General features: G+C 41.8%; 3 protein-coding genes and 1 pseudogene across 3 annotated transcripts; 2 read left to right on the top strand and 2 right to left on the bottom strand.

Moving 5' to 3' along the window:
* Positions 1-16,283: 16,283 nt before the first annotated feature.
* LOC116396545 (apoptosis regulator BAX-like) lies at positions 16,284-26,530 on the bottom strand. The gene is made up of 6 exons (XM_031871208.1): positions 25,939-26,530; positions 25,696-25,726; positions 23,150-23,314; positions 22,883-23,021; positions 20,674-20,778; positions 16,284-18,768 (listed from the first exon to the last, which is right to left on the bottom strand). Exons 1-6 carry the CDS (start codon positions 25,964-25,966, stop codon positions 18,625-18,627), a joined length of 612 nt encoding a protein of 203 aa, XP_031727068.1. The 5' UTR covers positions 25,967-26,530; the 3' UTR covers positions 16,284-18,624.
* An 8,803-nt stretch (positions 26,531-35,333) lies between these two features.
* On the top strand, positions 35,334-46,831 carry LOC116396537 (proteasome activator complex subunit 3-like). Its single transcript, XM_031871193.1, has 10 exons — positions 35,334-35,483; positions 36,513-36,545; positions 36,666-36,728; positions 37,420-37,524; positions 40,521-40,572; positions 40,932-41,047; positions 42,716-42,784; positions 44,386-44,508; positions 44,596-44,682; positions 45,262-46,831. The coding sequence occupies exons 1-10, from the start codon at positions 35,442-35,444 to the stop codon at positions 45,340-45,342; spliced, it is 771 nt and encodes a 256-aa protein (XP_031727053.1). The 5' UTR covers positions 35,334-35,441; the 3' UTR covers positions 45,343-46,831.
* Positions 46,832-49,876: 3,045 nt separating this feature from the next.
* On the top strand, positions 49,877-53,073 carry LOC116396514 (membrane primary amine oxidase-like; annotated as a pseudogene).
* A 4,502-nt stretch (positions 53,074-57,575) lies between these two features.
* On the bottom strand, positions 57,576-65,908 carry aoc2 (amine oxidase copper containing 2). The gene is made up of 5 exons (XM_031871192.1): positions 64,304-65,908; positions 63,498-63,616; positions 62,091-62,257; positions 61,492-61,624; positions 57,576-61,371 (listed from the first exon to the last, which is right to left on the bottom strand). The coding sequence occupies exons 1-5, from the start codon at positions 65,871-65,873 to the stop codon at positions 61,081-61,083; spliced, it is 2,280 nt and encodes a 759-aa protein (XP_031727052.1). The 5' UTR covers positions 65,874-65,908; the 3' UTR covers positions 57,576-61,080.
* Positions 65,909-72,089: the final 6,181 nt, after the last annotated feature.

The following is a 72,089-nucleotide window of genomic DNA, read 5'->3' as shown; positions in this document are numbered from 1 at the left end:
GATCTACTTGTTTATATTTACGTAAGGACTATCTTGCTGAACTTCGATGTTGGCACTTGTTTAGTGTTATTCTTTTTCTTGTAGCTGCCTGCTGGTGAGGATTATTATATTTCCAATATTACAGTATGTAACTTTCATTCACGTGTATGTAGAAAATGTATCTTATAGATGAATTTCAGTTTTGCTTCAGTTTTGTGGCACTAAAAATCGTTGAGCTCGCTTGGTATTGTATGGGTGCAATATATAAAACAAATGTAACTCATACTCTATGATGCTATTGCATAATTTATATTAGACTTATAATTCAACCCTTTTTGTGGTTTGAGGAGATTGACAATTTAGTATAAACTGACGATGTGTTTGTGTGTCTCTCATCCAGTAAATGTGCTGTGAGCTCAAGCCGATTGGGTCCACTACTGACCAAATGGAGAAGGAGGGTTACATTAGCAATATAACATTATAAGACATTTGACTGAATGATTGAACTAAATATTTTGTAGAGATTTTTTCTTCCCAATACCAATTGTGGTATCTGATGAGGGTTTGCATAAAAAGTATTTTTGCATGGAGAATAACATGCTGTACAATGGCTCAACCACACAATGGAAAGGGCAGAAAGAGAGAAAGACCCCTCTGAGCAAAAGTTGGATAAGAATAGAAGAAATAGTTGGTAAAAGAAAGGGAAGCTTAGCATCACAATGTGTGCAGATTTAAATAAGAACAAGTTCCTTTTTTCAGTGTCAAGTGTACAATACTGCCTATAACACACTGGAACAGGTGTGTTGCTTTAGCACAGCTCTTCTTAAACATCACAATAGAAATAGAGGGTTAGTGTAGGTTTAGCACCATTGGAATAGGTTCACAAAATATCAGCTGAACATACTATTGCACACTATTATTATTAAGTAGCGGGGATGTTTTACTTGCTGATTTACTGCCAAAATGACTTGTCGAAATGGAAAATGTAGGCTTATTAAAGAATAAATCAAATTTGGCAATTGGACAAAAAAAAATAAAACTTTGTTGTTGACATATATAGTGGGTACTGCATAAAAACAAATTAGAATTCCCTCTCTAATATCTATTTTATTTCTTGCTATGAAACCATCTCATTCATACAACTGGATTTATTAAAGCCTCTGAAAAAACTCATTTCTACAAGATTACATTTGAACACGTCATGATAACAGAATTAATCTCTGCTGAAAACTCAATCTTTAATGTTTGGAGTTTGAACACATCATAATGTAACTGAATGCAACCTCGAGCTGTTAGCACTGTTATTAGCAGGACTGTGTTAGGGAGAGAGCCTTTGCTGTCGGCAGATGAGCAGGTCACTTCAAATACAATGATCAGCAGGCATGGGAATTAATTACAATTAGTGCTGGGCAAGTTAACGCGTTAATTTCGCGTTAACACATTCATTCATTAACACCGACAATTATTTTATCGCGCGTTAACGCATTTTTAAAATTTATTATAATTTTTTATTTTATTTTTTTAATTGAAAGACAAGAGACAATACATATACATACTGGACATCGCTGCGGTAAAGTCAGCAGACACTCAGATCTCCGTGGTCAACTCAGCAGACACTTACATGCTAGTGCACCTATATGCTGAAATTCACGGTAAACGCATTTAAACGGCACAGATCGGGATCGAGCGAAGGACTTTGAAAGTTAGCGGAAAGATTAACGTGAGACAACATCCGGTTTCTTCAGATGAACATCCGGTTTTCAGAATAAGATGCCAACAAAGTATGAATTATATTCACATTAAGTATAAAACATGCTACCTGCATCTCGTGAACCAAATGTTATTGCCCTTTTGTTCATATAGCAGTACTTTTAAAATAAAAGTGCCCAATACACTACTTTTGAATTCATTATTGAACTTTGCCATAACAATGCGATTAATCGCAAAAAATCCATGCGATTAATCGCGATTAAATATTTTAATCGTTGCCCAGCACTAATTACAATATAATAGGCCCACATGTCAGCTGGAGTTAGTTGTTCCAAATGTTGCCATACTGTTAGCTAAAACATATTTAAAATCAAAGGGTATTTGGGGGAAAAGATGGTTACAAATATTCTCCCCTGGCATGTAACACTGTGGGGCAAAAAACTATTTTAAATGTAAAAATAGGTTGCATTTGGTCTGAATGATACACTATTGTCTCTGTTAGTGGGAAATTGTTTCCCATTTAAGTTTAGGGTGCCTTTGTTGTCACGGTCAAAATAAGAACTACTTGTTTGAGTTTAGAGAATGATTGTGGTAATGGTTAAAAGAAACCACTTCGATTTTTGGTAGGAAGCTGAAAAGAAATAGCTTTCTGTCGCGTCAATGTCAGCCGCTTTGTCAACCCATCCACTCTGCGGACTATGCGCTCTATAACAACGTCACGCTCTGCCTTTGCTCTTGACAGAGGACGGTCACCAGAGGTCCTTGTCAGGAAAACAGGGTTGATTAGGCCAGCATGTCATTGGCACCGATGACCCTTTTGACAATTTAAAATGTACCATTACGACAACCTCTCTGTACACAATTCATAAAATCAAGGGGTATGCTACTATTCTTTAATTATTCTTAATAATGTGTCCCTTCGTATAATTTTGCAAGTTATCTGTTTCTTTGTGTCAGTTTATAAATATAAAAAATATAAGTAATTCAAGTAAATACAAGTCTTGTTAACAGCAAATAAAGTCCGCTGCATGGATGAGTTCAGCGCGAACGTTCACACAGCTAATTGTTTCTGTGTATAATCTGAATTACAACTGCATTTACATTGAGAAATAGCTGTTGTGGTGTTTAATTGTTTGGTGGCCTATACTAAATGTTTTGATTTTCAGGATGTACTTTGGAGGGTTCAAGATATGAGTAATGTGTTTATGTGTTTATTGTGCTCTATACTTGAGTCCTGTGTGCGGTTGACTAACTTAAAAATATTGACTCACAAACCTGACGAAAGTATTGTTTGACGCTAACCTAACTGGCACCCCAATCAACCAGTCTCACCATTACTGTATATCATCAATTTCGCAAACTGTTTCAGCTTCAATCACTGCTCCATCTGAGCCGGCTTGAGTCGGTGGACATGGAAAGTGGGGTGGATGCGCGTAGACTGGGGAAGGTGGGCTGTTGCTGGATTGATGACCTTTGGGAACGGGAAACGGACCCACAAACCGGATAGCCAACTTTCTGGATTCCAACTTTCAGAAAGAGATGCAGTGCAGGACTGTCTCCAATTCCTGACTCATGTGTTCGGTCTGGCCATTGAACTGAGGGTGGAAGCCCAAGGACAGGCTGATTTTAGACACATTCCAGAAACGAGAGGGGAACTTGGGCCCCAGGTCAGAGATGATGTCTCTTGGGGCATCCCAAGACACATCATCTCTGACCTGCAAGCAAAATGATTCAACATGATGTCAGCTGTTTCTTTGGCTAATCTTCCCCTGCCTTGAGGGTAATTTAGGTCGGGGAATGAAGTGAGCAGATTCTGAAAAGCATCCAACAACTGTGAGGATGACTGTGTTACCGAGAAAGGTGATGCTGTACCAAATAAAGCAGAATGAGGGGGAGAAGAAGAGAGAGAGAGAGTGTGTGTGTGTGTGAGGGGGGGTAGATAGATGGGAGAAAGAGCCAGTGATAAATTGGTTGGGATGCTGACTTAGCGAAATTAAAACAGGAATTGTGTGTGTGTTCTGGGCAGAAAATGGGAAAAGTGCAGAAAGCAAGAAGCCTGAGACATTTACAGCAAAGGAGAAAGAGACAGAGAGAGAGCTGTTCATATAATTACAGAGAGAGCATAGATCGAGTTCAAGTTCAAGTTATTTATTCTCATATGCAATAACAATTACAGAGAACCAGTTGTTGGCAATGGAAATTTTAAAAGTCAGGGTCCCTTCGACAACACTCTTTAAATCTAAAAAGAAAATCATGCAAGTAAAGATTGAGAATCTAACACCAAATCAGGCGTTGAGTCTGATTGGCGCAAAGGTTGCCTAATGGCCCATCAACAAGAAGCGGCTATCTGATGATCAAAGCCTTTTGTTCCCACATGGAAGGGTTGTACAGCTCTGGATTGCCAGTTCCGTGTTTGGCCAACGCAGTGTGACGAAAGGGGTTGCGTTCCTCCAAAAGTTGATTTTGTTTCAACTCTTTGCCTCGAGCCACTGCCCTGTTTTCCCAGCACTCCTGCAGTCCCCATTGCCACAGTTTCGGCGCAATACCCACATTTAAATGAGTCGGAGGAATGCCGTTCGTGAATGGGTATAAATGTTGGTTAGTCCTGATGGGCAGGTGGCACCTTGCATGATAGCCCCTACCATCAGTGTATGAATGGGTGTGAATGGATGAATGACATGCAGTGTTAAAGACTATAAAAGCGCTATACAAGTAAGTCCATTTACCATCCCTATGAGTCCAGATCAGCTGTATACATGGTGCTGTAGTAACAGAGATATTTGGCATTTACATAATTGGGAGAGGTGACTTTTTTTTGTCTTTCTAAATCTAAAAGAGTGTAAAAGTGTAACAAATGGATTAAACAGGGTGTTTATCTGCTCTAAAATTAGCATGTCCATCCACCAAGCTTATAGTTTGTGTAAAAATGTAAGCTAAGCAGCCAAACAGGGTTGCATTTTAGTCTTTTAGCATGATATCATGCAGCCTTCAAGTGCTTATTTGTGACCCATTTGACAAAATTCTCTTTTTAAACGAGTCATTCGGACAGTGTTTTTCAATCAACACGTGAAGCTAATGTTAGTGCTGAGTGAGTGAGGAGAGAAAAGCTGTGTTTCCATTTACATACATTTATGCTCATTTTGAAGTATCACATTAGGAAAGCTGTATGAAAACTTGAATTAAACTTCCTCAGTTGCGCTTTTTGCATTCACCTGAGGTGAAGAGTTGATGTGCTAAATGGGATATGGAAACGCCTTTGCCGAATAAGTTCTGAGGTAGCATCATCTACCTCACATGACTGAACAGATGTGTCAGCTGTGGCGTCTTCCTTGATATATACTGTATTTATATTGTCTTAGTCTCCGGACAGCATTAAAACGAGGCCATTATTAGATGAAATGAATGGACAATTAAAACTTGAATTGAAACAAATTCCTGAAGACCTCTCTCCATTTTCCTCTTGGTTGGACGGCCAAGGCCAATTGGTCTGTTCCGTTCGCATCCTCTACTTCAGGGGTTCTTAACCTTTTTGACCTCGGGCCCAACTTTTCAAGTACAAAGTGTCCCGGGGCCCATTCAAATATTAACATCATTAGTTTAACTAATTGATCTCACTCTTGGTTTGATTTGTATTCAATAACTATATTGTTACCTGTTCAACTCCACCCCTATTTTGGAGCAAAACTGCCTAAAATGACATACCCAAATTAAAATGGCTGTAGCTTCTGAACCACTCTGACTATATGCATCAAAAGTGTCAGAAAACCTGTAGGTCATACAGAAACAGAGCAGTGGGCCTTTGGAGTCAGTACATATTGAAGATTTTTGTCCGCATAAAATAAAAAAAGTATCTTTCAGTATAAATACTGCCTGTGGCTGTATCTGTACAGGTAAAGGACAGTATAGGGCTGTAACTACACTATCAGTGAACAACTGCCTCAAATTTGAAGAAGATTGGACAAAGTATGACCATTCTACAGTGTTTCTTCCATGAAGAGATCCAGGCGGAGCTCTCAAAGGATATTTGGAGATCCAAATGGACACATGGTAACCAAATGATATTCTGACACACTAAAGGTGTTTCTCCCTTTATATTTTGATATTATATTATTTTCCTTTTATTTTTAGCCTTTGCAAATTGCAAAAACTATGTATATATGGCCCAAGACGTAGTGTGTGAGTAGCAGACTTGCTGTGCGTAATGGCTGTGACCGAGCGCACGATCGAGTATGCGGGCAGCTCATCTACGCAAGGTTATACGTTGGTTGACGGCTTATAGAAGAGGAAGATAAGGTTTTTACTATAAGTACTAGCGTTTTCTGAAGCCACTAGCTCCATGGTAACATCCGCTAGCACATTGTCGGGTCTGTAATGTGTCTTTTTCAGTCGAAATGCTGCAAGATCCGACTTGCAGCGGTTATGGCGACTTTGTGTGTTTGGGCTCCTTTTGTGAAAAATCCATAAGAAATGAAAGAAAATCGATGATTTCTTTGCAAGGATGAGGATTTTGGGCATACTGGGATACCAAACACGGCCATGTTTTGTGACGTAGTTTGCGCAAGCAAGCCGTAGGAACAGAAGGGGAGGGGATCGAGGACGCCGGTGTCCTCGCGGAGTTGAACAGGCAAAACCCTTGTCAAATAAATGAGATGATACAATGTGATGATCACAAAGACATGTATTTATCATGTGTATGTAAACCTGCATACACAACAAGAAGCCCAACAGGCTTTCCCACGAGCGTTGGATGTTTCGTCGCTAGGTGTCGCTTTATTTTTGAAGGCTTCAGTGCTTCGTTTGATAGCATTACCCACATTCCACACCTGAGCCCTCGGCTCTGCCTCGTTGCCTCCGTTCACAAAGCCGTACTTAAGAAAGTCAGGATTGTACTTGCACACACATTTAGACTTTTTGGGGGGTATGGCACCACTGCTGTCTTCATTTTTTCTTTTTAAAAACTTATCCATAACTTTCGCTACAGGCTAGCGGCTAGCTGAGTGTCGTCTTCTGCTTATTGGAGCTTGTTAAACAACTGACTGAAGCATTACCGCCACCAGGTGGTGGGAAGCTATATTGTAACTGAGCGTCTCATGGATAACAGTTGTAGTGACTTTAACAAATATCCATTTCAAAGCCACTGGAGGGCAAACGGGAGAACTTGTTCGGACGCGTGTTCCACAAACATTTAATGTCCACTGCGCTGTCTTTCTTTAGATCTGTTGATCCTTTTATTTAAATACATATTGACACCGTACCAGAATACAGGATACTTTACATGGACACGATACCTTGACACGACTCGTTGACACGGTCAAAAACTGTTAGCTTCCCGTCCACACACACACCTGATCCTCATTACCAGGCACTTGCATATATGCACATTTAGGTTAAGGTGCCACCCACTGTTCAATGTCAGGACTGCATGTGTACACACCCTATGTTTCCCTCAAAGACATAAGAAAACAACAAAACTACATTATGGCTCCAACAACAGTAATATCTCTGGTGTCTTCAATTGATAACCTATGCGGTCCCGCGGCCCTCGCGGCCCACAGGTGCAAAAAAAGTTTTTTGCGGCCCTATAGGTGGTCTTAACCATGGGGCCGCGGCCTCATGGTTAAGAATCACTGCGTCTACTTCTTCTTCTACTCTGTTTAACATGTTGGGAGCGCGTGGTTTGCTTGTTAGCAAATATCAAAGATTATTATTATTATCAACAAAACATATTAATATTAATATAATTTTCTAAAGATATTATTAATTACAGGGCAGCACAATTAGGTAAGTGCAGTTGCTCAAAAATAATTATTATAATGAATTAATTTACATTAAATAAACTCCACCCTTAAAGCACCACCCTTCAAAAATGGTAAATGATATATGTAGTCTCATTTAACAGTACCAAACTATCAATTTGGATATCTAAAATTCAATATGGCTGACAATGTAAAATTGCAAAGTTGGCCAAATCAAAGACGACCACCAGGACCTCAGCCACGTGTTCAGTCAGAACAAAGAGCGTATGATGTGGGAGTTGTGAGATATCGCTCACTGTGTGTATGTCTGTGTTTAAAAGCCAATTCACCGTTCAACCCTCTATGGCAGGGAATCCGGCGGGAAGCCGGCGGGAAGCCGGCCCGCCACGTCATTTTATGTGGCCTGCGAATCGGCCAGCAAAACATAAATTAAAGTTTTAAAAATAAAAGTTAAAAAAAAAAATGTAAAGTTAGACTTGATAATAAAAATATCCCCATAGTCAAAATTATGAGATAGAAAGTCAAAGTTATGAGATAGAAAGTCATAATGATGAGATACTTAAACACACAGTCATAGAAGCAGCTCTTTGGCTGGTTACTGTACACTTGACATGGAAATGTATAGTGAGTACATTGAAGACTACTTTAAACGTGGCTTTACAACACATGAAATACTTCACGTGGGATTGTGAAAACGCACCCTTGAAAGGATTTTAAGCATTGAACAAAGTTATTGTAATAACTTGTGTTTGATATTTGTCTTTGATATTGTCTTTAATAGTTTGATCTTTGATAGAGTAATGTGGGTTTCTTAACCCTAAATTAAAAGGATTTAAGTTATAATAACAGAAATGTGCTTAAATATATGTTTACATTCATATAACTGCATGTACAATATTTTTACACTTGAATAAACAATAATCAAATGCAGAGACAGTTATTTACCAATATGTTAGGAGTAGTTACATTTACACAGTCTTACATTTACAACCGGCCCTTTGAGGGCGACCGTGATGCTGATGTGGCCCAGAGTGAAGATGAGTTTGAGACCCCTGCTCTATGGCATGACTTTTTATTTTGGGGGGTAAAAAATATTTCACTCTATTTTTGGGAAGCTTTGGGGTCCCTTATAATATATCAATCATAAAATATTTACCCCCCGCACCCCACACGCATAAGGCAGCAAACAAAAATCATTTTAGTATATAAATGAAAACTAAATAATCAAATCAAGCATACTTCTTTAGTAATGACTAATGTGCATGCATACATTTTTTTGTATCAAGATATTTTCATTTAAACTTGTTTAAAAGCCATAGTAAACTTACCAGTTGGTGGCATTGTGTCCTGTGCAGCTTTGCTTCACTCCCAAACAAAAGGTCACACCCCCTTCAGCCCCTCATTTCATTGGACACAGACATGTCTGTTGATAGTATATACTTTTTTCAAGTTGAAACCAATTAAATGGGAGGTGTGAGGTCCTAAAAGGTAGTTTGTTGATTGAGGGCAACATTTACATACAGGTACATACATGACATCTGCCGTTAACCCATCCTAAGCATTCTCAGGAGCAGTGAGATGCTGTGGGGCGCCTGGGGAGCCACTTGGGATTCAGTGTCTCGCCCAAGGACACTTTGACATGCAGACAGTAAGGGCCGTGGATCGAACCGCCACACTTATAGATAAGATAAAGGACAACCTGCTCTACCCTCTAAGCCACAGCAGCCCCAAATCTGTGTCGCGGTTTAGCAAAGGGGATGGTTAGTTTTCATGTAAGAACCTGTGTCTGTGTCTGTGTAGACCATTACCAACCTCAAGTTGCTATTCAACACCCTGACTATAAACAGACATTGCAGCAATAAAGCTCTGAATAATATTAAATCAAAACAATACATGTACATTGTCTCGCTTAGCACCTCACGGTGCTAATGCTGTGCTGTGCGAGGCACAGTTACATTACCAGGTCCATGCAGGAAAAGGGATTCCTTCGTTAGCTGACTTCCTTCATTAGCTGGCGATTCTATCAAGTGGTGGAGGAGCCTGGCTGGGAAAAGTTAAAGGTTCCGGAGTCAAATGATGCAGTACATTAATGGGATATCTTCTGCAGATCAGAGGAAAACGGTCAATCCCTGGTTCTCCTTGAGTTAGCAGCTCGGTGCTAACTTGCTTGTTGCTTGAAAAGTCAGCTGGCAGACTTTGCTGTAGCTGCTGGTGCTAAACTCATCAGTGCGTACTAAGTTAACCAGGAATCTTTCAGGTCCTTGCTGTGAAAGACATGTTTTGTGTAGGCTATGCCTGCTCGGTTACCAGGCCATTCGTGAGAACCAAGGAGTAGGCTACAGCTGCGTGGTGAGGCCCTACAGCGGATTACAGCCATGCGTGGCCTATAGCACCAACTTCTGACTACTATGCAGCCTAGCTTAATCGCTCCACACCAGTTGATAGAAATGCACCTAATTATTTTTTGCGTCATTTCCATATTTTGCTAACATTAGCTTGACAACTGAATGGACTGTATTTGGAAAATGTGTCTATCAAATCTCGAGATTAGCTTTTATTTTTGCAGCGAACAGTAACGTGCGTTCTCACGTTTGGACAGACTTGTCCTGTCTGGAGGCTACAATGTGGCACTTTGCTAAGGCTAAAGTGAGGTACACGAGAATCATTGCCCAAAGCCTGCGAAAATGTACTGTGAGTCAGGTTTTATTATCCGCAGCCTGAGTAAATAAAGTGCTGGTAATAACACACCAGCTGCTGCCATGTAACACATCGCAAAGTAAATAACATTGCACACTTTAAAGCCATATGTAATGATGCTAAACAAGCTAGCATTAGCTAACTTCTTGGTGTCTCTCAATTCAGTTACTAGTGGTGGAAAATAACAGTTCACTCAAGTACTGTACTGAAGTATAAATATGTACTTGTACTTTTTTTAATCCCATGTCGCTTTATACATTTTACATATATCTATTCCACTACAGCTCAGAGGCAACAATTGTAGCCTACTTTTCACACCACCACATTTATGTGACAGTTTAAGTTACCAATTACTTTACATATTTAGATTAACAATACAAAACATAATAAATAAATATATAATGTTATTAAATCACTATGGTTTTATTGGTCCCCAGGGGAAAATCCACAAGCTACACAGCCATATGTGAAGTAATATACAAAATAGATATGAATGAATAAAAATGAGCCCCATATTTAGCAGCTGTAACATTAAAGCAATGAACACATTAATGCATCAATAATTATAATCAAATAACAGAACATAAATTGTTATGCAGCAATACATATTTGTTTATTGAAATGCAATTTTGTTTTATTTTTGTATCGCAATAACAAAATGCTTCAAAAATGCTTGATTTGCGTATTAAAATCACTAAAGTTTCTTACAGGCCTACACCAACTCCCCGAGTGTTGTACCTTTTTACTACTCTAGAGTTCGCAGGTCTTTCATATAGAGATATGAAATGACAAGAAATACTAGCAATCTGTTCTTTTATGCACAACAATAACAGAGAGGCAGTTGTTGGCAATGGAAATATCAGGCTACGTAACAACGTTCATTAAATGTATCAAGAAATGTGCGCAGGTAAAAAATAAAACGAGAAATAAAATATTGCTGAAGTTAAACATATATAAGACATATATTTACAATACAGTCCATCCAAGTTTACAACTAATTGTAATAACATTTCCAGAAAGCCCGTTGAAGGATGAACATGTGAATGTTAAGAGGTGGTTCATGAAGATTGACAGTTTGATGGTTTTGGCTGCTGCCATTTTTTTGATCTCTTCCGTGGATGTTGAGGTCACATGCTCAATGCATGTCAGGATGTATTCTTTAAGCCTGTTTCCATTGCACTTTGTCAACTTTGTTTTTATCGATATATCCTCTCACATAAACAGATGGATGGAAACTGCGTCTGTGTCTGAACCTAAAGTTTGATAGGCATAGCAACAGTAACCAAGGGTGGCCCTTTGCTAAGCTAAGCTAACCACGTCCTGACTCCAGCTCTGTACATAACACACAGACATGAGACTGAAATTCATCTTCTCATCACAGAAAGTGTATTTCCATAAATGTCGAACCGTTCCTTTTACGAGAGCGGCAGAAAGTGTCCTCTTACATCAGTGACGTGAAGATCAAGGGCATACAACTGCATTGTTGCTACAGAAAGAGAGATAGTCTGTACCTGGATGTCTCTCATGCCCTCTCTCTCTCACACACACGCACCCTCTGTGCGGTGCAGTTTCTGCATCTGTACTTGGATCTGTTTTACTGCAGGGTGGTGCACGGGGACATCTAAGGGCCAAAAGACAGAACTGCAGGAGACCAAAAACACTGCAGTGCCCCCCCCCCCCCCCCTCCTCCTCTCCTCCTCTCCCCCTCCTCACTTCGTCGTCTCCTCTCTACCTCAAGCTCTCCGTGTGCCCCCTCTGACCTCCTTGTTCCCTTCCTGCTCTTCTCGCACTCTGCCTCCTCTGCTCCTCGTCTTGTTTCCCAAAATTGCACAAGATGACGGTTTACAATGCGCCTCTAGTTTCTTTCAGTGTAAGGAAGAGAAAAGAGGAATGAAACAATAAAAGGAGAGGTCATTGTCAATTTATCAGGCCGTGGCAGGCTACATGTTAAAGCGTTGACTGGAACTATTTTTAATTGTAATAATAAGTAGTTCTTGTATTAAGTGATATGTTGAAATAATGAGAAATATAAAAAAAAAGAAATGAGTATGTTATCACACTATAAAACATTTTAAGCAGGTAAAACATAAAATTGTTAAATTCCCCTTCTGCCTTGAAAACGTAAACTATATGAGGTCAACCTGGACCTCCAGCTAGGCTGCAGCTGGAGGCCCCTTTGCACCAAAGCTGGTAGAAAGACAACACACGAGGCTGCTCCCAGTGACCTTGCAGTGATGATTTTTTTCAGTAATGAAATTACAGTAAGTTATCACAGTAACCGCCAGATGGAGGGCGGCCACTGGTGAGCATTCATTCAGGAATCGACTGGGTTTGATTTGGTGTATGAACCCTGCGGGGAGATATGCTGACATGCTTAACATTAACATCTTAACATTAAATATCAACATGAGGAAAACATTGTTGTCCCTCAACTTTGACTGTGTGAGCACCAAGCATCATGGTGTAAACACAGAGTCCACCTCCTCTCGTCCCACCGGAGTCCTGAGCTCTGTCCTGATGTCCACCTGAGTGCAGCTTGATCCGGGATGAACGATGGATCCAGGTCTCTGTGAAGATGTGGGCTCAACAGTCACTGATCTCCCGCTGCTTTCATCCATCTTATTTTTCTGCTACCGGGCATCAGACATCCAGGAAGGTAGTGGAGCACACTTCGGTCCTAGCTGGGTTAGCTTAGCTTCTGTCTCGGCTCTCCTCCCTGGGGCAGTTTTGTGGCGTTTGGTCTGATATAAGTTAATGACAGTGAATTCCTGTATGGTGTTTCACAGTGTTAATCATGAACGTATTTATCATAATGGGAAAAGGCTTACGTTAATACAAGAAAATGTTCTTGTTATTACGAAAAAACTTTATATTAGTGGCAGTAATATGTGTTCGCTGTCAGGTATTGCGATAACATTGTCAATTAAAGCTACACAATATCAGTTATTTCTTATCTTTTCCATTCCTTTCTTGTGGATTTCATGCTGAGACTGTTAAGTTGTTCACAGCCGATGTCGTCGAGAGCTGTGGATTTACAAGATGGCCGCCAGAGTGCATGTTACATCACCTGAGATGTGCACCTAGCACAGGATGCCCCTACCAGTGTTGTTCTACTGCACAGCCATAATAAATGAGCAGGGAGTGGGGCGGGACACTGTTGATTAATAATGAATGAACAGAGACAGACAGAGAGGGAAAAAGATCACTGGAATCTTTCTCACACACACACACACGCACACACACAACCATATACAAGCCCAGTTTCCATAACGATCGAAATGCAATTTAAACCTGCTACACACTGCTGCTTGAAACAAAGTACTGTCAGATACCCGGTCACACCCACATAAATGGATTCATATGTCACACCTGCGTTGAAATGATTTGCTACTCAGCATTTAGACCAAATAGCATTACGTGTCAGCTAAAGTACCTGTCAGAAGATGAAATACCATTCAGTTAGGTTTGAGTAACAGATCCACAAGTTTAAAGACTTGTCGGATCATAAACACTGCACAGCAGTTTGTAATACATAGAGAAAGGATTTTATCCTCCATCTGGCCGATCGCCATGTAGACCATTCACAGTAAAAAACAGATCAAAATTCCTTTCAAGGATTTTAATTCAAAATGTATAAAACATGATTTTGTGGACTCTTGTGAATGCTTGAATGCCCCCTGCGGAACATTTGTGCGGGGGGAAAGTATATTTCAACAGACACAATATCAGTGGATTGACCAGAGACGGTTCAGTATCTTGGGTCATAGCTAGCCTGCTGCCAAAATGGGGGAACATTTGATGAATTTGGTTTCTCAAAAACCCAATATTAAACAACAAATACCGTAACGACTGCCTCGACAACCAAATAAAGGTAAATATATGACTTGAGAGAGACCATACGTTATATGTTGGTCGCAAGAACAGGGCTAGCCACAACAGCTAGCATTAGCATCAAATTTGGGGTCCGATTATTATATGTTTTGTGTGGTTAATGTTAGCCCCTTAGACATTCTCTGTCTGGATAGGTTTGTTTAATTGTTTGTGGACACGGGGACTATTAAGGAGGAAACTAATAGGATTTAGTCATGAAACCTGCAAAGGTTTACAGCTAACAGCTAGTTAGCTTAGCCCAAAGAAACAGACAGCCTGGCTCTGTATGAAGGTGATTAACCGTTTCTACCAGTAAATGGAATAAATCAATCCAGATTATTCACACTGGACCCGGTGTGCATAGTTGTCATGCGTGAACTGTGCAGATTTGACTAAATTTCCGCACTGCATTTTGGAATTGTACTGGTGAACAATGGCTTTAACTTCCTTGTTGGGGACCTTTGATCTCAGAAGAGCTACTGCGTCAATACATTCTCATTGAAATGCCTGAGTGATATTTTTGGTGTAAATGTATGAAAGGATGGTCTCACCTGTGTTAATATTGAGGAAATACATTTTTTTTTCTTAATTCTCCATTCTCTAGGAGTCTCTAGGAGAAGATTTGATGTAAAGTAGGATATGTTTTTCTATATCTGACTATTGTCCATTCTGATGTGTTCTGTATTACAATACTAGCCCTTAACAGCATTGAACATGTAAAATCTGACTTTCTGTAAGCTCAACAACTCCATCCATCAATCAATCCCTCTTTTGCTCATCCCTTGTTACCAGCTAATTAATAAAACTACCCTTCCCTGCTAATTGTCTACCGTTTATAGGACCACAAGAGACACCGGGGAGCAAGACAGAGAGGGAGAGAGAGAGATAGAGAGGTAGCGGTGTCGGGGTATAATTATGTTAAGCCAAATCACACATGAACTTGATAGAGCTTATTCTTAGCACAGGGAATGTAGGGGAAATGACAGGAAGGAAGAGGAGGACTCCAGTTTATTTCAGTTCAAAGAGCATTTAACGACACTGATATAGTGTACTTTGTAAGAAAGACTGTAAAGTACAACCTGATCAGTCTCTGGCCTCTTATCCAGAGGCCTACAGGTTCAGTACATGTCACTGAGACTTCTGTTCTGTAGATGTGGGCAGTTGCCACTGGGTTTTATTAGCCAGCAGTATGGCTCTAGGGATGGCAGTTTGATTCAGACTGAAATAACTAAACAACTGTTGGATGGATGCCTTGAGATGTGTTACAGGGAACAGACATAATACAGTAGTTACTCTTCTCTACTTCTTACTCCTTACTGACACTGTGAGACTGGTGGCGTGGGCTGGATTATGACGTTTCCACTCCTCTCCCATTCTTACGCACTTATTTGCACACAAACAAGGTGCGTTCTTGTCTTTCATTCTTACTTTGCAAATACACAAACAAGAGGGCATTAGGAGTGGAATATAAAGTGTTTTCATTTTGGGATTGGGTTTGGACCACCTGTGCAAGACTCAGATTAAAGTCCATTCACTATTAATAACTATACAAAAGCAAAGCTTTAAAAAAAATATTCCCTGGACATTAGCCGCTAAACGCTTACCAGAGACAGTTATACTTTGCCTTTTTTTGGGATTCGACCTCAGGTTTACACACGTATTGTCAAAAAAAGATCTATTTATAGACTAAATCCTAAATAAAGGCTTCAGGTCTAATACACTTGCTGTTGTATTCATTTAATCAAACAGTGGTGATTGCAGACACCACTATACTGAGTTATGTGATTAATGTCACCTGGAAAAAAAAGGATCATATTTTAGGAAAATTACAGTTCATTTGTTTATCGTGTAAAATGAAAATATACCCTAATCTGTAATAATAATGGCAGCTTTTATCCCAAGGACCCCTCCATGACCACAACTCATTCATATTTAAATCATTATTTTTTAAAAAGCACAAATTAAAACAGAAAACAATGAAAAATGTTGGTAGGATGAGGGTTAATATCATATAATCCCATTTAGCAACCTGATGTTTATGAACCTGGAGAAAAGGTTTGTTAGTTCTGCCAATGGGTTCTTATTCAACTCTGGGTCCTCAATATCATTATCATCTCTAATAACTCCCTGACAGCACTAGATCTCATCTTACTGCTTTGTTTTTGTTATACGTGAAGCTTATTGAATTACTCTGTTGCTTCTCATACTTTTATTTATCTTCATTTTTAGTTTAATACAATTATTTACTCAAAAAAAAACATGAACGAACAATTTTGATAAAAGAATGCCTTTAATTTCAAAGAATTGAGACCAAGAAATAGACCAATGTACAAGTAAACCAGCGCTCTCTGGTGGACAAAGTATGTAATGCACACACTGCTTCTTGATGACCTCAAACATACATTTAGCATTTACTGCTATTCTCTGGAGACACATTTATCTGTGAACTGGCTCATAACATCAGCCATCACAGTTTACCGCTCAATGAGCAGCTGTACCTTAGCTGTACATTGCTATTGCTATACAACTGCCAGAAATCACCAAATAAAAGATCAAACACTTATATTGGCAATCTTTGACGACCTGGATTTTAATGTTTTTGTCTCCATCTTTGGTGAAAAGCATTGGTTGCTCCACCAAGGTAAAGGAAACAGCTGCTCAAAGGCACACTTAGAAATCATTTGGAAAGTGAAGCTCACAGGGCACATTCTACAATCAGACCTTCCACATCACTTCATGGTCATGTTAAATAGAACTTCAAAAGTGGTCACGAATAAACAACCGATTCTGTGCAAATACACTGCAATACCACCATAAGAGTAAACCAGTGGAGTACAGAGGTTGTAAGTAGGAGTTTATATTCACACCATGATTTTATCATTTTAAAAAGGCACCATTGTTCAAGGACTAAAAGTAATGGGGTTAAAAAAAGAAGAGGAAAAAAAGATGATAATATGCAGCCGTACATGTTTGTAAATGGACTTCACAGACACTGAACACACCTGAGACCATGAGGTTACGTTTCCAGTCGTCTGTCAGCAGCAGAACAGAAGAACTACCGGACAGACTTTCATGAAGCTTGGAAGAGTGTCGCATGGTCCAAGGAAGAATCCATCTACTAAATATGTTGCACTTATGGAAACGGCCTTGGTGTAGGACGGCCTACGAGCTGTAGGTTTTCTGTCAACGATGCGCTCGTTGTTCACATACAGTAACTCACGGGGAAGGCAGCGCATTGCCAAGCTGGTGACTTCGGTGAAGCAAGAGGATGTTATAGTTCTGTGGTTTCTGTGTCGAAAGGTGCAGCTGCAGGCTAAGCTGCACCGTGTTGTTGTGTTCTTTAGGAAGTGCGTATGCATGGGTGGAAAGAAAAATAAATAAATAAGGAAGATCAAAACTGAAAGCTCATTTGGACTGATAATTGATTTAGAGTTAAAATGGTGACGCCCCTAAAATGATCCACAATACAGAGACATAAAGAAACTCTTTATGTCATCGTTAATCAGCCCTACAGCTCCACTAGTCTACAACTAGATGGAAGCCTATACTGGGAAAAAGAAATGTATTTAAACATGAGATATGACACCTGAGCTGGATCTGTGCTGGTATAAAACTTCTGTCTGACTCTGGTCTTCAAAAGCAAAACCTACAAAATAGTTTCATCTTAACTTAGTTAGTTGCTTATTCTTTGATTGCTACATCACATTTAAAAAACACTCCTCCATCAGAGTGGTCACCTGCAGTGTTCTCCGCTGTGAACCAGAGGCCTCAACCTAACCGACACTTTTGGATTTTCTGTCTCATGATCACTCTGAGGGCACAGAGAGTCATCAGAGAGTCATCAGTTTAACATGATACAGAATGTTTTCTAGAAAAATACTGACTATCTTTGACACAATGTTTCTTTCAAATTTGCATAGACAACACTAGCGAAGGTAGAAGTGTAGAGTGGCTCAGGCACATTTCACTGATTGGACCGTCGCATGGCAACATGTGATCAGCACATGACAGATCTGATTAACAAACCATCTGTTCAAGCCTCTCCCACAAAGTTATCTTACCATACAACTTATTTGCATTCTCAATTACGCTGTGAGGCAAATGTATTTCTTCACGGATTACAGTCGCATTTGTGAATTGAAACACCACCAAATAAAAATGCAAAATTTAGTAAAACATCAAGATTTGGCTTAAAATACATACGTTTGTTACAAATGTTCTGTAAACACTACGAATGTAAATGTTATAATGTAATCGTTCCCTTTTGGTAAAAGTCTCTAAAAAGAAGGACTTTTGGGTAGAATTGCTAAAAGGAAGAAGGATACAGAAATTAAAGGAATGTATTTGTGATAGGTAAAAAGATTTAAAAAAAGTATTAATTACATTTTTTGATTGAAAATTTTGTTTTGTTGTATGGAAACGTATTTTTTTAGGACACCAGGCTGCTCTTCTATAATCAGGTCAAATGCCTAGAATTACTTTTTGAACATAAGGGTGACCCAGGTGTGGTGTGGTGTGGTGTGGTGTGTGTGTGTGTGTGTGTGTGTGTGTGTGTGTGTGTGTGTGTGTGTGTGTGTGTGTGTGTGTGTGTGTGTGTGTGTGCGCGCGAGCCTCAGAGCCGTCTGGTTAGTCTCCAGGTGATGACGCTCCCTAGAGCCAGGCCGGTGACAAAGATGAGGACGGGGCCGTAGCTGTGGGAGCTCAACGACGACACACTCTGCACGGACGCCACCGCCAGCTCCGAAAAACTGTTGATCTGTGGAGAGACAGCTCTGATCACCTGGTGTGGAAAACATGCATCTGGAAAACATTCATGAGACTAAATGCCGATTACTTTTTTACAAATTTGATTCACTATCTGTAGTCCATGTGGCACCGGAATGTTTTATTGTCGGTGCAGAAGTGACAACAAACAGGAGAAATATCCATCGGCCTTGCTATGCTGCTGTGCACTTACGGTGAGCAAAACTGTGAATAAAGCTTCACAAGCTGAAGCAGCAGCTGGGTCAGCCATGTTCAGCCCCTCAAACTCCTTTGAAAACTTTTAGATCCTTTTCCACCAGAACTTAACCTCTAATTTACTGCGCAGCCACTGTGTTGTTGTCTCATATGTGAACACTACCATCGTTTGTCAATCCCGTATCAGACTAATGCCGCGTCTCCACAGTACAGCTCTGTTCGACTGGACCCACGTTTTGGTGCCAGCTGCTCTTCTCTATTTGTTTTCCACTGCGCACTCACCCCCAAGATCTGGGTCCAGTGAATACAAAACAAATTGCGGTTGCTATTGATGCTTGGCTATTTAAGAACGGTAGGTTTGTGCAGGATGTGCTGTGTCGAGGTGGTGATGGTTCCCTCTCATTCGCTGGTCTGCAGTGTTGTAAATCCACCTTCCAGTACAACGTACTAGCTACACGTGTAACTAATTTACATTTTCTATTGTGCCTGGTGGTGCTAGTCAATGTCGTTTAGCCGGGTGCAGAAGTGTGTATTACAGTTTCTGTGTATCAGAATGCAGCATCAATAAGACAACAGTTAGGACTACAGTATGTGATGGAGGGACACACACACACACACGGACACACACACACACACACACACACAGGTAACTTCTGCTGGATGTCAGACTTTGTGTATATCCAAATAAATGACAAATACTAAAGTTACGTTGGCACGGCAGGTAGAGATAATATTAGCAAAGGAACGTTAGCATGATCTTTTCTGGCTAACGATAATTCATCTCATCTTAAAAATCTCTCTAACGTTACCACAGAGATTAGGAGGAAGCAAACCTGGCCCAATCTCACATCAGCAGATCAACTTAGCTTTAGCCCTACGTTAGCTAGTTAGCTAGCATTTCGCTAACATTAGCCAACTTAAGATGTGACTACATACACAGTGAGTGCGTATAATAAAACTTGAGTTCCATAGTAATGCTATCTTTGAGCAGACGTAGCATATCAAAGTATAACAGGAAATGGGGAAATTGATTGGAGCACTGAGCAAACGGGCGGGACTAAAACACAGAAATGAGTTAGCATTTTTGCACTTCCTGTTCAGTCGTCTCAAAGTCAATGGTTGTTTTTATGTGTTTTTGGTAGGATGCCTGAAATAAGGTCTGTGGTTAACACAAGCTTGTGATAGTTTAATGTTTTGTTCTACAATATAAAATACATCAGCAGATACCCTTCTCGTGAATTTTGAGGCTTTTAGGCGTCTTAAAAAAGCCAGTTGCTAACATGTGGGTAAATGAGACTAAACGTAGATGGGAAAATCATGTAGGCTGTTTTTGGTCAAGAGAACCACTGCTAAGCTAACTTGTGGGATTGCCCTGCAAAATGACATCATCCCTGCGGCACTCTATGGAGGAGGGTCCCCCCCCTACTTATTTTAAAAGAGTAACGGCCAACGGGGAAACTCCAAAACTATACTCCGTATATCAGGGACAGACGTTGGCGTTCATAGGGCTGGCCCCGCCTTGTTGCAGTCCCGCCAAAAAGGAAACGCATATAGCTTTATCTATACAGCTGTATACTCTCGTACAGAGAGGCTAACTGAACAAAGGTCGCAGTATCGCTGCGTTCCTGTAACCACAGAACCAACATGGTAGAGGAAAGTGCTCTGAGAGGAAGCACATGGAAGAAATGAAGGCCCAACATACCCATCCTCCATGATCCCCAATCCAGCCCAGCAGATTGTTTCTGAAAAAGTCCACGGTCCACTTCAGGATGTCCTTCACTGACTGAGGGAGGTGAGCCTCCACCATCTGATGGACAGCAGAAACACAAAGAGGTTCATACACAAAGAGAAGATGCTGCCGAATTCAATAACATGGCTGGATCAGTGAACATCAGACTGTTGTCTGATGAGATAGATAGATAGATAGAGTTGTGTGAAAAAGTGTTTGCCCCCTTCCTGATTTCTTATTTTTTTGCATGTTTGTCACACGTAAATGTTTCAGATCATCAAACAAATTTAAATATTAGACAAAGATAACACAAGTAAACACAAAATGCAGTTTTTAAATTAAGGTTTTTATTATTAAGGGGGGAAAAATCTAAACCTACATGGCCCTGTGTGAAAAAGTGATTGCCCCCTAAACCTAATAACTGGTTGGGCCACCCTTAGCAGCAACAACTGCAATCAAGCGTTTGCGCTAACTGGCAATGAGTCTTTTACAGCGCTGTAGAGGAATTTTGGCCCACTCATCTTTGCAGAATTGTTGTAATTCAGCCACATTGGAGGGTTTTCGAGCATGAACCGCCTTTTTAAGGTCATGCCACAGCATCTCAATCGGATTCAGGTCGGGACTTTGACTAGGCCACCCCAAAGTCTTCATATTGCTTTTCTTAAGCCATTCAGAGGTGGACTTGCTGGTGTGTTTTGGATCATTGTCCTGCTGCAGAACCCAAGTGCGCTTCAGCTTGAGGTCACGAACAGATGGCCGGACATTCTCCTTCAGGATTTTTTTGGTAGACAGCAGAATTCATGGTTCCATTTACCACAGCAAGTCTTCCAGGTCCTGAAGCAGCAAAACAGCCCCAAACCATCACACTACCACCACCACCATATTTTACTGTTGGTATGATGTTCCTTTTCTGAAATGCCGTGTTACTTTTACACGGCATTACTTGCCAGATGTAATGGGACATACACCTTCCAAAAAGTTCAAGTTTTGTCTCGTCAGTCCACAGAGTATTTTCCCAAAAGTCTTGGGGATCATCAAGATGTTTTCTGGCAAAACTGAGACGAGCCTTTATGTTCTTTTTGCTCAGCAGTGGTTTTCGTCTTGGAACTCTGCCATGCAGGCCATTTTTGCCCAGGCTCTTTCTTATGGTGGAGTCATGAACACTGACCTTAATTGAGGCAAGTGAGGCCTGCAGTTCTTTGGATGTTGTTCTGGGGTCTTTTGTGACCTCTTGGATGAGTCGTCGCTGCGCTCTTGGGGTAATTTTGGTCGGCCGGCCACTCCTGGGACGAATCACCACTGTTCCATGTTTTCGCCATTTGTGGATAATGGCTCTCACTGTGGTTCGCTGGAGTCCCAAACCTTTAGAAATGGCTTTGTAACCTTTTCCAGACTGATAGATCTCAATTACTTTGTTTCTCATTTGTTCCTGAATTTCTTTGGATCGCAGCATGATGTCTAGCTTTTGAGGATCTTTTGGTCTACCTCACTTTGTCAGGCAGGTCCTATTTAAGTGATTTCTTGATTGAGAACAGGTGTGGCAGTAATCAGGCCTGGGTGTGGCTAGAGAAATTGAACTCAGCTTTCCAAAGATGTGATAAACCACAGTTAATTTATGTTTTAACAGGGGGGGGGCAATCACTTTTTCACACAGGGCCATGTAGGTTTAGATTTTTTTTTCCCCTTAATAATAAAAACCATTTAAAAACTGCATTTTGTGTTTACTTGTGTTATCTTTGTCTAATATTTAAATTTGTTTGATGATCTGAAACATTTAAGTGTGACAAACATGCAAAAAAATAAGAAATCAGGAAGGGGGCAAACACTTTTTCATACAACTGTAGATAGATAGATAGATCAATATTTGTTTGGAAAAGTCCCCAAATTTCAAATTAAAACATTACACTTTTGAGGCGATAAGTAAAGCTTTGAATGGAAAATACAAAGTGAAACGCGCCAAAAGTTAGCTGAGCGATCCTATGGACGCCGATAAATCGCTAGGAGCTGCAGTAGGTAATGCAAAGACCGATGCATTCCCAGGAACAAGAATCATTTTGGTAGTGAACATCAGCTCTGATAGTCGCTACAGCTAGAACACAACCCTCCTCATAGAGGCAGGTCACAGCACTGCCAGACCTTCTGATGGATAGGCGAGCTCTGAGAAGAAAAGAAGCTAACCCACCTTGACGGCCAGCTTGCCGGCAACGTAGAAGAGCACAGCGATCCTCTCCCAGGTGATCCCCTGTTCAAACACTTTGTTCGCCACTTGCTTAAAGCGGTCCCACTTAGAGCTGGAGGAACAAGCCACTCCATCGATTGCACTGAAAGAGAGACAGGATGCAGTTTAAGTAGATTTTAAGAAACTACGGAGCGCGTATTACACATCTAACCCGGTTCTATTTTCAGTATTGCATCACGATCGCTGAGACACAGCGGGCGAGAGACTCACTCTTGGAACTCCTTGTCGTCTCGGACCCTGTCGCCGATGATGCGGATCATTTTGCCCAGTTGGGTCACCATCTTCTGCTCCTGCTCAGTCTTCAGCTCCACAGCCAGCGGAGTGAGCAGTGGGACGTCCTCTGAGGACATGTCCTTCAGCTCCTCCTCTATGACCCTGCAGGACAACAGGACGATGAAACACTTTCACAAACTCACCCCGAGTCACAAACCTGATACTGTGGCGAGAGGCTCCATTTGAAGCTGTGGAAGGTAACTTTTTAACTGCATTGATGAGTGTATACGAGACAAATCAAATTAAGCTCAAGACAAAGTGATGCCTCCTTTTATTTGACTTTATGTGATTTTTACAGCAGCGTAGAGCAGCCACTATGACAACAATAGTATTGTTGTGGCTTTAATTAAAGAGAGCGATATAACGACTTTAGTTCCACAAAGGACTGTCTGACGTGAGGTAAAGCAGCTGAAAAAGGTACTTCAGCCAACTGAAACCCGTATCGGTGCAAGGACACACTTGCGAGTTGGTGATTGTTGGAATCTTGGACAGAGGAATAAAGAAGGTTTTGTTTCTGTTGAGTTTGAATGAAGTGTGTTTTGATGACTATTGTCTGGCTGGAGTCTGGTGGCTTTGATGGGAGCATCTTAACTGTATGTTTCGTATGTTAATCATTTATGCAATTCAATTTATTTTGTATAGCCCAAAATGACAAATCACTAATTCTCCTCAGAGGGCTTTACATTCTGTACACATGCGACATCCTCTCTCCCAGGACCGTCACATCAAAGCAGGAAGAACTCCTCCAAAAAACCTTTAACGGGGAGAAAAAATGAAGACTTTATAAAAATTGTCAAAATCCCTGTTGATTTTCTTTGTTAATTATTCACTTCAACGCGCACCACATAGCATCACACCGGATATTGACGTGTCCACCCGAGGGTCAGTCATTTTTCACTATGAACCATAGATTGTATGTAATAAGTGGACATAGTCACCGCAGCATCTCCCATTGGTTTGTGGGTTACGGCTCTGAAGCCTCAAGTTCGTGATTCTGGCCGTTAACCCTAGGTTTTTTTGGAAGCAGAAGTGACACGAGAGGGTGGAGCTAATGACACTGAAAGGGTTAAAGTTCTAGGACGAAAAAACAGACAACTGCCTGTCCGGACAACGCTGTGGCAGTGACCTGTCAATCACTGTGTAGCCCCGCCCTAAAGCATACCCTGCTTTATGGTCTATTTGATTCTAAATGGACCATAAGTTATTAAATGAACATCACAAGTAATAAATCAAGAGAGAAGTAGAGTCATTTTCTCATAGACTTGTATACAGCCAGAGGAGTCGCCCCCTGGTGGTCAGTAGCGAGAATGAAGCTTTAACACATGAAGCTTTGGCTTCACTTTTCAGAACCGGAGGTATGAACACAGCATGGGCTGAAAACCTGCTCTGAATGAGAAATAGGACAAAGCTAACAAGATACATCAGAATCACAATCCGGTTCATCACCAAGTAGCTTCTTCACATACCAGGAATTTGCTTTGGTGTATTGGTGCGCGTCAACAAACACAGTGAGAGACAACACTAGGTCAACTTCAAATAAAAGAGGATTGGGTTGGTTTCAGAGCTTCTTGCCACGCTCATGGTGACAGGAAACGATTAACTGACAAACCCATTACTGAAAAAAGCAACTCACACCTCGTGATGTTTGTTTCCCTCCATTTACTGTCCTCCTGATACGAGTCACTTTATGAGTGGTGTGATTTACTGTAAGAGCAACAACTGTCAGAGTAATGAAACTGAAACTTGATCTATATAAAGAATTATTTTTGTAGTATTCAGCTGTGCTATAGATACTGAGCTCAGGACATTTTCATTATGGCTCATTATTTTCCCAGTTAATAGAAGAAAGAGCCCATTAAAACGGGTTGTTTTGTCCAGGCAACAGTCCAAGAAGTTCATTTGACTAAGAAAAGCAGCAAATCTTCATATTTCAGAACAATTGTTTTGGTATTTTTGCTTTCAGTACCTTTAAACCATTAATCAATAAACTGTTGCCGGTTCATCTTGTGAATTAATTTACCAACAGCTCCAATTTTGATATGATTTGACGGATACATGTGGACACATCCACATGTCGGCAATAAAATGGAGCCAAGAGATTTTTATTTTCATTATTATTCAAACATATTTAGAAAATTATACAAAATGATTTTAGCACAACAGCCACTGGAGCATGGAGGGACAAACGATTAATCAACAATGACTGGTTGCTTTTGGTTTAACTTTTTTTTTTTTTTATGCTTACTACTTCTTTTATTATAGTTTGTTTTAACTATGATTTAACTATGTTTTAACTATGTTTTTTACTATGTACTGGCTCTGCCGCACTCTGAGATTTTTTTAAATGAAAAGTGCGTTACAAATAAAATGCATTATTATTATTATTATTATTATTATTATTATTATATTAGTAGTTCTGACTGTTGAGCACATTACATCTATCTTGGGCTGTAGAGACGTGAGATGACAGAAAGGAGACTCACTCTTTGATCAGGGCCTCGCCGATCCTCGCATCTGTGGAGGAATAGAACAGCATCAGTAGAGCTTACAGTGACTTACTCGCGTTAAATGACACAAGGCAGCGTTACAAACTCTATCTACATGTTTACAATGTTGTCACCGTGCTGGATACAGCCAGGCGATGTACACAAATACAGCAATGAGAAATAGGAATATGAACTTTAACTTGACTTGAATAGACGTCTTTAAGTGTGCGTTTAGCTTACCTGACATACCGTTACCTTCACACGCCATGGCCACCAACTAGAAACACTTCTAAAGTTAAATAAACTCTTCTTCCCTCAGAAACTCCGCCTCCCTTCCTTCACTGTCGGATAAAAACTCCTTTACAAACTGTATCCGGTGATTAAAACACTACTTATATGATGTCTGTATAATTACAACAAACACACATAGAAAGTGATGTTCTGTCGGTTCTGTCGAAGTAAAACTCTGAGCGCTACGGGCGGAGCGAACCAGCTGTCCTTCGATTAAATACATCCGTGTTGAAACTTGAGTCACGCATTGGTTACGTTTATGTGACGTTACACCATAAACCGACCCCATCCCATTCTCCACACCCACGCACTCCGAGACGGGAGTAAAGTCTGTAGGCTCGTTTCAGATGAGCCACTCCTGCGCTGAATCGATCGCCAGCAGTCGCCGCACAATGCATGGCGGTTAGACTTGTGTCCGACTTGCTCTGACATAATGAACACATGAGACACGATGACCTCACGAGAGCGAGGCGGTCGCAGATTCTAGAGCCAGACGCCGCAGTTGCTCTCCACCGACTGCATGACCCAATGCATGATGGGAAACGCGTGGCTGTCGCCGGATCAAAGAGCTGATTGGCACACTCACCACGTTTTGTAGGAAATACTATTGTGTGTGTAATTGTAATACTTAATGCTAGATTGTTGGATTTTAGTCTCATGTTGTGCAATGAAGGTTTAATCTAAAAACATATCTTGTGTGGTTGATAATAATGCTTATTTATAGAAACCATATCAAAACAAGTATCAAAGTGTTTCACAGACAGACATAACGCAAGTTTCCACATAAATATACATTTACAAACACATGAATACATCTGAACGAGGTATGTAAACTACAAGTAGCCTACAGATCGGGTCTAACAGGAAGTAACTGTTTCTTTGACTTCCTGTTTATTCTTTGAAGGCGGCTGAAAACTGTCCGACTTGACCGCAGTTTTTTGTCACCGCCCCCTGCTGCTGCCGCCTGCTCTCGTGCAGCTCATCTGGAACGAGCCGAGTGAGGGTTCTGTCCCACTGTCATGTGTTTGAGGGTTCTCTCGCAGACATTTTGAGCCTGCAAATTAGATTTACACAGAAACACTAAGGGTTAAAGATGGAAAAAAATCCACATGAAATTACAGGATATTTATTTATTTATTCATCAAATATTTGATTTTGTCATTGAAGCTGTTTTGACAAAAATAAGTAAATATATTATTTGAAGCTACCTCTCATCTTGTGAGGAAAGAGCCTGGAAGACGTTCAAATCGGGGAGTAAAACATATATAACAAATACCCATAATTGTGCATGATTGTGCTCCTCCACCGGTGTCCTTGACCCCCTCCCCTCTTCCTTAGTCAAGGCCTGCCTCCCCACACTCTCCTCTCTCATCACCAACATCAACTCCTCACTGTCTTCAGGTCTCATACCCCCCACACTCAAGATCGCTGCTGTCACCCCCGTGCTGAAAAAACCTGGTCTTGACCCCGACATCCCCAACAACTACCGGCCCATCTCCAACCTCCCCTACCTGTCCAAAGTCCTCGAGAGAGCTGTTGCATCACAACTCAAGTCCCACCTCAATCTCCATAATCTCTACGAACCCTTCCAATCTGGCTTCCTTTCAAAACACAGCACAGAAACCGCCCTACTGATAATCACAAATGACATACTTCTCTCTGCTGACTCTGGATTCCTCACCATCCTCATCCTCCTTGACCTCAGCGCCGCCTTCGACACTATCAACCACTCCATCCTCCTCTCACGTCTCCAGTACTCCCTTGGCATAACTGGCACTGCCCTCTCCTGGTTCACCTCATACCTCTCAGACCGACATCAATTCATTGCAATAAACAACTGTAAATCCTCCACCTCCCCAGTCACCCACGGTGTCCCACAAGGTTCCGTGCTTGGTCCCCTCCTCTTCATCATTTACATCCTTCCCCTTGGACAAATCATCCGTCGTCATGGTCTCAACTTCCACTGCTATGCTGACGATACCCAACTCTACTTCTCCACCAAGACCATCACCTCCGTCACCCACTCCACTCTCACCACCTGTCTCACTGATATAAAATCATGGATGCAACAGAACTTTCTCAAACTCAACTGCAACAAATCTGAAATACTCATCATCGGCCCCAACTCCCTCACCTGTTCAGCCCAGCCCTTCTCCCTCAACATTGATGGCTCCATCGTCACCCCCTCCACCCAGGTCCGCAACCTCGGTATCATCCTCGACCCCACCCTCTCTTTTCTACCCCACGCCAACCACATCACCAAAACTGCCTTCTTTCACCTCAGGAACATTGCACGCCTCAGACCCTCCCTGTCCTCTGCCGCCACCGAAATTCTCATCCATGCCTTCATAACCTCCAGACTCGACGACTGCAACAGCATCCTCTACGGTTCTCCCAACAAAATCATCAACAAACTCCAATATGTTCAGAACTCTGCCGCTCGACTGCTCACTTCCACCCGCCGCTATGATCACATCACCCCGGTCCTTCGCAACCTCCACTGGCTCCCAGTCAAATTCAGAATAGACTTCAAAATACTACTCACCACCTACAAAGCTCTAAACAACCTGGCCCCTCCCTACCTTTCAGACCTCCCCCTCCACGCCCCAACCCGTTGCCTCAGGTCCGCCGGTGCAAACACTCTGAAGACCATCAGGACCAACCTGGAGTGACAGGGCCTTCTCAGCTGCTGCACCTCCCCTCTGGAACCCCCTCCCCATCCACATCCGTGAGGCTTCCCCCCTATCATCATTCAAACAAGCCCTCAAAACCCACCTCTTCAAACTCGCCTTCACCTGTTAACCCCGGCACCCTACCCTCCATTACATGATCCATTCAGCACAGCTTCTCCAGTTATTCTTTTTTTTTTGTTGTTTTTCTTTTTGTTTGTTTGTTTGTTCTGTTTGTCTCTGCCTTGTACAGCGTCTTTGAGTATCTAGAAAAGCGCTATAGAAAATTGATTTATTATTATCATTATTATTATTATTATTATTATGATATTTTCTGACGTTGTCATAGTAACGTGATATGTCGCAGCAAAGTGCTGTCCCATTCAACCATTTCAAGCACTCACATTCTCTCACACTCACCACTCACCAGGGGTTCAGGGTTTAAGGCCTCACGAGTTCACACGCTCTGTGATTAGCTCCCACAGTATCACAGCGTACAGTGCTCACACGGTTTAAACTGAAGGCTCCTGGAGGCAGACGGAGTGCGCTCACACTGAGGGGACGGAATGAGAGTTACCAGTCATGTCTAATCTGGTTGACATACACCTACAGTGTTGTATCATAAATGAATCCATGTGGATCACAGTTTCCCACAGCTGACAGTCATTTGTATACGCGGTGTTTGAGCTCAGTATGTTTCACAGGCTGTATGAATGCATGCACATCAGATTAATAACGATATATGATACAAATATAAGACGTACAACAAGAGCGTTTCTTAAATTATTTATTGACGGAAGTGTTGCGAACAGGCACCTACCACCACCTTTGTCCTCACCAAGTGTCCTCGGCATCTCATCCACAGCCTCACGAACCTCTAGTGAAGTTTCCACCGAACTGTTCCGTTTATAGTCTTTCAAAAGATACTGAAAACTGTGGAAGAGATATGCGAAGCGATCGAAATGTTTATATCCTATTTCCAATCTATTTAAAACCTCTTCTCACTCCTGCATAATTTGCCTAAGACGCCTATCAACCGCGTACCCAAAGTAAACTGACAGCTCTTATTGAACCATTGGGAGTACATGTATGGTTTTAGTCTCTATTGAACAGCAACACTCTGAAGTTTCTTCACAATCAGTCAGAATCACCGTAAGTGCTATTAGCATTGAGCTATGGCGTTTTCAGCACAGTGAAAGAGAAGCACTTTACTTCCGCCTAGATTTGTTTTGGCCAACAGATGGCAGCAGCTACCTATGGCTGGGACTTACAGTCTTGAAAAGACTCTCATTCCACAGCCAACAGTCATGATGCCTAGTATAAGTTAAAATTTCATAACAATACGACAGAAAATTTATATTTTACACATGGTTTACTAAGAGTGCGGCCGCATAAAAACGCATTTGGAGGCTCGCGTCACCACGTCAAAATGCATATACTACGTGTTAGAAACTCGAACTATAATTTATTTACGTCGATGTATGGTTAACTATATCATATTTAACCATTATGAACTTACCAAGGTTCTTTAAAATTCTTATGAACGAGACTTTAGTCTTCACACTCTGTCCCAAGAACTTGACTCATGGTTTCCAGTTCAGGTTAGAAAACTTCCCCAGCATTCAATCTGATAAATCTGCATATCCTTGGCTTCGTAATTTCATTGGCTATGTGGAGCCTGAGTTTGAACAGGATCTGTTGCGATTGGCTCGAGTTATACCCAAAGAAGAGAGGCGGGCATTGTCTTTCAAAGCGGACTCTCGTTGGCTGTTCCAGACTGTGGCCGGGCTATAGAAGCTCCTATTGGCTCAAATGAGGTGTCAATCTAACCGGCGGAATGTAGGCTCCATTTTGTGATGAAAATCTCTGCTCTGTTGACAAGGAACGTGAAGTTATGCCCGAAATATGATCGCCAGTTATCATATCTGCTGGCTAATTTGAAATGATGCAACAGCCCCCCGTGGGTCTTTATGGACGTACTAATGTGTTTTGGACTAAATCTTTTACTGGATTCGATCGAGAGGACCCTTAGCCACCTAGCAAGACCGTTTTTGCTGGACTAGCATGCACAAGGGGCACGTTATGGATCATAATCGGTGAGTCACGGCGATATTTTATCAGCTATTTTTGGAGTGCTTGTTTGACAGAGACTTAACTGTACCTGCTGTTGTTATTGTATCTTGAAATGGTTTGCAGAAATCGAATTACAAGAACCGTAGCTTTCTAATGAGATATCACATTAATACGCATCGTTACAGGGCAGTTGTGTGCATAACACAAATATGCAGTTATCACTCCGATGGCCCGCCCGCGGGCCTTCAGAGTGGCAAGATTAACTTACTTTCTTTATTTAGTTGGCCTCTTCTACTCTGCAGTGGAATAAAGTGTGTGAGCTTTATTCGTTCTCTTTATCAGTTGTCTTCTTCTTCTTCTTCTTTCAGATTTATTGGCGGTTGGCAAATAATGAATTGGTGCATTGACGCCATTAACTGATATGGAGTGTGGATCAGGATGTTTAGTATTTACATTATTTAATACAAATAAATAAAATGTGTGCCATTGTGCGGGCTTCCTGAAACGTACCCAGGGGCTGAGCGAGAGAGAAAAGCGCTTTCTTGCTATGCTTCTATGCTGTCAAAAAGAAAAATGAAGAACGAAGATTGTAAAGTTTCTACTCGGTATTTAATCCCATGCAGAATATATCCTTTTGGTTCAAAAACAAAGAAAAGTAATCCACAAAAATCAAAGAAAAAGAGTAAAAATCCCTTAATCTGTTTTACATCCCAGAGAGCAAAGTTTCAAAATCCAGAGATTTGTAATCCATCATACAGTCCTCAGGAGTTCTTCTGGTTTTTTTCCCCACGGCAATCGCAGAGGATAGAACATATAGACAGAAATAACAGCATGAAAATAGAAAAAACCTAAATAACTAATATAAAGAGAAAAAGAGAAAAGGGGTCACTAAGGCACAGACTCTGCTTGTATACAAACATATATCACAGGCTACGCCTGCATTACTGTTCTTATGGCCTTTTTGTTGGAACAGCATTTCATACTTTTTAAATACATTTCAAACTCTTTGTAAAAAACACGGGTCTTGCTCTATCTCTCTCTCTCTCTCTCACACATCAAATTTACTTTAAAATTAACACTTACACATAAAGGTTTACTAGATTATGATCCATAAATGTGGTCAACACACGTCTCTCACTCGTTTCCTCGGTTTCATTGTTGTCTGTTCTCACTCGTAGCTCTGCTGGTGGCTGAAGTCTCTGTCCTACTGGAGAGCATTTACTGCTTTTGTTCCTTCACATTTTATCTGCGGACTTCACAATAGATGTGCAGAACAAAATAAGCATTAATAAGGACAGGAAAGTCCTCTGTTTTGTGTCCATCACCCTCCCTAAAGCCGCTAACCGTGACTTCAGACGTCCGCTCCATAGGTCTGATAACACCGCTGGACACGCCGCTCACTAATCGCTTCAATAACATCTGCTTCCTCAGTAATAATGCAGACTTTTACTGAACAACAGCTGCTAGTAAAGACAACAAGGTCAGCAACACCTGTAATCAGTTGTCCATGTTGAATTAACCTGGTAGTCGATCGGTAATCAATGTTGTTGTCTGTGATCTTCTGGGAAAGGGTCACATGATAGGGGTGTGACGAATCAGGGAAGGGCACGTCATGACTGCTAAGAACCAATCAAGTAGCGAATGCGAGTGTGGGCGTCATCGTTTCTAAACATATCCGTTTTTGACCGTCCACATGAATACGCAACCCCAGCGTTTTCAAACTTATCCGTCTTCGGTGCTCTAAAACTCTGTGTAGTGTGGACGCTCAGTGTAAACGTAGCAAAACATGTGTTTTCAAATGGAAACGGAGTAGTGTAGATGTGGCCTAATACAGGTGGTGATAACATGTTGTACAGTTTCTGGTGCCTGGCAGTGCTCACAGAGACCGGTTGGATGCTCCCCTATCATGTGTAGTGTGCTGCGTAGATTGCTGTTCCCTATTCTTAATCTTGATATTGTAACCTCTCCTGTTTCCTCCCCTGTATCTTACTCTGCTGTCTCCCGCTTGTCTCCTGGTCCCAATGTGGTTGCCATACTCTGTTGATATTTTTCCTATTCCTCTGCTTTGGATAACTTGATACAGATGTCTACTTTGTTTTTGTCTAGTGCTTGTTTGGCTAGTTTGTCCACGTTTCCATTTCCCCTGATAATGATAATGATGGGCCAACTGTATACACAGCTAAAAAAATTCGAGGTGCGTTTAAATATTTCAATTTTGTGACTAGGAACTGCAACAGCAGAGCCTGTACTGTCTGTAGCTGGGTCTTTTGATCCATTGGTAAAACATGCACGTGCACGTGAGTATGGGGAGTAGAACCCACTCACTAAATCTGTATTTTTATGTCTAACCTTAATTTGCAGCAACTCCATGTTCACCTCCGGTTCTTTTAGCAACCACAGGAGTTATTGGCCAAATGACAAAGCTCTAGATCAGAGACTATAGGCTTCTTGCTGTTGCTTCTCCTATCCAGACAAAACTTGTCTTTGGTACTTTATGTCTTTCCCAACATGCCTGTATTACTTTTCTAGTTGGATGATTATCTTCATGACCCCTCAGATTTATCCAATAATTAACCAACAGTTGTTTTCTGTGAAGACACAATGGCATTCCTCCTGTCTCTACTTGGATGGCGCACACAGGTGATGTTCTTACTGCACCTACACGAACTCTGAGGGCCCTGGTCTGGATAACATCTAGCTGTTTAAGTGTGGTTTCTGCTGCTGAACCATATGCTACTACTATAACCTAATCTGGATTTAATTAGAGCTTTGTAAATGTATCAGGGATGCAATGTCTGCTCCCCAGTCCAACACTACCAGACATCTCATTACATTTATACCTTTTTTACACTTATTACTAACATTTTTAATGTGGTCTTTCTGCTGTCAAAGTGTCCTCCTAAAAACCGAAATGACTCTACTATTTCTAACTTGTTGTCATAAAGATTCAGCTGGAAGTTTCCCCTCGTTCTCCATCTCGCAAAGAACATTACTTTTGTTTTTTAGATGAGCATTGGCCTATAATTTGATGGGTTACTTGCATCTTTCCCTGGCTTCCTTATAGGAACAATAACAGCCTCCTTCCACCTTGCTGGTATGCTACCTCCCTCTCACACGTTAGTATACAATCTCAGTAACTTCTTTAGCCCATCTCCACTTAAATGCTTTACTATAATTTAACATATTTCATTATCTTCTGGGGCAGTTATTCCAGCTTTAGCAACTGCTCTTTATTAGTCACCGCAACTTCTTTGTCAGTTGTTAGCACAGGATAACTCCACTCTCTACACTTCTCCTGTTGTATTTCCAACTGAGTCACAAAACTTCCTCCATTAGTCCTTTAGGCCTTCTGTTATCATATCATTGAGAGTTTCGAGGCATATCATCATTAATCTTACTCAGATTACCATCACTCTCTTCCTTAAATCTCTTCCAGTTGGCTTTCCCAAAAAAAGATTTCCCACCCCTGTCTACTTCTGTTACTGGTGTATGAATATTTATTTTAAAGAATATTGGGTAGTGATCACTGCCTATGGTTCCTTCATGATATGCTTTCCAGTCACACACTGCAGCAATGTTATTAGAAACTAGTGTTAGGTCTGGTACAGACTCCTTTCCTGTATTGATATTAATCCTTGTTTTACTTCCATTATTTAGGCTGACTAGATTCCTTTCATCTAATACTTCTTCTGTGGCTTGACCATTGCTATCAGCTATCCCACTCCCCCATAATGTGTTGTGTGCGTTGAAGTCCCCACACCATACTATGCTTGCCCTATCTTTCCCTTCTATATTTTCCAATTTGCTTAATTCTATTCTCAAACATGGATTATAATAATTCACCACCACAAATTCCTTCCTTTCAAACCACACTTCCACTACCACATACTCCATTTTTTTCCGTATACCTAGTACTCTATGGGGAATCCCTTGTTTTATAAAAGCACCACAGCCCCCCCCCCCCCCCCCCATGTTATACCCATATAACCATTAGCATATAAATATACACATCATGTCATATTCTTTATTTTGTGTTTACATCTTATCTCACTTTTGGTGATTCAATAAATAATAATATAGATACTAACAATAACAATAACAATAATCAGAATAAAAATCGATATAATAAATGTGTTTAAACGTCTTTTGCAACATATCCATAAATGCTGATTTGAAAGGGTAACATTTAAGCTTTTATAATATATTCATTAAAAATAAGGTAAAAACATACAACATGGTAAATGTGTTAAATGATTTACAGTCATAAAAAGCATATGGAAATGTATATAAAATAATGGACTGTTTTACTTATTGTTTTTCAAATATGTCTATGAATTCTTTTTTTAAGCAAATATTTGCATTTACACGTTTGTTTTTACATTATTGCTTCTGGAATCATTTAATGTAACATGTGGAAATGTTCCATTAAAAAATAAAGAAAATGTCGTCAATAAGGGTCTGCTCGATTTGCACCCCAGCTCCGTCTGGGAGGGCGGTGCCATAAACTGCTGACCGTCAGGGAATACCTACAGGTCTCTTGCTGACGGTACCAATGAGAAAAACAAAACTCAATGTCGTGTCGCTTTTTGATTGCGTCATTAGCTTGCGGAAACGGCGCATCGGCGGATCCTTGCATGCTTGCTCGAGCCACAGTGGAAAGATTTTGCTTTGCCGGACAACTGAGCGGGTTTTTGACGTGTATTCATCGCCATGTCGTCTCTTCTGAAGGTCGACCGGGACCTGAAGACCAGGGTGAGTGTGTGAGCCGCCCGCCCGACTCCTCGGAGACACTCCGGGCCTGGACCTCGTCCATCCACGGCCTGGACACGGAGCTCAACTCCCACTCTACACGTTCCACCTGGTCTCCGTGACTACAATGACTGCGCGTGTACCGTGGAAACCTCTTATGATCACGTCTGTTGCTATACATGGATGATTATATTACCGTTCACACATGTATTGTTACTTTATTTGTCATGCAGATTGCGTCACATCGATAGGTCATGTCATATCTCGATAACAATATAATTCGCACGTTTTCTAGTAATGTACTAAACAATGCTATATGATACGTTCTGCTATATGAAATAAACACACTGTAAAGCCATTTATTGTAAAGCGGAAGAAAACTACTTCGTATTTTCTCATTTATTTAAGAACTTACGTGAAAAAAATACATTTAACAGTTTCAAGTAAAATTTTATAAGAAATATATAAATATAACTATAAATAAGTACATTCCCAGCTATACACTGACTATTGTATTCCGAATAAGGCAATAGCTTGTGGTATTCCTGTAAGCAGAATTATTGTAATTAATTTGAGTTAATATGTGGTTATTGATGTAGACGTAATGGTGTATCATGACAACTCAATATATGATTTAATCTCCACATATTTCCCTTTAAGGACAATAGATGATCATGTATTACATGAATATAACCTAATGAAACTGACAGCGTCGCTTTCTGTCGTATTCTATTGACTGCTTCAATATACAGTACAGCTGTACATTGTATATGCTTCTCAAATTACTGTAACAAATTAGTAGGCTACTATATATTAGATATAATAGTTCAAGTTAGAATTAGGCTGACATATTGTATTGGGCTGTTTGTAAATACAGTAACGTCAGTAATGCTCACAGGCTGGCCCAGAGTAGGGCTGAGTCTTCTCATCAGATGATCATATGGGCTCTAGTAAAGCAGCCGGTGTGTCGCCCTGTTGGGCAACCCTTGAGGAATATGTTTGTGTTCTAACTGCCCGTCCATTTGTTGACAGGTGGAAACGTTCAGGGAGCAGATCAGCAGTGAGGTGAGTGAATTTCCCCCGACAAGTTGATCCTCTGTGTACTCTCTGGCTCATGCCTTCTGTTAGCGTTGTAAGCAAACGTTCAGCGTATCATGAAACCTTCCCTCCTCTTTCCTGCTGTAGGCCGAGCACCTGGTTGCCAGCTTCTTCCCTAAAAAGCTCCTGGAGTTGGATCAATTTCTCAAGGTAAGTGACTGAGGGCTCGTTTCACAATTCAGAGTTCTAATCGGACAGGTTTCAGGTTAAAGAAAACACTGCAGTGTATGCTCTATGGGCCCCATAATGCAGAAGATCCACTTATTTTCATCTGAATTCTGTGCTGGGAAGTCAAACATTTCCTTTTCATCCATGCCCCCGACCCGACCAGGCTCTTTCCGGTGGGTAAAACGTCCCCCGGTCTTAATCTAGACACTGGTCCCAGCGGTTCAAACGCAACCAGCTCCTCAAAAGATTCCCAGTGCTGTGGTCTAAAGGGTCCAACAAAGACCACTACATGGAGAGACGGTCCCCACTGATGAATGAAATCATGAAGATCTTACAAAGCACTAGAACATCAGTTATAATTATTGAGTGGTCGTATTTGTCAGTGTTTCCACATCTGATTTTCCTTCTATGATTATTCACCTGTTAAAATAAAAAAACATAATTTCTATGGACATTTTGATATGATGGGGCGCCCCATAAATCACAGACCACCATGTCCCCAGTTCAAATATTCAGCATCTCTTTCCCCTCGTATCCTGTCATCTCCACCAGCTCAGAGGAAGCTAGAACAGTGACCCTGAAACACTTGAGATGTGTTTATACATTTGCAGGCCTTTTGTAATATTTTCTTTTCTAGTTCATTTTCAACCTTTTCCATGTGCTCTTCATGCAGGAGCCCATTCTCAACGTGGTCGACCTGAAAGAGATCCATTCAGAGGTTAAGTTCAAAGTGCCAGAGCCCATCCTCTTCACCAACAGCCATGATGGCGTGGACCTGGTGAGTCTGCAGTCTATCGGTCATAATGTGACTGTGACCCACCTGATAGGCAGGGCCAAATGAAAAGATGCGATTTGGTTGCATTATGGAGCAGAGGTTCCCAAAACTGGTGAAATCGTTGGTTGACTAAAACTAAAGGAAAAAGTATCATGATGACAGAATTCTCACCACAAGGTGTAAACAGAGTGTGAATCATACGCTGTAGGCACCATTAGTGGGCTGAGTAGTATTGACCAATCACGTTACAGCGGTCTTTGGTTGCATGAACGTAAACAGTTCCTTTGTGGAGAGCAAAACAGGCGGAACTCATTGGCCGAAATGCATTCTGGGAGCTCCTCACCCATTGCGTGACCACAACATCTGGTTGTAGATGTTGTCCTGCGTCTCAGACTGTAAACTGTTGACCGGTGCACTGAAGGGAAAGTCGTGGCCAGGATATCCCCTGGTTGTACCGGATCCCCAGGAATAGTGGTCGTCGGACAGATAGCCGATGGGTTCCCAGGTCGCTTCCAGACACATCTCTTGGTCTCTTTAGGGGGCAGTTGTCATGGAGATGGGTCAGTTGTTGTCAGGTGACCTACTCGTGGAATTTCAGCCATATGACAAACGCAGGTCAAGCTTAACTAAATGAAGAGTCATTTGAAAAATGATGAATTATAAAGAATGACGAGTGGAGAATGAACCATTCCAGTGTAAACAGATGAGGTCAACACCTGTAACCATGGTAACTGTAAAGATGGCGACAGCTGTTGCCCCAGAATGGTTACAGGAAGTATAATATTTAATGATTAATAAAAGACATTTAACTAAAGAAATCTAGGCTTCAGCTAATGGTTTTTATCAAAAGACTAACTCTGCATACTTGCGTGGATCACTTATTGAAGCCCATCACTGATGACTCTCCTCACGTTGTTGAATAGACAATGACGTTGCTTCTGTATTTACGCCTGGATGACGTTATACTGAGTGTCGATGGAGCAGCTTCAGTGTTAGCATAGTCCAGCTCTGATCGATCAGAACTCCATTCAGAAAGCAGCATTTTAACAGTTTGTCTTGCCGACAGACCTGCAGAAGCATGAATTCAGATCGGCATCATTTCGTTTTTTTGGCGTCCTGTTGATCCTGTTATTAGCATTAAACTACAACAAAATCCAATGCGTGAGCCAGACACGACGACGTGGTATCAGAGAGGCTCTGAGCGATCTGTTGGTAATCACAGAGGTACGCAAAGAAATACAAATAATGTGTGATTTAAGATGATGCAGTTGAACACATAAAATCTATACAACACACAATCACTCAATAAGATTTACTGTCTCTGAAGATGCACACCAGATTCACCCTCAGTGGAACTGCTCTATAAACACTGCACTGAAACAATGGACAGTGGCTCCTTACTAGCGAGTTTTATTCATTTGGGTCTCTTTTCTGATCACCCATTTGTACACACTGCATTGTGGGTAATTTAGTGGCCAGTGTTTTTTAGAGCTTGATCCATACCTGGTACCAGAAGTCAGGATGACAGCAGAGACCTGCATCATCCTTGTAATGTCCCCCAACTTTATGGAAGTTCCACAGATGTTAGCTAGAGTACCTCTAACAGTATGACTATGACTTGCAGTAGATGCATTTAATGAATGTTTTGAATGTAGCAGATCAGTATGAAGCGGAGCTGTTGAGTCCATTAGTTGGATTACAGACAGAAGGTTTACGGTTCATGTGGACCTCCTCAGCACTTCCTTACTCCATGCTGAGAAGTGTCCCGTGCATAAAGGAGATATGTGACAGAGGTATGCGGCCTAGTTCCTCAGAGGCTCAGAGTAATGAGCTCAAAACAGAACGAATCACTGACGCTCACACAGTTTAAAAAGAACAAAAGCAGTGTGGCAGGGTTTGTGAGCACCACGACTACCAGAGGGAATATGAAACAAATAGCAGTGTGGTGTCTGGACCTAAATCAGGACTCAAAAAGAACATGTAAAACCAAAACTCCTACCTCAGACTGTCATTGCAGTGATGTTCTCCTTGAATTTATTGTAGCATTTTAAATCGCAGATCATTTCCTGTTTGTTTGTGTGACGTGAACGGCTCCAGCGTCCACAATCCAGTCCGCTTCTCCCGGGCTGGTGTTCCTCTCTGTGTCACCGGCCACCAGAGCTCCAGCCTGCTGCTGCTTAACAGGATGAGGGATGATTAGCAACAGGTTACAGCTGGGCCAGTTAACCCTGGCACTGGTCCCCTGAACCACTCCCACACATCTCTGCTCTGCAGCTGAGCACAGACCACGCCCACTACCACAAAGAGCAACTCAACCCTAGAGCTTTGGCTTAAGTGCCTCTAACTTGGAAATTTATAAAGTATCAACATAGAGTTTCTGTTTTTTCTGCTTAAAAACAACAGAAAAATGCCTAAAAGCTGCGTTGTGATGGGACGTACTACCAACAGGGTAAATAATAGAAGTTTTTATGAGCTGCAATCAGACAAAATTGACGATACAGGCGATAAAACGTGAGGCATCAGCACTAAGAGTGGGAGAACTGTTTCTACAGTAGCCCACCACGTACAGACCAAACACTGGCTCTAGATAAGGCCATTGCCGTTATCTAGCGACAGTGGCACACGGGACAAGTCAGACACGGCAAATGGCATCTATCCCCGTGGGCTCATGTTCCATAACTAGATAGCATTACAGTCCCAGCACAAACCTTTCTCCTCTTGTCTGTGAACTTGAGATTAAGCCTGCCTCCAGATCAGCCAATAGCATTCTTGCATTCTATGTAATATTCAAAAGGTTAAAAAAAAAATCCTTATTGAAAATGTTCACGATCCTAAATGAGATTGTGATGATGTCAGAGGATCACCACAGTCAGTAGGACTCGTTCTATGGAGATCACAAATGTCCATAGAACGGTCCATGACAGTCTGTTGTAGTTGTTGAGATATTTCACTCTGGATTAATTGCTCCTATGAACTGCCGTCATCTGTCTGTGCTGCAGAACACCAAGAAGAGGAAACTAGAGGACGGAGTCACTGATGAGAGCTGGCAAGGTAACAACTAAAGATGAGATCTTCAAAAGATTGTTTGTGTTTGTTCACAGTTTTATAATAGAAATTCATTTTGTGTTTATTTTTACGTGAATAAGTCATATTGCCCAACTCTGAGCACTTTAACCACACCTACATGAAATGATGATCATGAAAGGACTGCCTTACCAGTGGTGAAGTGCCCGCTGAGCACAGTGCACAGTCAGCAGAATAACCACAGTCAGCTGGCTTTGCATGTCCCGGACCATCCACAGACTCCTGTATTGATCTCAAATCATGAGTGTGAGAACTCGACCCAGCAGGACCGTCAGTCTCTGATGTGAAGAGGAGTTTGTAACTGTGGACGCTGTGTTTGGTTCCAGGGGGAACCAAAACCGTGGTGGTGCCAGAGGGGATGTTGAAATGCAACACCAAGCTGGTGGACCTGATTGAACGAGTCAAACCAGAGATCAGGACATTGATTGAGAAGTGTAACACAGTAAGTGTCCGTACACACACGCACACACACACACACACACACACACACACACACACACACACACACAGAAAAGGCCCATATCTGGTTGTGTAGACCCGTCTTTATTGAAGAAAAGCTCTGCTAACAAAGCTCCACTAAGCTCCCTGCCAAAATAAAAGCCTGGTTCTCCTTCGCCAGTGGAAAGCTTTTAATGTGAAGCAGCAGCAGGTTGCGTTGCGTTTGCATTAGCAGTAACTTAACTCTTTAATGATTGCTTTCAGCTGACTCATGCGATATGTGGTACTTCTGAAGCACAACTTGGACTGACCTCAGAGTTTTATAGATGTCTTAACATCCTGAGAGCCTGAAGGTGATCTCAGATCAGCTAATCAGATACTTCTTGCTGTTCTTACAGGATATATATATATATATTAGTGCTGGGCAAGTTAACGCGTTATTATCGCGTTAACGCATTCATTAATTAACGCCGACAATTATTGTACAGCGCGTTAACGCATTGTTTTATTTATTTTTATTTTGAAAGTCCGTTGCTCACTGGCAGCGGCGGAGGAATTTGAGACTACTGGACATCGCTGCGGTAAAGTCAGCAGACACTCAGATCTCCGTGGTCAACTCAGCAGACACTTACACTTTAGTGCACCTATATGCTGAAATTCACGGTAAACGGCACAGATCGGGAGCGAGCGAAGGACCACAAAAGCTAGCGGAAAGATTAACGTGAGACAACATCCGGTTTCTCCAGACGAACATCCGGTTTTCAGAATAAGATGCCAACAAAGTATGAATTATATTCACATTAAGAATAAAACATGCTGTATCCCGTGAGTTAAAGGGAAAATACACCTAAATTGTGGGTAAAGTGTCTTTATTCTTTGATCGCTGAGTAACCATCATCACCTCGGAGTTACAGCATTATATTGATGAACAGTAGAGCTGCATTCACATGCTCTGACTGTCATGAAGACACACATTTTAGCTGAAACGTGTTGAAACATTTTATTCATGTTGCACAGCAGTGGAACGTTTCACATACAGTCACACACTGAGCACAGATAGTGAAGAGATAGAACTGCTACTGTGTAAAGAGAATACTGCAAATAGTGTGCAAACCAAATGGTATTGCCCTTTTGTTCATATAGCAGTACTTTTAAAATAAAAGTGCGCAATACACTACTTTTGAATTCATTATTGAACTTTGCCATAACAATGCGATTAATCGCAAGAAATCCATGCGATTAAATATTTTAATCGTTGCCCAGCACTAATATATATGTAAGATGTATCTGTTTGAATGCAGATCTTTTTAAGGTCTCAGTGCCAGCCGGAAAAAAAAGAAAAACAGGCAAACACACCAGAGCTCACACGCGTTTGTGTGCACAGTGGATCAGTAGCATCCTTTTTAGGTGCTGCCAAGGTGCCCGACCAAGGACCTTAAAATGCATCAGGATAAGGAAACAGCTGCTTCTGCTGTTCAGCTCTGACGCGTGAATGTGTCAATGTGACATGGAGGAGGTTCAGATTGTTTCTCACTACAACTATTGTGAAATAGTTTAATGTATCAGACGCCTGTCACCAGTTTCCTCTGTGACATCGTTCAATGACATCTTTGTGCCATGTGTCGTGTGCACTGAGAAACATCCGCTCATCATCTTGTCTCTACTGTGTCAGGTAAAGATGTGGGTCCAGCTGCTCATCCCCAGAATAGAAGATGGAAATAACTTTGGAGTCTCCATACAGGTAAGTCCTCACTGACTGCGTCATCTGGAAAAATATGTTTCACATAATAGAGGCTAACATTTCTCAGTACAGACATTTGTTGGTAAAATAGAGAAAGTGTTTTGCAATTAATTCACTCTAATTTTGTTCTAAGTACATTGATATTTATTCATCCCAGTCTTGGTAAGTCCTGAACAAATGTTCAACCCGAGGGCTCTTCATGAGCAGAATCTATCCAAACTGTGGAAAAGGTTTCACAAGAGCTAACACCACTGAGATGTCCACAACGATACTTACACAACAGAACATTGGAACAGTCATAAGGTACAAATAAAAGTCCTTGGTGTTAGTCGGCAGTCTCTAAATCATCAGAGGCAATCTGATTGTAAGCTAAAAGTTATTATATTAATTATGTCCAATTATTAAAGAGTTTTTAATCCGACTGCCTACTAACACTAAGCAATTCTTTCTTACATAAACTGGACATTGTTTTTTATGAGCTGAAAACACTCCCAACACTGACTGTCTTGACCCAGTGCAGCACTACCTGTCTTCCTCATTTTAATAGTCATGGCGGAGTCATGTTAGGCTCCAACATAAGCCATGTCACAAAACATAGCATGAAATTGTAAAAATGTCACATACTGTTTTAGAGTACTAAATAGAATATAAGTATATATATGTTTTTTAGAGGCAGCCTTTGTCTCTTTTCACTGTAACAAGCATCAAATGACGCTGGTTATTCCAGGAAACTTTAGGAGAAATAATTCAGAAATTATCAAAAAAAAACTAACCTGAAAATACCCATCACGTTGGCACTATGGCCACAAAGTACACAAGCGGTGGAAGTCCAGCTATTATATACTGTGGATGATATTCAGAATCCACACCTGCCTGCCAAAGAGACTCTAACTTTAGGTAGAATCCTTTTAATGAGTCTAACATGAACTAGATTGAAGTTGCACCATTTTGAACAGATTACTACATAACACATCACTACAATGCTTGATTCTCATTGGCTTTACTCTCCAGTATTTACTCTCGTTCTTTATCTAACGGTGACAGTGAAGGGAGGCTGTTTCTGCAGTCCCTGTGTTCCACACTGGGGGGCAGCACTGACATGCTCCACCTGTGATCATTACACCAGAAGTAATGTCTGGGGTTTAGATTCACAGTGGACAAAGCTCAGGGTAGAAGGTTGGACCGATGTCTTCTTCGTTGGTGTTTATTAGAGAGGAGGCAGCGACCTGCATTCTATACATGGGGCAGTCATCTGGTTCCACCAAGACGCCGGTGGAAGCTTGTTGCCCCGATTCTCTTTTTTAGGAGTTAAACTCTGAGACCAACTGCTGAATAACAATCTGCAGGGATCACAACCCACAGAGACCACACAGGAGCTCATTCTATACAACTAGAAAGGAAATGAGCTAAACGAAAGGGAATGGTCATTATCTTTGCTTTATCAAAATAACGTTATGGGTGAAACAAAGTCAGATGAAGACAATTTTAGGTTGAAATCTTCAGCCACTGAAGAAGTGTGTGTCCACGTGTAACAATGATTCAGCTTCAGTGTGTCCGCTTCCACCATGTCTGTTTGTCTCATGTGTCCTCTGTGTCTGTAGGAAGAGACGGTGGCAGAGCTGAGGACGGTGGAGTCCGAGGCAGCGTCTTACTTGGACCAGATCTCCAGATATTACATCACCAGAGCCAAGCTCGTCTCCAAAATTGTCAAGTACCCTCACGTGGTGGGTAGCGCGCGTAGTCTGTCTCGTCTCTGAGAAGCAGCAGGTTGGTTGTATTTGTGATTAAGTGTCTTTGTCTCCACTCTGCAGGAGGACTACAGGAGAACTATCACAGAGATCGATGAGAAGGAGTACATCAGTTTGAAAATCATCGTTTCAGAGCTCAGGAATCAATATGTGAGTTTGTCTTATTAAACCCTCGTCCACACAAGCGTCAAAAGTGACTTCATGCAGGAAGAGCCTGATGTCTACATTATGGAGTTATCCATGTGAAATACCCGCAGTGAAACCCGAACCTCAGCTCGACCTCTGGTCAGTGACTCATGAACCATAGTATCTAGTGTTTAAAGATCACCATATACAGACTATGGTGGTAACAGAGAATAACGCTTATGGAAAGTGAAAGTTATGTTATGGTCTTACCTTACAGACAATGCCAGAGCCACCGGCTCCACGCAGCTGTCAATCATGACATCACACCCCATTTTTATAGCTTCCAACAGTTGAAGATCCACCAGCGCCATGAGAACTACCGTAAACCGTCATGGGACTCATGACCTGTACTGCAGCCAGCCACAATCGTGTTTTGGCTTCACTTTTGAGGAGCTGTCGATGTCGTCCATCTTTATATAAAGTCTATGCTACAGACAGAAACAATGGAAATAAGACCCGAGCTGTATTTAGCGGAACTGTCCTTCGCTGCTGGAGTGAGGTGTGACCTGCACCATGTTTAACACGTCTGCTTGTTGCTTTCAGGTGATTCTTCACGATATGATCCTGAAGAACATTGAGAAGATCAAGAAACCCAGAAACAGCAACGCTGAAGCTCTTTACTGATGACCTCTACACAACAAAACGCACACACACACACACAATACCTGAGCTCAGTCAAACCGTACATGACCAATTATTCTCGCTGTTGTTCTGGAGTACCTGATGGTTTTGGGGTTTTACAACCTGAAGACAATTCATGAAGTGTCAAATGAGAGGCTGCCTTTGGACGGATGGTGTGCTGATATTCAGTATTGAAAAGTTGAAATATAACTGTGCTCACAATTCAATATGTGAAACCATAGTGAGCTGTAAACATGATACATGATATGATGTAGAGGAAGCCATGAAAATGCATTTAAAAATCACACACACACACACACACACCTCCATCTTTGTTTTTAGTTATTTGTCCTTACTCTGCAGTCATCCACATGCTTTCTGACATGTTACCTTCAGTTTGGGTTTTCCAGTACTCTGGAATCTGACCTCGGACAATTCCTCTCCCATAATTATCCCGACTGCAAGCTGCTGTAGCAAAGACCGCCCCCATGGCCGTCCTCCCATCTGCTCCACTGGGACCGAAGCTCAGAGATTCCTGCTGCTCTCCCACCCCCGGATGCTGTTCCTCTCCCAGGATTTATCATCTTTTCTTAAATGGTTTTGTTGTTTTTGGCCCCATGTTGCCTGACCCCCACAGGGAGGTTTTTCTTTGTTCAGCTCTCTCTCGGTTGACTGTCAAACTGTTAAGCGACCATCAACTCACATAGGATGCAGACCGCTTTCCTCTGGGCCTCAGAAAACAGCTGTAGTTGTGTAGCTTTAGTGTTGTAGTTATCCTGACACACACATTTGACTGTACAGTTTATAAAGACATAATGGAGGATTCTTGCGTCTTTATTTCTCCCCCTGCCCACTCCACTTTCTTTTGTCTTGCACTTGCAGCATCTTTGCATCACAATGACGTGAATACACGATTGCATCCCAAGAAAAAACAGAAACACTGGAGGTCCATACACACATTGAACCTGGGACACTGTGACTGGTCTGCACTGACAGACAGCAGTGTGCTACAGTGTGCATGAAGGGTTGGAAACTTGCTGGATGATTGTTCTTCTATAAGAATGCAAACTCAACAATGTGCCTCCGTGTATCTGTCTCGTGTGATCAAGCAGGCTTGTACTGGAACTAGAAGTGTTTTGTCAAACGCTTTAGAATACAGCATGAGTGTCTGGGTTCACTTCAACAGTTCAGTCTTCAATCTTCACCAGATTCATTGTGATGTAACAATGTTTTGTATTGTGTTCACCTCATGAAGCGATACTGAAGCCTGGTGCTTTTAAAACTATTTTGCAGCTCGACTGTTCTATGGAAGATGACAGTGAAGTCGGGGGCTGACAGTGAAGTCGGGGACTGTCTTTAAAGTGCATGCAAATTGTGATTTAATTTGAAGCCTTTAAGCGTATAAAGGAATGAAGGAACAGACCAGGTAAGGGCTGCTACTTTGTCCAAAAGTCTAGTTAAAACAAATTCAAACAAATAAATTGGAATGCAACTCGTGTAGCCTTTTTTTTTTCTATGAGAAACATGGCGAGGTGTATTCACTCTCAGTCCTGAAGTGACTAGATCCCATTTGCTTTTAATCAGATTAAACTCTGGACATGTAACATCTGGAGTCTCTCCAGTGTCCTGCCTCCCTCTGCACTTAAGAAGCAAACACTGTCTAGGGAAACAAAAAGACAAGGAAACTATTTGTCCAAAGCACTTCAATCCAAAATCTAAGACGATATCTAGTCTCCTATCACAATATGATCATATTGATATGTTGGCCAGCCATATATCTGACTACTACAGCACAACCCCCAGAAGACTACAGATAGCAGTGCATTGTATTGAACAACTGGAATTAGATCACATGCAGTACAATCACTTTTTACCTGTTGAAATACCCTTGTGACTCTATTTAGTGAACACAAAAGTTCCATAAAATGCAAAGATATGAACTATTTGTATTGTTTAGAAAAGACACTGATGAAAGTAACAGGTTTAGACTGAGGAGTATAAAAGGGTCTACCAAAGTAAGTGTGTGTACCTTCGGGTCCATTTATGCATGATCCGTTTGATGGGGGAGTGAGGGGTGTCGATTGAGGTTAGGTAGTAATGTGGGATGTATTTCAATCTACACTTAAATACATAGATATGAACCCGAGGCTGTAAAGACTAGTCGGTATGGTAACATTTAATGTCCCATTTAGCCATTTGTTAGGACCCACCGTAAAGCTTAATTCAGGAGTACGGTGTTTACTGACGTATGTTATGTCATAGAACAAAACACTTTGAGATGATGGAACCAGAAGTGCAAATCTGGATATGACTTAAAATTCACAGATTGGTCTTTAAAGCCGCTGCCGGATTAACCTACTTGGAGGCCCTGGGGCACAAATTTGCTGTGGGGCCCCTAGTTTCCACCCCACCTGTCCAAATTGTCTTTTGTTCATTCTCTATTGTTTGATAACACTTCGACTGGGAGTACACATGCATTACATCAGCTGAAAATATCAAAAATGTGTTTACTAGATTTTAGGGACCCTCTACAAGACAGGGCCCGTGAAATGGAAGTTAGAGCGTCTTTAGCTTCTGTAGTGCAACGTCTTCCTCAGTGAGAAAGAATATTTGAGGGATATGAATCAAATCCTTTGGCTTTGATTGAGCGGCTAAAAGAGATCGGGCTTAGAATGTAGCGCGACATGGAGCTACAATGAACTGTGACTCCACACACACCTCCCTTGTTGCTTAAAGTTGCAGATTGATTGATAAACGGATGACATCGCTTGGTACGTGAGCACACTATCATATTTAGTTTTACAGGAAGAAAGGATGATTGGTTTTCAATATAAAAATACATTTTCTTCACATTTATTGTTAAGTAGGTCCCCAATATTACTGAGAATATAATCTAAAAGGGTTAAAAAATAATGGGTACAAAGTCAAAAGTTTAAGATGCTTATCAGTTGAGTTTATGTTGTGCGTAATGAATAACCACAGGGTGCACCTAGGGGCCTTAAAGTTCATTCTTCTGACCTCATACGACATGTCCCCTGAATGAACTGACTGAACTGTGAATGTTTCTTCCTTCATGAACACCATTGTAGGTGTTCATGAACTACTACATTTTGAACTGAGCCATGTTGGTTTTTAAAAAGCTGACTTTTCAAAATGAATCGGATTACTCGTGTACATGAAAATGTAGGTTCTGCGGCTGCAGCGCACTGATGGTTACGGATATAACCCCCGATCTCACCTGAATCACACACAGACCCTGATCCAGACAGAAGGGTGCCTGACTAAAATACCAACATAAACCACAGATTTTATGTAAATAAAAGGGAATATACAACACACACACTTTTGATTTGTAAAAATCTATATTTTTAAAGGATTCTGGTAATCACGTTTCCTTGTATTTGTATCTGATAAATGATATTGTTTTGTTTGATGGGAGTGCTGATGCTTACTGTACACCAATCAAGCAGTTATTGTGATGACATCTGGAAATCTCAGTTGAAGTTGTTGACTCGTATCTATTGATCTATAACACAATTAAGCGTTTACACACATAGTCAATAAAGTCAACGGCCCTTTTGAACATTTTACTGTCGTACATGCAGTTTGTTAGGGTAGAGATCTTCAATCAAACATCAATGCCATCGTTGATTTTTACAATCAGCTTATCTTATTTTATCTTATCACAGCAGTTACAGCCTTTGTGTCCTGGTCTGCCCCCACATGTTCCATCAAACAACTAAGAAAAACAACTTAGATGTTCTTTATTTTCCCTGTAGCTAGCAGGTCAGTGTTTACATGCACTTAAATAACTCGGTGATTTTGTCCTCATGATGGCAATGGATGAAAAGTGAGGGGATCGATATTGTGTCTGCCCATAGAGTAGGTGATGAGATATTATGTTGGATAACTACACAATCATTACCTGATCATGCCACAAGATGAATAGTCAGGGCGTCACCAACGTTGTTCATCATCTGTAGACCTTGAATATCTGTAATAAAGGTCATAATCATTTTATAAGTTTTTGAGACATTCTAAGTCACAATGAAGACATGCTTTATGAAAAGTTGGGTGATCCGTTTTTAGGATTCACTCACTGGGCACCAAGAATATCTGGACAAAGTTCGTAGAGTTCATTCAATATTTGTTGACCTATTTCAGTAAATGGTTAACTGACCATCCCAGCACCATTACCACCCCTATAGCTAAAATATGTTTATTGTCAATGCTTTTCTAATATCGCTAATATGACCACTTGTAGGTTTTAGCTTAAACATTCAGAAAATGGGATTGGAAAAAACTTGTTTCACATAATTGCTTGCCTGAATCCCAAAGTTCTTGCTACCTAAATGTATTGTTGTCTCTTTAATGATACCCAATAATCTTCACAGCAACTTTATACATGGGTACTTGTGTTACTACCGCTCTTATCAAAAGAAACATCTCTCAAGTTGTAAAAGCAGTCTTTAAAATCTGTGGCCACACCCCTTTACACAATCTCCTTAAACAGCTACCATCTCCTCTCCCCAACTATAACTGTTGTACAGCTGCAGAGAAATGGTCTCTCAAACTATTTCCAAGATCTTCAAATGCCTTCTGGTTCTCGTAGTTGTTGCCTAGGCAACTGTGTCCTGCTATGGCTCAACACCGAACGCACTCCAAAGTGCCCTGCTCAACCGGTAAAGACAGTCCAACCTGCGGTGCACGACGAGCGCAGCAACGTCTTCGCTGACCTCTCTGTGGAAGAGTTCCTACAGGTGCATGACTACATGTCCAAGATGCCGGGGATGAACATCTCAACTGATCCATCTACACCTCCTTCAGCTGACTACCTCTATATGATCGATCTCTCCCTGCCAATTAAACAGGATATTTTGCACTACCTGGATACCAACGGGCTTAAACCAGCAAGAGAGGCAACCGCAGTGGTTTTTCATGGCACGAATAACAACATAAAGGAATATGTAGTGGGCCCTCTCCCCAACCCGTCCTACCAGTGCGATGTCACCTTTGAGAGATATAAAAGGGAGATCCCTTTGACTGCACGTCCGGTACATTTTGGGGAAGGGGTTCTTATAGAAATGTTTCTGCAAGATGTACTTAAACCAGTCAATACGCTGCTGAAGGACAGTTTCGGTTTAGAGGCATCTGATTACACTGCTTACTACGACGGCATGCCCAGAGGAGTCAAGTCAGGGGACAGAGAGACCTGGATTTCACTGTATCGAAATGAGGAGGGCTACTACATTCATCCTGTGGGCTTTGAGATGTTATTCAACCACCAAAGCACCAAATATTTGTCCTGGTGTGTGATGAAAGTGCTTTATAATGGTCAGTACATTGACAGTATAATGGAACTGAAGCAGCAATACGAGGCAGGAACCGTGAAGAAAATCATCTACAAACCTGTGCCTAATTACGCCTCACTCAAACCCAGACAGAAACCCACAGGAATTGGACCCCAGCAGTTTCATGTACAAGGCAAGCGATTCAGTGTGAAGAACAACCACATTGTATACCTTGACTGGAGCTTTGCCTTTGGTCTGAGCCCGCTTAGAGGCTTTTGATGTTCGTTTCAGAGGAGAGAGGATCATCTATGAGTTAAGTGTTCAAGACGCCATGTCAGTCTACGGGTCCGTCACGCCAAATCTCATGCTCACCAAATACCTTGACGGCAGCTTGGGCATTGGTAAATGTGCTTATGAGTTGGTCAGGGGGGTCGACTGCCCTTATTCAGCCACTTACATAGACACTTTCCATTTCCTGGACACTGGTGTTCCACGCCGACTCAGAAACTCAATATGCGTCTTTGAGCATGACATGGGCCAACCTCTACGGAGGCACTTCTCAGAGATTGTCTTCAACAGTTACGGAGGACTAGCAAACACCGCCTTAGTGTTCAGGACAATCACAGCTATAGGAAACTATGACTACATGTGGGATTTCATCTTCTACCAGAGTGGCTCAGTAGAGGCCAAGGTACACGCCACCGGCTACATCGCCTCTTCCTTTGCATTGAAGGACAATTTTCCATTCGGTCATCAAGTGGCAGAAAATGTCACTGGAAATATCCACACTCATTTTATCAACTTCAAAGTGGACGTTGACGTTTTAGGTGGGTGTAGCAGGAATCTCCAGGACCTTGAGCCTGTCAGAATATCATTTTTGTATGTAAATAAATAAAACTATAACTCAGACTAATAGCAGAAATTAAAGTGAAAGTCAATCATGTCCCCTCTCCAGGAGTGAAGAATGTATTCCAGACGAAAGACATGGAGTTTGTGAATGTTTCGCTGCCCTGGATACCTGGACGCCATGCCATGATCCCTCAGGTGGTGGAGAAACAGCTCCAAACAGAGCAGGTGAGAGCTGTACTTTGCTATTCAACCTTGTAACAGTGACAGTTATAGCTGCACAGCTGCAAGCTCAGGTACAGTCTTAATGCAAATGTGATTTAAAAAAATATTGTATTTGTTTTTATCTGAAAAATGTCTTCACAAGTATAAAAGTATAAAAATCTGAATTTAAAGAACTGAATTGTTACACTTGCTCATCAAAATGTTTTAATACTTCTTAAGTTAAGGTGGCCAGAGGCTGAGATGTATCTGCTGAGCTAGTGGTTTTTAGAAACAACAGTGACTTGCATTGGAATATCCATGTTTGTTATGTTGTATAAAGTTGCCACAAATTCACAAATACTGGTATATGTTAAAACAATATACAAGCCTTCATTGAAGATACAGTAGCTGATGTATCTAGGAAGCCAGCTATGACGACAGATGACAGCACTCTACAACAGGATCGTTTTAGAAGGGACAAGGACTGTGGTGCGTACAAGGGGGAAATGTGAAAAATATGAATAATATAATAAAAGTTTTTTAAGAAACCGGCCAGGAAAGAAAGCGTAAACACTCCTGTGTGCTGTTACAGGTGTTTGTTTTCCTGCTTAATACTATCAGAAGATTGAAAAGTGTTTGCAATCATGCATGTACACAGGCGCATAAGAACACGCACACATGTGGATGCCGGCTTCCAGGAATTCCAGCATTGTCAAAAGGTAATCCTCAGTTTAACTCTAAAATGTTTAGAGTGTTTAATGTTTAATATGAGTAGAGACTGTAACCTTCCTGAAACTTTTATAAAGAGAAAAAAAATAAAAGCAGTAGTGATGTTGATTTGTAATGTAATTCTCCTGCAGGACTCTTTTTCTCTGTGGCTAAATGCAGCATCTGAATGTTGTAGTTGTTTTGGCCTTAGTCTGATGAAAATAAGAGTTTGGGGAAGGTACTTAGATAATCTTACTATGGAGTAATATTCATAATAATAACTTAATCAAGCTTAGATTCCTGCTGTTACTATTGTGCGAGTGAAGATATGTAAATATAATTATTTAGTTTGGCTTTGTATAGATTTTACATGGAAGACCACCTCCCCATATTTAACAATGTTTTTCAGGCAATTCAGCACCGATCCGCCTGTCGATCTCCTGATCCATCTTACCCTCACTCGTGAACAAGACCCTGGCTCAGATTTGGAGGTGCTAACTCTCATCCCCGCCGCTTCACACTCGCCTGCAAACCGCCCCAGTGAATGCTGGAGGTCACGATCCGAGGAGGCCAACAGGACCACATCATCTGCAAACAGCAGAGAGGCGATCCCGAGACTCCCGAACCTGACGTTCTCCACCCCCCGGTTGCGCCCAGATATCCTGTCCATGAACAGGACTGGTGACAAAGGGCAGCCCTGGCGGAGGCCAACACCCACCGGGAACGTGTCTAACTTATTGCAGAGAATACGGACACAGCTCCTACTGCAGTCGTGCAGGGACCGGATGGCCCATTGTAATGGGTCCGGCACCCCATACTCCTGCAGCACCCCCCACAAGAACCCCCGAGGGACCCGATCGAAAGCCTTCTCCAAGTCCACTGTCCCCCTTTTTGAAAATGGGAACCACCACCCTGGTCTGCCAGTCCATGGGCACTGATCCCGACTCCCATGCAACATTGAATAGGCGTGTCAGCCAAGACAGCCCAACAGTGCCCAGCACCTTCAGCATCTCAGGGTGGATCTCATCCACCCCTGGTGCCTTGCCACCAAGGAGCTTTTTCACTACCTTAGCGGCCTCCACCTGGTATATGGGTGCTGCCCCCCCCAAGTCTTCAGGCTTAGGAGTTCCTCAAATTGCTCTTTCCACCGCCCGACGATGTCCCCTGTCCGGGTCAGCGTCCCCCCCCCCCTGCTGAGAACAGCCTGGGGTAGGCCCTGCTTTCCATTTCTGAGGTGTCAGATGGTTTGCCAGAACCTCCTTGAGGCCAACTGAAAGTCCTTCTCCATGGCCTCCCCGAACTCCTCCCATGCCCGAGTTTTAGCATCCGCGACCACCGCAGCTGCAGCCCTTCTGGCCTGCCGGTACCTCTCAACTGCTTCAGGAGACCCCTCAGCCAACCAGGCCCGAAAGGCCTCCCTCTTCAGCTTGACGGCTTCCCTCACCTCCAGTGTCCACCACCGGGTTCTCGGGTTGCCGCCATGACAGGCACCGATGAACTTCCAACCACAACTCCTAGTGGCCGCGTCCACAATAGTGACTTTGAACATGGTCCATTCGGATTCCATGTCCCCAACCTCCCTCGGGATGTGTGAGAAGTTCTTCCGGAGGTGGGAGTTAAAGACCTCCCGGACAGGGTCCTCCACCAGACATTCCCAATTCACCCTCACTACACGTTTGGGCTTGCCAGGTCTTTCCAGCCGGCTCCCCCACCATCTGATCCAACTCACCACCAGGTGGTGATCAGTTGACAGCTCTGCTCCACTCTTTACCCGAGTGTCCAAGACATATGGCCGCAGAGCAGATGATACAATTACAAAGTCGATCATAGATCGCCGGCCTAAGGTGTTCTGGTACCAGGTACACTTATGAGCCACTTTATGTTCGAACATGGTGTTCGTTATGGCCAAACCGTGGCTAGCACAGAAGTCCAATAGCGAGACACCACTCGGGTTCAGATCGGGCAAGCCGTTCCTCTCAATCACCCCCCGCCAGGTTTCTCCATCATTGCCCACGTGAGCGTTGAAGTCCCCCAGGAGAACTATGGAGTCAGCAGGCAGCGTCCTTTCCAGGACCCCTCCCACCTACTCCAAGAAGGCCGGATACTCCGAATTGCTGTTTGGTGCACAAGCACAAACAACAGTCAGAGCCTTACTCCCCGCAATCCATATGCGCATGGAGGCGACCCTCTCGTTCTCCGGGGAGAACTCCAACACAGAGGCGCTCAGCCGGGGGCTCGTGAGTATCCCCACTCCCGCCCGGCGCTTCTCACCCTGGGCAACTCCAGAAAAGGACAAAGTCCAACCCCTCTCCATGAGCTTGGTTCCAGGACCAGTGCTGTGTGTGGAGGTGAGTCCAATTATATCTAGCTGGTATCGCTCTACCTCCTGCACCAGCTCCGGCTCTTTCCCCGCTAGCGAGGGGACGTTCCACGTCCCTAGAGCTAGTCTGTGCAGCTAGCGATCGGCTCGCCCAGGCCCTCGGCCCGGCCCGCTGCCCGGTCTGCATTGCACCCGACCCCGATGCTTGTCCCTGCGGGTGGTGGGTCCACAGGGTGGCTGCTCCATGTTGTTTCTTCGGGCTGAGCCCGACCGGGCCCCATGGGCGAAGGCACCAGACGCCGATGAGCTCCCCTCCTGGGTCTGGCTCCAGAAGGGTGGCCCGGTTTCCCTGGTCCGGGCGAGGTGGCTGAAGACCGTGGGCTGCTTTTCATCGGGGTTATTTTGAACCGCTCTTAGTCTGGGCTCTCCCCTGAGACCTGTTTGCCTTGGGAGACCCTACCAGGGGCTACTGCTTGAGGATAAACCGTAAAACCTTTGGTGATTCTCTGACCTTTCATCTAGCACCATCATCAGGTTATTTTTTCTCATATGGCGAATACTTTTATTTGTGACAAAATAACTCCAAAAGGAATGACATTCCCATCCGTCTCAGTTGTAATTTGTGTACTCCTCAAACATATGTAAGCACAGTTAAACACTAAACTAACTAACTTGTTAACGGTGCAATTTCATAATAAGAAACACGATATAACGCTAAAATAATCACTGTCTCCTACTGGTAGGTACAGTGGAAGGAAACTAAATGAGGAATAAAAGAGGACAATACTAATTTTAGAAGACAGGAGAAATAAATATTATACTCAAAGTATTTTTGTAAATATTGGTTATTTTTAGGGTTCAGGAAACAAATAAAAGCTTGTTCTTACTGTGTAAGCATTGGGAGAGGAGAGAACAGTCAACACTGATATAACAAACCGTATATAGTGTGTAATGTAAAAAACGAATTAGTTTCACTTGTTAACAAACAGTATTGCAGTATGCAGGAGAAGATAGATCGGCAAGCTACACCCTAACTCCATGGATTTATAGAAACTGCCCTGTTTTCAAATTCTCTCAACCCCCTCTGTAAGCATGGCAAGGCTCATTATATCATTGAGAAGACATGTGGGGTCATGAAGGCATGGTGGCAGACCACCTTATTCCAAGGTGAGGTGAAACTCTGTTGGCCTATGCGTTCTTTCAAAATATATGCCTCACACATGAAGATGTCATGGAAGCGCCAGCCTGAAGAACCGATGAACCGAGATTCATTTCTGTCAATGTTGGGCTGAAATCCTTTAGGTTACATTATTAGCAGCTACCCCAACCCTGTTTAATCATTAAAACATTCTGTTCTACTTGTTGAAATCCTTAAATGTTGTGGTAATGAAGCCATAAATCAAGTCATCAAAACACTGTTGGATCCATCACAAACAAGAATCTCTGAAGGCAGGTCCTTGTCGGATTACTAGGAAGGGTGCAGATACACTCTTACCCCATGTATCTTGCATGGTTTGATGCGAATACCAAAGGTGCAAAATCTTTGTCAAATATGGACCCCTCGCTCTTGTAGTTTGACAAATAATTTACAATGATTCATTCGGTCAAACGCTTTAGATGCATCCAGGAAACATAAATATTGTAGTGTTATGTCTCCTATACTTACTAACAACTTCCTTCAGTGCAATTATACATGAGTCTGTGCTATGTTCATTGATTGTCAGTGGTATATATTCTTGAAGCCTATCCAAGAGAACGTGTTCTAAGAAAGTACGCAGAGCAATTGGTCTATCATTTTCTGTGCTGGATATTTTACTGGTTTAATCTTTGATTAATGGCACTAATAAAACAGTCAGCATAGAGTCAGGAAGTTCACCAGGAAATAACAATCCAGAAAAACACATACCAAGGAATTCTACAGTTAGCATCTGCTGTTCTTTGGTCAAGGCCACATGCTTTGTTCACTGCCAATTTCTCAATGGCGTAGAACACTTAGTTTAATAAACACACCACCATTAAATGAATCACTCTTAACACTGTTAAAGATATCCCTATAATGTTTACTCCACAGATCTGCGATACTTTCTGAACCAGTAGCCCCATCAATATTGGATGGCAAGGGCATCCATATTCCTGGGTCCCCAGGAGGAGAGAGTGGAATGGGAGAACCAGAACCAGGACTGAATGGGGCAGACTGTCAGACCCTGCTGCAGTAAAATTACAGGTTTTCTAAAGGGAATATGGTGCAACGAAACACTACCATTGTTGTCAACACAAAATTAAAGCTCTTTGTATTAACTTTGAGCAAAGGATCTAAGTACTTCTTCCACCACTGGTCTATGGGGTATGGCATTGTAAGGTAATGGAGTCAAAGCACCTTTCTGCTCTGTGAGTATAGTGAGTATGGCCTCACTTGGTCTTTGAGTGCAGGTTGTAGTTGGATTCTGCATGGGAGCTCTGCTCTCCTTTGTTTTTCCCATCCTGTCACTGCCTGTCTCCAGCAAGTGAAGGTCTCGGTGGAAAATGAAAGCTTGGGCAGAAACATTTCACTCAACAGCTGACGGAAAAAAACACTTACTACATCACTGAAGCACACTGAAACAATCACTGAACCTTACAAGCACTCCCCTCCTGGATCCCATTCAAGTATGTAGAGGGGGAGCGGGGTGGGTGAGAGGGTGTGTGTTACATCGTCTGTGTGTGTGTGTGTCTTGAACTTCTATTTTGTCAGTGTACAATGCTTTACGTAGCCTTAAGTGTCCTCAAAGCAACACTGAACAGCACTAGCATTTAAAAGTAAAAATTATTAAAAATGATTTAATTCCACAAAATCTTGTGAGAATAAAAAAAACATGTGTGTGTGTGTGTGTGTGTGTGTATGTTTGCAAAGACCAAATGAAGAAAACCTCCAAGCCCCTTCTTTGACAAATAATCTCTTTGTTTATTTTAAGAGGAAACAAGAAGAACAACGTTCCTCAGAATGTTGCACTGTAAAAAAAAGTATATTCAAAATGAATACGATATCAGATGTCCAGTAGTCACAGCCTCAGGCCACATCAGAGAGTGACCCTGCTTTGGACTAGATGGTCATATTTGTCAGTGCACACTTTCACACACAGACTGTACAGCAGAGGAGTCTGGTCCACAGAGGCAAAAGGTTTCTCTATTTCTGAGAGGCAAGATGGAGATCAGCTAACCAGTCGAGTTGCAGTTTACATCAACGGTGCCTGTCCAATGTGATATTTTATATATCAAGCATTTGTGTGAATTTGTCATAATTAGCATATCAATCTTGAGTTGTGGCCACAGTGACCTTGACGTTTGACCACCAAATTATAATCAGTTCATCTTTGAGTCAAAGTGAAGGTTTGTGCCTATTGAAGAAATTCTCTGAGGCGTTCCTGAGAATGGGACAGACATAAGGTCACAGTGATGTGGACCTGCAACATTTGATCAGGTCATCCTTGAAGTAGATGTTTGTGCCAAATTTAAATAAATTCCCTCAAAGCATTGCTGAGAATAGACCGGATGTCCGTACATACGTACCAGCGGACAACCCTGCTATTGCCAGCGCAGAGGAATTAGAGGAATTGGTGGAAATAAACCATTTCCAAATCTCAGAATCATTATAATTCTTTTTTTTAATCAAAACTCTGATTAAAATGCTCAACAGCAACACCTGCAGGGAAGCCAAGAAAGTGTTTGATTGTTGTTTTTAAGAAACCTTGGAAGCACCATAAGAAGGTGAGTGGCCAACTAATGTCAAATAACATGCCATAGTTGGCTTCCCTCCTGTCCTCCCCAATTTTTGGAGTCACCAGCCGCCACTGCTGTACAGTGTCAGTTTACAATGTTTATGTCACAGTTTATATATCACAGTGGTTTGTAGTATGAGACACAGATAGACACAATAAGAATGGCTTTGCTCCCAGTGCCATCTGGGTACATTCTGACTCCATGTTAAAAATGAGTCAAAATGTGATTGCTGGCATAAAAGCAAAAATGATTGCAAGCATCACTGAAATTATTAGAGGTTATAGCATCTTTGCTTGCACAATCTTAAACCATAGATCACATTTCTCCTGATGTCACCTATGGTTTTGAGATAAAATTACAATTAATCCCATGTAACAATTATCACTGATAAAGAGTGGATTAGTGTCTGCAAAACATGTATTCCTGATTACCTATTTGTTTTTTTCTAATGCCAAATGTACCTCTTCTATTCTGTCTCAGTATGGATTGTTAACTTTGGTGATACCACCAAACAAGGCAGCAGAACTAAGAGTCTACAGCCATGCTAGTGGCTCCGTGAAGCTCAGTGGTTCAGTATGCAAACTTGCACACATTGACAATGCTAACATGCTAATACTAAGCAGGTATAATGTTAACTATGTTCGCCATCTTGAGCAAGTTATATACAAACATTTGCTAATAAGCACTTAACACAAGGTGCAGCTGAAACTAATAGATATGCCATCAGTTATGCAGGTATTAGGTCATAAACCAACGAGCAAAAGTCACACAGCACAATGTTTCTTCCCCTGGGGACATGAATCTCTGAACCAAAACTTTGTGGCAACGTCAGACAGACTAATATTGCCAGCCGCAAGTATTTGACAAAATAAAATTTTGATCTGATGATGGCGCAAGATGGAAAGTCAGAGGATCATCAAAGTTACCCGTACAAAATGTTGCATCAATCCGTCTAAAATGTTCAGATATTCAGTCTGGACCAAAGAGGCACATTGGCCGACTGACTGATATTACCATCCCTAGAGCTCATTAATCTAATCATTATTATGTTTGCAGAATTATATCTCCAATTATATTTACTACATATTGAACAGTTGCTGCATATTATTAGCTTACAACTTTACAGCATAGTTTAGTTTAAATGATAGGTCAGGGGATCATTTATATTCTTCTTATTGCCAACAAATCCCAGATCAATGCCAACAGTGAAGTGATCCTCCTGAAAACATGTTGTCTGCATACAAAGTCTGATATATCTTCTTCCTCTGTCCCACAGAGCTCCATTTATTAAAAACACTTAGCATTATCTTCACTAGCATGAACACGCACACTGTAGTTTATTTTGACTCAATCACACATACACTGTGTTGCTGCCACAAATACTCATTGGAGCACAAATGTGAATTAATGCACCACCAAAGATAGTCCCCAACAAAGGCACCACTTGCTCCTGTTTGACACAACAGCAAACAGCTGTTTTAGGAAATGTCTGACCCTTTTTAAAAATGTAACAAAAGTGTTATGTTCAGAGTAGGAACCGATGGGCTTGAAGTTGAGGATATGGAGAACGTATTAAGAGATAGACTTCTAATGGAATTTGCTGACAATGAGACAAATATGAAGTAATAGCAGCCTTACGAATGAGGGCGATTCTTCAGTGATCCTAGTTGAAAAGCGATATTGACCTAATCGCAGGTAAACTGAGGGTATATTGACGGGCAAACAATTCATTTTCTTTCTTAACAGCAATGAGTAGAAAAGATTGATCCCAATTCTCTTTTTGTTACGTACAGAGCTGGAATCAGGAAGTGGTTAGCCTAGCTTAGCATACAGTAAAGGCTGGAAGTAGAATGAAAGAGCTTGCCTGCTTGGCTCTATCCAGAGTTAAGAATACACCAGCACCGATAAAGCTCTCTGATTAAGATAGGGTAGCTTGTTTGTTTAACAGATAAATAAACATAAATGACAAAATTACAGCTTGTGGTTTTATGGGAGTTACACGCTGTTGTTTTCATGAAAAACAAGTTAAATTTTCCAGCTGTGGGACTAAAAAAGGATTGTCTTATCTTACCTTATTCATCTAGTGTGGGCTGTCAGATATGGTCTGTTTGGTAACTTGGCAAGCTCAGAGTGAAAACAAACTCTGGAAAGCTGTGCCTGGCAGTTTATTCATTAAGAAATTGTTCCGGCATGTAAAGTCCCCCAAGAACCAGAAATTGAGTTTTTTACATTCTGTTTGTGTACATAATAAACTATCGAGATACAGCGTGTTAGATAACACGTTTTAAAGGTGTTGGTAGTTCATTTTAGACAGAGCCAGGCTAAATGCTTTATGCTAAGCTAGGCTAACCAAGTCCTGACTCCAGCTTTGTACTTAACGCACAAATATGAGAGTGGTATTGACCTTCTCAACGCACTTTCAGGAACAAACATTTTCCAAAACATTGAAAAATTCCTTCACGCAATTTCTTGCCCATCGCACACAAAGCACAAATAATGTGCCGCCCCAAAATGTTAAACACGTTAACATTGACACAAGTTTCTTGATAGATCGGTAAATAAACCCACGCATATCTCTGAGTTGATTAGGGCTAACACCGAGCAGTGCACAACAAATCAGACCGAATCCTCAAACTTCATGACTCCTTCGAAGCCGTGGTAGGTGAAGGGTTCAAGGACAGGGCTGCAGGTCTCTTGAGCAAGGCAGGCCATCCTATTGTTGTCACAGCTGTCCTCACTGCCCGGGGCAATGTACACCCCATCAGCAGAGTGGATGGATGGGTCCTCGTCAAAGTAGTTGTGGGGCCGCAGCAGGACCCCGCCCCCGTTGCCCACGGTCACCGTGTTGGGGATGTCCTCGGAGTGAGCGATGTGGAGGAAGCCGGTGGTCACCCAGGCAACCAGGTCCTGCAGGCACATTATCACACACATCATGCAAATTACTTTAGCTAAGTTATCTCAGTTTAAATTTAAATATATGTTTGTATTATCTTATCAACTTCACATACAGGTCCTATCTCAACACACCTCGTCTTCGATGCTTTCATTGTCTTCAATGTACTTGCTGAAGTCCACAGCTGGAGACCAGATGTTGTTTTGACTGTACAGGCTGCTGCTGGTCTGCTCTGAGTCTTTGTGCTTGGTGATGGCAACCTTATACCTGGAGACAAACAGAAGAGACACAGAGCGAGATGGCTTTGGGTGGCCAGCAGAACCATGCCTGAAGATCTGATGCTACATTGTATCTCACAGGAGATTTCAACCCTATCACAAGAATGAATGATTGTGCACTGCGAACATTTGTTATGTCTAAAGCTAAGATTTCTACAATTCTCGCTTTCTTCATAATCTATGCATGGCAGCATTGTTAAGGTTTGGAAAAGATCTGGCTAACTCTAAATGATGTTTTGTCTAATATGTGGCCCAGTGTATAAAGTGCAGCTGAAAGTGGTCCAAATATGAATCACTATGAAATTCAGGACATGCACTTTACTATCAGGTAGTGCATGTATCTTTATTTCTCCATCTTGATATCTTGTCTAACACAACTTTTACTCATCAAGGCAAAAGAAGTGCCCACAATCATTAACTTTTAACAATATGAGTTTGCGGATGTCCAGTCTCACCTGGCCCAGGACATGGCCCTCTCCTCGGGCTGGCTCTCCGGGAGGTGGTCCCCGGTGAAGCTGAACACCTGCAGCCTGTAGGAGCGCTGGTGACCCCAGCGGTTTGTCTTGTTGCTGGTGATGTGGAGGTAGCGAGGAGTCTTGGTGTCGTAGCGCAGAGCGGCCTCCTGTGGGGGTGTCAAAGTAGAGATTAGTCCCTCAGTCAAGATTGAAGAGTTACTTGGTTGGCTGCAACACTGGTGGACTAAGAAATTGTAATTTCAATGAACAGTACATATGAGTACATTTGGGTTGCCAGTCTGCCCTTTGGCCCCCTGGTTCTGGTTCTCCCGTGCCTCACCTCCCTCCAGCGGTGTGCGATATAAACACTTTAATCATAAACACAGTGGCTGTATGAAGGGTGATGACATGGCAACAAAGTTCATAGCTGAAGCCAAAAGCCGCCTTCATCCTGGGGGTGTTGGCGCACCGTCCCGTGAGGTTCCATGAAGGGTTCCTCACTGAGACCCAGAGAGAACCAAAGAGATTGAAGTGTAAAAAATGTTTCAGTTCATTATGACTGTACTAGACTGTATTGGTAATGAATGGGAAACACTGAAGGCTGTAACACGATAACAACCCACAAATGATCAGGTTCAACTGGAGATGAGATGCGAGAAGACAGCACTGTTAGTGAGAGGAGGCGGGGCTATGTGGGCACTGCAGCGTTGTGTGTGGTGTGTGTATCAGTGGGTTAGGGCTGTTTAATGTGGTGCAGCTGAGCAGCTGATTTAGGTATCAAGCTTAGGAACTGACAGCCAAACAACTTGCAAACACAGCACTTACATCACTGTATAAAGTTGTTATAGTGTGTGTGTTAGCAAACATTTGCCTACTTACACATCCATCCACCTGATGAGTCTGATATTCTCTCTCTTTTTGCTCTGTTTTTGGTCTCAACCAGCTCCTGAAAACAAATACCTGGTTCCTTTGCAGCTCAATGCTCCCCTGGGTTCACTAGCTATTCTCTAACTGTCTGTCTGCTGTTTGGTTCTCAGTCGGTAGTTCCACTGAGAACAACTTCCTGCTGCTGCTGTTGGAAACAAGACTAATGAGAGTGTTTATGGGAATAATAATAATAATAATAATTGATCCCTGGATCAATCCCCTGGATAATAACACAAGTATTCAGAGATGAATACTTTATGATCCGTTAACAATAATGTGGCTTAATACGAAGGTATTTGGGAATAAACCCCTTCATTGTAGACTTAATTCAGATTAATTGCAGTGATCAATTGTAACAAAAACAGCTGTGCAGAGAATGCGTCATGCTGTCTGTGAATGTAGCTCACGCACTTTGTTGCACACTCTCCTCTAAATGAAAACTAAAAGCAACTACTGTGAAGGAAGGGAAAGAAGGCAGACCTGTTCTGTTGTGAGTTGCTTCTCCACCAGCTGAGGGACCATAGCGTAGCGGTCGGACATCCACGGCAGCGACACATTGACATATTCCATATCTTTCGTCTGGAAATAATTATTCACACCTGCAGAGGATATGTTTGTAATGATTTTTGTTTTCTGTTGTATTTTGAAATGTATTGATGTTCATGAAGATTAAAATAAAATGTAATCTCACAGCAGCATTCTCATTTCCTACTTATATACATTAATTGGGTCAGAATTCAATAATGCAATTGCATTCTCACTACTAGCATGGGCAATCTCTGACAATATAATGGAAAAGCCATTTGACATTTCATTTTCAAAGACTCTGCATTCAACAATATTCAAATATGAATTTAAATTTCAAAACTAAAGTGCAATATAAATATTTAGCATTTTTAGGTGCATCGTTTAAGTCACAGTTGATATTACAATTTCCATTTAAACTTATAACTTTATGCGCATTCTCTGACAATTTGAAAATGACAAAAATAACATTTCATTTTAAAAGACCAACCTAATTGACAATATTCAGTCAGTGGGTGACCAGATAAAGTATTATACTTGACCTTATGTTATATGTCAGAAGGCTTTATAATATGTTATAATTATTGTTATAAGGCATCATGAATTTGTAGGATTGCTTATAATTATAATTATACAGTGCTATAAGCAGACGCATTATAAGCATGTTTATAATGCATTTTATTTATGGCCATCATAAAAAGTTGAACCTGTCTTCTTGTTGTTTTGAGTTGAACAGGTTGAAAAGTGCCACCGAAACTCACCCAGCACATCTAGGTCCACCTTGAAGTTGATAAAGTGGGTGTGGATGTTCCCCAGCACGTTCCCCGCCACCTGGTGGCCGTGTCTCCGGCTGCCGTCCACCAAGTAGGAAGAGGAGATGTAACCGGTGGCGTGCACCTTGGCCTCCACTGACCCACTCTGGTAGAAGATGAAATCCCACATGTAGTCATAGTTCCCAATAGCGGTTATGGTCCTGAAAACCAGGGCGCTGTTCACCATCCCTCCGTAGCTGTTGTGGAAGAAGTCCGAGAAGTGCCTCCGCAGGGGCTGACCCATGTTGTGCTCAAACACGCAGATTGAGTTCCTAAACCTGACCGGAGCCGGGACGTCGATGTAGCGGTACGTGTCCACGTAGGTGGCCTCGTAGGGGCAATCCACGCCGCGGACCAGTTCGTGCGCGAAGCGCCCAATCCCGATACTCGAGTCCAGAAACTTGGTCAGGATCATCCCGGGAGTCACCGAACCGTACACGGACATGGCCTCCTGCACGCTCAGCTCGTAGATGATCCTCTCGCCGTTGAAGCGCACATCGAACACCCTCATGCCCGTGAGAGAGCTGAGTCCGAAGGCGAAGCTCCAGTCCAGGTACAGGACGTGGTTATGACTGATGCTGTAGCGCTTCCCCTCTGCGTAAAATAACTGCGGGCCGATCTGCAGAGGCTTGTTCCTGGGCTTCAGTGACCCATAGTCAGGCGACTCCTTGTAAACTATTTTCTTAACAGACCCCGCATCGTATTTCTGTTGAAGTTCCTCCACGGTGAGGAAGTATTGGCCGTTGTAAAGCAGCCGCTCCACTGTCCAGTCGGACGCGTTTACGCTCTCGTGGTTAAGCAGCACCTCAAAGCCCACTGGGTGGATGTACATACCGGCCATGTCCCTGAAGAAAGATATCCAAGTCTTTCTGTCCCCGGATCGGACCCCACGGGGCATCTGCTCGAAGGCGTTCAGATTCTTGTCCAGACCCACGTCGAAGCTCTCTTTCATCAGCTTCCCCAGCTTGGAGAAGATTTGCTCCAGAAATTTGAACATCAAGCTATATTCCCCGACGGTGACCGTGCGCGCAGTGATAGGGAGCTCCGTCTTGTAACGCTCCTCGGTGACATCTCTGTGGTATATCGGGTTGGGAAGAGGCCCCACTACGTACTCCTTAATGTAGCCGAGTTTGCCGTGGAAGACCACCGCCGTCGCCTCTCTGGTCGGGTTTGCGCCTTTCCCGTCCAAGTAAGCCAGCACGTCCGCTTTCTTGGGCAGGGATAGCTCTATTAAAAACAAGAAATTTTCGGACGGCTTGGTGATCTGGTTGGTAGATATGTCCAAGTCTTTTTGTCTTAGCAAATACTCCTGGACCTGCAGATACTCCTCCCGGGTTAGGTCGGCGAACGCGAGGCTGCGATCGTCGTGTTTGCGCTTCAGCGGGTGGACACGCTGAGCGGAGCATTTGGGCGCCCTGCTGGAGTGGATGCCAATCAGGACGATGTTGAGGATGATGGAGACGAGTACGAAGACGCCGAGCGCCCATTTCACTAAAGAGTTCATCCTCCGCTCTACCATTACGCACGGGTTTGGAGAAAGGGAGGCGAAGGATGAGCACTGGGGTTTCGGAAAAGAGAGGCGCGCTCTTCAACTCTTCTGTTTCCCACCCCTCTCTTCAAAACCACAACCCCAGCCCCTCCCTCCCTCTTTGAATAAACAGTTGTGGAATGTCATGTAAGCTCTGTTCATCTTCACAGGCCAACATTACTATTTTACGCACGCTGTTTAAACATTATATATCGGTTGTCAGTGGTGGAAAAAGTATTCCAGATATTTTACTTCAGTAAAATTAGCAATACTGCAGTGTAGCAATACTCTACAAGTAAATGTCTTGCATTCAAAGTCTCAGGTAGGAAAATGTTACCATTACAACGTTAATACCAAAAGTACAAATCCTCATGCAGAATAGTTCATTCCAGAATAATATATATTAAATTACTGGATTAAAATCATTGATGTGTTCATCGCATTGATAATGCAGCTCGTAAAAGTGGAGCTCGGTTAGTTGATTTATATGTTGCATTCATTATCAAAACCTGCAAAGCAAATAAAGTTGTCAAACAAATGTAGTGGAGTAAAAAGTACATTTGCCTTCAGAAGAAGTGTTAAATAGCATAAAATGGAAATAGTCGAGTAAAGTTAAAGAACCTCAAAACTGTGCTTAAAGAAACAGTGTGTAGGATTTAGCGCCATCTAGCGGTGAGGTTGCAAAGTGCAACCAGTTGAAACGACTCCCGTGTGCCAAGTGTACGAGAGCAGCGGTGAAAAGTGAAAAAACTGATGGCTCTATCCGGAGCCAGTTATTTTAAGAGCAGCATAGGTTATTTGGTTAATTGATCCTAACCTAGTATCTGGACTCGAGCATCGGGATAGTGTAGTAGCAATGGGGGTCAGGCAGGCACAGCTAAGTCATAACCACGATCCACGGAAAACCTGTGAGGCGGAAAAAAAATACACTTGAAAAACTCGACAGCCACGTTTCTCTCCAGAAATCATGACCTGGTTACTCAAGATGATCCACAGGCCTTGTTGTGAGTACTTCCATCCAACTGCATTGCTGCTAAGTTTTGATAAATAGCACTACAGGTAAGAGGGAAACAGTGAACTGTCCCTTTAACTAATGAACTCACCTTTTGCTTTGTGAAACAGACTTGTATTAAGCTATGTAAATCCACTTTGACAGAGTTGTGAGTTAGGTCTCTCAGACACAATTCACGCCCTGACAAAGAATACACATCTTGGGTGCTGATAGTTTCAGTGTCGCTTTTCCTTCCTGAGAAGCTTTCACCTTAACGTAGCCCAGCCCACACGTTGTGTTTAGCCTGTTATTTCCTGTGACCCTGTATGTAATCCTGGGCAGGACCCATCTCTGGTCAGAGATAAACGTACAGTTTTGTTGTACAGTGAATTTAACTCATCTGAGCCTGCCACAGAATTGGACGCAGAAACCTACGTCAGGTCAGGTGGGAAAATGTTTTTCGAAGGTCTTGGGAAAATAGCATTTCGATGCTAAAACATACCTCGACCAAAACATGAGTGTTCGGATTTCATAACATAAAGAACGAAGAATCACACTAAACATTTGATTGTATTCATGTCAAATACATCATCATGTCATTAAATTCATCATGCAAGAGTGTGTGTATTATGTCAGATCTTTTTTATCAACTTATTATTCTTTTCCAAAATATAAACTGTGTCGGTGCTGCCTCATAACTATCAGAGTATGTAAGTATGAATGCTCCTAACTGAGCTCTCTGGAATCCTTTGTGCGATGACACTGAGTCTCAAAAATACTTATAGATTTAGTTTTGCACTCCAACAACGTTGTTAAACTTATGATGGACAGTTAAAAAAAGATGAAAATTGATAGAGCAGAACCAGAGATAAAAGACACATTTTTCTTCCTTGTCAGAACCTGGCGCCTACATTACCCACATTGCAACCACACCGCCGACCGTTCATCTAGAGTGTTATGCAAGTAGCAGCTGCTTTAGCTTGGAGCCCCCAACCAAGGACGAGGACCCTTGAGGACATTTATCAGACTTGCCACAGCTCCTTCTGTGTCTCCTTTATGCAATTTTTTTGACAGCTGGAAACACTTGGATTTAGAAAATTCACCTAAAACACATTTATGTCTCACATGTATTCTTAATTCTAAGAAGAAAAGCACAAAATTATATAATTCTTAGAATTTCGATGCCACGACCAAAATGATGCTCTGTGCCCCTTATTACATACTGGCCCCATAACTATTGACAGGTTGAGGAACAGTGAGATACACATAGGTCCTTTCTACTAATGTTTCGTTTAATATGATATTTTCCTCTACGTGTTGGCCTTTCATCCACGCAAACAGAGTTTCTACTCTCTGTTTGCATATCTACACCTTTACGGTGTAGATCTTTTAAACGTTACTTTTTATCTGTGTGGAAATGTAAAACTAAACTTGTAAAATGTAACTCTAAACATAACAGCACATAACAACAACTTGTGAAGATCAGTGAAATGGACCTGAGGTACACCCCCGTCGTTCCAACACCACTCTGCCGTGTCCTCTGCGGAGTCCCGTGTCCTCTGCTCCACGGTACTTTGACTGGACGGTCTTGAGCTTAGTCGATACTATCGCCGTGTTTATCGTGTCTTTTGCATGAGGAAACTCGTTCCCTACCTTCTCAGAGTGTCTTGGCAGGATACTGATCCTTAAAGGCCAACGACATTTCTGAATATTTCTTATTACAAGACTTCCAATCAACATCTTCTTGTGCAGTCATCCCCTTGTATTGTAGAGTGATGCTAAGCAGCAACTCCACCTCATTGTCAATCTACCCATGAGTCAAATTGAGTTTTCATCATGGCACCAAATATCAAATATGTAGAAATGATAATAACAATAACATTGCTTTACTATTGTTTACTATCTGTTAACACCACCAAAGAAGAATGAGCTCACTGAGCATGCTCAGAATCGTCTTATCTGGTATTTGAGGTATTGATCACGTAAACTTTATCGCCACCAACTGAGTTGTTTTGGCATTCTAGTGTGGATGGAAAATATCTTATAAAACGAAAGTGGTGTGGACAGAATTGATTTATTAATGCCATTCATTCATTAGCCCCATTTAGGATTAGTGCTCTCTATTTTGCTCATCCAGCTTTATCTTATTATTGAATAGAATAACAGAACGCATTGGATTCAGTGTGCAAGGTTTCTCTGCAAAGTGATTTTTATCAGATGACAGAATAAACTAGAAAATGCATTTCCTGCTGAAAATGCGTTGGAATGCTGAAAGCTGAAATTAATTGTAAAAAAATTGCTGAAAATTAAGAAATGGGAGACTACCCGTCTGAAAAATGTTGAAGCCCGAAAGCATTTAAACTGCACTGCTGAAAACCCTTCTAGTTGAAATGTCTAACTATGGTGTCTGTAGCTGAAAGTATGAGGAAGAAGGCTTTGAAAGTTGAAGAAGTAACAGAAGAAACAGGATTTGAAGATTTTCTCCATAGAAATCCCATTCAAAAAAATTGCAAATAGCTTAATATTTCAAAGAATTTAAAGATTACAAATATGAAAAGTCATATCACCCCTCTCCTGAAAGAGCTGAACATTTTGATATTCGAATGGTTTCTGTGGCTTAAAAAATGTCAGCAGTAGTGATATTTGTAGTAGTAGTACTAGACGTTGTAGTTGTAGTAGAAGTATCATTAGTAGTAGAAGTATTAGTATTTAGAAGAAGTAGTAGAAGTAGTAGTATCAGTAGTAGTAATAATAGTTGTAGTAGTGGTTGTAGTATTTAATATAGTAGAAGTAGTAGTAATAGTAATGGCAGTATTTGAAGTAGCAGCAGTAGTAGTACTAGTAGCAGTCATACTAATAGCTGTAGTAGTATTAGTACTGGTAGTAGCATGAATAGCAGTAGTAGTAGTAGCAGTTGTAGTATAAGTAATAGTAGTAGTGGTAGTGGTAGTAATAGCAGTAGTGGTAGTAATAATATTGATGGTATCAGTAATAGCAGTAGTAATAGTAGCATAAGAGAGACACAGAGAGAGAGAGAGAGGAGTGCGTGTGTGTCTGTGAGTCTGTGTTTATCAACATCACTAATTAGCTTAATCAGAAACACCTGTGTCTTTGCAGCCTTTTCATGGAGATAAAACAGGGAAACGCCTCTCAAACAAATCCTCAAAACTCCCATAACCGTAGCTCCTATTGCTCCGATATTAATCAATGAGAGGAAGGATGAGTTGAAGAACAGATCCTGTAAAAATTGTGTCTGTAGTGTAAAAAATGTGGCTGAACTGGCGATCTAGAAATGGGGTACCGTGTTCTGTGGAAGATGTTTTTGAAGCAAAATTTAACATTGGTCTCTATGGAGCAGAAAGTTGGTTTTCCTCTCAACTACAGGCTTCTGTGCCAAATGTGTAAATCTGTGGGATTCCACAGTCATTTGTCTACGACAAGGACAAGATTAGCTACTTTTAAATCTATAAATTATTCATGAAGAGTGAAGATTGTGGACTCAGTGGCAAAACACAAATGTTTTTTTCACAAGAATCTCAAGCTGCTCTTCACTCTAGCGGTGACATCACACACTCTAAGCTGCGCAATACACACCCATTATAAAGTCAGAAAAGGAGTGAAAAAATCATAAAAGTTAAATTGCTGCAGTTCAAAAAGTTTAAACGATATCAAAAAGCTGAATTATGCGGCAATAGCTCGGGTTTTTTCAACATTTTAAAGTTGAAATGGTGTCTGTAGCTGAAAGTATGAGGAAGTAGAAGGATTTCAAAGTTGAAAACGTTTAAGAGGATTTGAAAATATTCTCCATAGACATCCCATTCAAAAAAATGTTGCAAAAAGCTTAATAATTCAAAAAGCATAAGAGATAGAAATATGAAGAGATATAGCACACATGTCCTTAAAGAGCTGAACATTTTGATAGTTGAACGGTTTCTGTAGCTTAAAAAATGAAGAAGAGGAAGAGTTTCAAAAAACGGGACAGAAGAAATATAATAATATAAAGAAGAATAAAGATTTGAAGAACAATAGTTGGAATGCTTAACAGTATTCCAACAAAAACACATTTGAAAAATACAGACTTGTCATGCAAAGGCCTGGAGGCGTCTTGCTTTTAAAGCATTTCATGTCCTTGTTGTTTCATGACTCTTTTAGAACACAATAGTCATAATGATGTCACCATTTGAGCCCTTCTATTTCACCATTTTTTGTTTAACTTTAACTTAACTTTATTGTAATGTGTAATGCTTCTTGTGCATCCTTGCTGTTACGTGCTTCGTTTTGTTACTTTTCAAAAGTCCATTTTTATGCCTCCGTGCCGGCGATCACGTCACGTTTTCAGATTGCCGGTCCCAACGCCTGGAGGGAATATTTTCTAATTTGCCACAGATGCTTGCCTGGACTCGAGAATGAAACGATGAACTGCCAAAGGCCAAGGGAAGGTCAAAAGCACTGTGACCTCACAAAAAAGTTTTTGGCCATAACTCAATAATTCATATGCTTATTATGACAATTCCACACAATTGTCCGATAGGATGAAATGATAAAGGGATGACATTTTGGACATGGATGTAAACTGTAACCTACCTTAGCTTGGCGTAACCATTTCTTAACCTTAAAAAGTCATGAACATTGCATAATACACTCATTCACGCATTCATCATCATGTATCATTTATCAGAGGAACTAGTTTTTGCAGCATGTGTTTCCTGCAATGTGCAAGCTCAGACTTTTTTCTTTCCCACTAAAAGCCCAGTCGTTGTGTAACTACTTCTGGCAGGGCTCTGCCTCTTTGATTGGTCTGTGATGGCAGCTGGCCTGAGAACAACTCACTCTGGTTTGCTATATTTAAAAGAATGCTGAGAAGAAGAAGAGGGCTGCACACACACATTTGGGATAGACTGCAGGATGGAGAACTGCACTGCTACATGTACTAAGCACACACACACACACACACAGTGATCTTGCCCATACAGTTCAAATGAATACACATTCAGGCACTCTTTTACACAAAGGCAGACACACACACATCTGTTCCCACTTAAGCTTTATGAATAGCTGTTTAGATTGACCCTGTGGTCGCCATACATTCCAGCTTTTTTTCTTGACAGGCTCCCAGTTTTAGTCTCAGTTCCATCTGGTCAACTCGTCAGAATTCTCCCTCTATGCTGGGACTGCAGTATGTATCTCATTCAGTGTCTCGTCCTCCCGTGCACTAA

The sequence above is a fragment of the Anarrhichthys ocellatus genome, unplaced genomic scaffold (genome assembly GCF_004355925.1).
Source record: "Anarrhichthys ocellatus isolate YVR2014 unplaced genomic scaffold, GSC_Weel_1.0 scaffold56, whole genome shotgun sequence".
Lineage (NCBI taxonomy): Eukaryota > Metazoa > Chordata > Actinopteri > Perciformes > Anarhichadidae > Anarrhichthys > Anarrhichthys ocellatus.
The sequence above is the reverse complement of the archived record's forward strand: the minus strand, read 5'-3'. Positions and strand labels throughout refer to the sequence as shown.

Bases quoted from the DNA above. Each gene is read 5' to 3' on its own strand.
- aoc2 (XM_031871192.1), bottom strand. From the start codon at position 65,873: ATGGTAGAGCGGAGGATGAACTCTTTAGTGAAATGGGCGCTCGGCGTC. The intron at 63,617-64,303 runs GTGAGTTTCGGT...TATCCTCTGCAG, and splicing joins GGTGGACCTAGATGTGCTGG to GTGTGAATAATTATTTCCAG. The intron at 62,258-63,497 runs GTCTGCCTTCTT...ACACCCCCACAG, and splicing joins AGCAACTCACAACAGAACAG to GAGGCCGCTCTGCGCTACGA.
- LOC116396537 (XM_031871193.1), top strand. From the start codon at position 35,442: ATGTCGTCTCTTCTGAAGGTCGACCGGGACCTGAAGACCAGG. The intron at 35,484-36,512 runs GTGAGTGTGTGA...ATTTGTTGACAG, and splicing joins ACCGGGACCTGAAGACCAGG to GTGGAAACGTTCAGGGAGCA. The intron at 42,785-44,385 runs GTAAGTCCTCAC...CTGTGTCTGTAG, and splicing joins ACTTTGGAGTCTCCATACAG to GAAGAGACGGTGGCAGAGCT.
- LOC116396545 (XM_031871208.1), bottom strand. From the start codon at position 25,966: ATGGCGTGTGAAGGTAACGGTATGTCAG. The intron at 23,022-23,149 runs GTGAGTCTCTCG...TCTCTCTTTCAG, and splicing joins GACGACAAGGAGTTCCAAGA to TGCAATCGATGGAGTGGCTT. The intron at 20,779-22,882 runs GTGGGTTAGCTT...GCTGTCCATCAG, and splicing joins CCGGCAAGCTGGCCGTCAAG to ATGGTGGAGGCTCACCTCCC.